General features: G+C 52.5%; 6 protein-coding genes across 16 annotated transcripts; 4 read left to right on the forward strand and 2 right to left on the reverse strand.

Annotated features, from left to right (window-relative positions):
- Positions 1 to 6,009: 6,009 nt before the first annotated feature.
- LOC148662575 (uncharacterized) lies at positions 6,010 to 16,994 on the reverse strand. Of its 8 annotated transcripts, XM_088631299.1 has the most exons (6): positions 11,317 to 16,994; positions 8,746 to 10,802; positions 8,547 to 8,631; positions 8,372 to 8,454; positions 8,114 to 8,144; positions 6,010 to 8,049 (listed from the first exon to the last, which is right to left on the reverse strand). In XM_088631299.1, exon 1 carries the CDS (start codon positions 16,358 to 16,360, stop codon positions 15,467 to 15,469), a length of 894 nt encoding a protein of 297 aa, XP_088487425.1. In that variant the 5' UTR covers positions 16,361 to 16,994; the 3' UTR covers positions 6,010 to 8,049; positions 8,114 to 8,144; positions 8,372 to 8,454; positions 8,547 to 8,631; positions 8,746 to 10,802; positions 11,317 to 15,466. The 8 variants fall into 8 exon arrangements, with proteins under 8 accessions (XP_088487425.1, XP_088487426.1, XP_088487427.1 ...); XM_088631300.1 differs by lacking the exon at positions 8,114 to 8,144 and having other exon boundaries at positions 6,010 to 6,796; positions 7,995 to 8,049; positions 8,197 to 8,631; XM_088631301.1 differs by having other exon boundaries at positions 6,010 to 8,631; positions 8,746 to 9,313; positions 9,437 to 10,802.
- A 6,888-nt stretch (positions 16,995 to 23,882) lies between these two features.
- LOC148662576 (uncharacterized) lies at positions 23,883 to 29,533 on the forward strand. 3 transcript variants are annotated; one of them, XM_088632244.1, is made up of 7 exons: positions 23,883 to 24,007; positions 25,001 to 25,067; positions 26,376 to 26,575; positions 27,334 to 27,488; positions 27,722 to 28,185; positions 28,511 to 28,719; positions 29,224 to 29,533. In XM_088632244.1, the coding sequence occupies exons 2-7, from the start codon at positions 25,052 to 25,054 to the stop codon at positions 29,425 to 29,427; spliced, it is 1,248 nt and encodes a 415-aa protein (XP_088488370.1). In that variant the 5' UTR covers positions 23,883 to 24,007; positions 25,001 to 25,051; the 3' UTR covers positions 29,428 to 29,533. The 3 variants fall into 3 exon arrangements, with proteins under 3 accessions (XP_088488370.1, XP_088488368.1, XP_088488369.1); XM_088632242.1 differs by lacking the exon at positions 23,883 to 24,007 and adding an exon at positions 24,409 to 24,427; XM_088632243.1 differs by lacking the exon at positions 23,883 to 24,007 and adding an exon at positions 24,561 to 24,589.
- Positions 29,534 to 29,678: 145 nt separating this feature from the next.
- On the forward strand, positions 29,679 to 33,183 carry LOC148662577 (uncharacterized). Its single transcript, XM_088633011.1, has 4 exons — positions 29,679 to 29,747; positions 31,346 to 31,835; positions 32,161 to 32,369; positions 32,874 to 33,183. Exons 1-4 carry the CDS (start codon positions 29,679 to 29,681, stop codon positions 33,075 to 33,077), a joined length of 972 nt encoding a protein of 323 aa, XP_088489137.1. The 3' UTR covers positions 33,078 to 33,183.
- Positions 33,184 to 33,328: 145 nt separating this feature from the next.
- Positions 33,329 to 36,833, forward strand: LOC148662578 (uncharacterized). Its single transcript, XM_088633012.1, has 4 exons — positions 33,329 to 33,397; positions 34,996 to 35,485; positions 35,811 to 36,019; positions 36,524 to 36,833. Exons 1-4 carry the CDS (start codon positions 33,329 to 33,331, stop codon positions 36,725 to 36,727), a joined length of 972 nt encoding a protein of 323 aa, XP_088489138.1. The 3' UTR covers positions 36,728 to 36,833.
- A 6,312-nt stretch (positions 36,834 to 43,145) lies between these two features.
- LOC148662579 (uncharacterized) lies at positions 43,146 to 48,304 on the reverse strand. Its single transcript, XM_088632264.1, has 7 exons — positions 48,112 to 48,304; positions 47,644 to 47,712; positions 46,104 to 46,303; positions 45,193 to 45,347; positions 44,500 to 44,963; positions 43,966 to 44,174; positions 43,146 to 43,460 (listed from the first exon to the last, which is right to left on the reverse strand). Exons 2-7 carry the CDS (start codon positions 47,657 to 47,659, stop codon positions 43,257 to 43,259), a joined length of 1,248 nt encoding a protein of 415 aa, XP_088488390.1. The 5' UTR covers positions 47,660 to 47,712; positions 48,112 to 48,304; the 3' UTR covers positions 43,146 to 43,256.
- Positions 48,305 to 53,482: 5,178 nt separating this feature from the next.
- Positions 53,483 to 59,101, forward strand: LOC148662580 (uncharacterized). 2 transcript variants are annotated; one of them, XM_088632261.1, is made up of 7 exons: positions 53,483 to 54,164; positions 54,564 to 54,630; positions 55,975 to 56,174; positions 56,934 to 57,088; positions 57,322 to 57,785; positions 58,111 to 58,319; positions 58,793 to 59,101. In XM_088632261.1, exons 2-7 carry the CDS (start codon positions 54,615 to 54,617, stop codon positions 58,994 to 58,996), a joined length of 1,248 nt encoding a protein of 415 aa, XP_088488387.1. In that variant the 5' UTR covers positions 53,483 to 54,164; positions 54,564 to 54,614; the 3' UTR covers positions 58,997 to 59,101. The 2 variants fall into 2 exon arrangements, with proteins under 2 accessions (XP_088488387.1, XP_088488388.1); XM_088632262.1 differs by lacking the exons at positions 53,483 to 54,164; positions 54,564 to 54,630; positions 55,975 to 56,174 and adding an exon at positions 56,205 to 56,226.
- Positions 59,102 to 60,948: the final 1,847 nt, after the last annotated feature.

The following is a 60,948-nucleotide window of genomic DNA, read 5'->3' on the forward strand; positions in this document are numbered from 1 at the left end:
GCGAGAGCTTGGAGGGGCTTGTGTTGTAAACTGGTCTGTCTTCTCTGGCTGCAGCAACACTGGGAGCCTCCACTTCCTGCTTTTCAAACCTCCCCTGACCAATCATGTTTCTCCAGCTGGTCAGGTGACTGACAGCTACACTGCATTCTGGGTCATGCAGTTGTGACCAAGTACCATCACAGCAAAAATTGGTCAAGCTATGAGCTGGAGTGTCAAAAGGAAGCAAAATACAGATAAAAGTTCTGGAGAGTGAATTAAGAAAAAGTTATAACCCAAGAGAAAATAAACAGGATCTTAGATGGCAGAACTTTTATTCAGCAGCTGTTAATATTATTTAAATGAACCCAGCTTGTTGACAAATACATATTCCTTCAGCACAGCTTCCCGGCTCTTAAACCTTTTCTTTCCCCCCTGACAAACCCACACAGCATGTATGAACTCACACCTCCAGGCTCCAGCCCTCTGCAGGATATCAAACCAGCCCTGGGCTCTCTCTTTTTGAGCTCATTTATATACACAGGCTGTGGGCTCAAACAGACAACACCTGCACCAACCCAGGGGAGGCAGCTTATTGGCCACCATCGTCCTCGTGGCCTGCTGGGAGATGTAGTTCATGAAGGCCTGCAGCAGGACAGTGTCAGTGAGAAAGTGACAGCAGGTTGAGACTGCACTCCTCCCTCTTCACACTAACACTGACCCCCCCCACCTTTATCTCACCCTGTAGTATGAGTCCAGCCTGGATTGGGCGACTGTTCTGTGGGACTACCAGCAGCGTAGCACATTAGCTTTAAAAGAAAGCAGGAAACATGCGCTCATACACACCCTGCCCTCTGGCGGAGAAAGACTGTTTCTGGACCTCGGCGCCCTCCCACGTCTTCATGAGAAACGCGAGGCAGCCCTCTCACATTGGAAAAAGTGACTCCCATTCTTGCAAGAAGGGGGTAAAAGCCTCAGCTTAATAAAAATCAGACAGGAGGGAGGGTGTTCAAGTGAGGACAAAGCCAACAGCCCCCGGCCTTGGGCAATCTCAAGCCTCACAGTCCTTTCCAGTCGATTTGTGCGGACCGTGGGAGATACAGGTCGGCTCTTTCCCCTTTCACCATTAAGGGACACAACTAGACCTGAGGCCCTCCCACCCCCAGGCAAATTAGTAGTCGCACTACGGCCAATAGGCACAGAGGCACCAGCTCTTCCACAGCAGCCCCATGGGTAGGGAATGTAGGACAGAGGGCATGAGGCACAGAGGGTACTGTTCTCAGGAGATACCTATGCCGTTCAGAGCCAAACAGGACACATACCCCTCTCGCCTAGAGCAGAAATAGAGGGAGATTCACACAGGCAGGCAGTCGGTGAATTCAGGAAAGGAAGGGAGTTGTGATCAGGGACAGAGTGACTCAGGGAGCTGAAGTAAAACACAGCGAACAGTCCAGCAGGGAAAGGGGTCAACCTCTGCCTCCTGAAGCTCACGGGAGGTGAAATTTCACCACAGTAGTGGTGAAAGGGGAGGTTTGAATATTACAACAGGCGCAAGAAGAGTTTATGACGCAGGTCTGAGCACTGCAGCATAGAAAGGGGCAGAGGCAGAAGCCCAGCCTGGACAGTCGCAATAGGGGAGAGGTGACGTCTCAGGACACAGGTCCACCTGCACCAATACAGTCCAGGGGCCAATTTACAACACAGCCTACAGCTCTGGGTATCACAATACAGTCGAGCAAACTTCAGGCCACATATTCACAATACAAAACAGTACAGATGACAGTTCACAGTACTGGACAGGACACAGCTCAGCATATTACAATAGAGTAGAGGTGATAGGTCAGGACTCAATTACACATCTTAAAAAACAGTACAGATGACAGTTCACAGTTGCAGGATATTACAATCAAGTAGAAATGACAGTTCAGGACACAGTTCAGCATATTAGAATACAGTACAGGGGACAGTTCACATCACAGGATACAGCTCAAGATATTACAATACAATAGAGGTGACAGTTCAGGACACAGTAACACATGTTACAATACAGTCCCAGTATCAGTTCCACATATTACAAAACAGTACAGACGACAGTTCACAGCACAGCACCAAACACAGCGCAGGATGTTACAATAAAGTAAAAATGACAGTTCAACATATTAGAATACAGTACAGGTGACAGTTCACATCACAGTACACAGCTCCGGCTATTACCATATAGTCCCAGTGACAGTTCACAACACTGTACAGGACACAGCTCAGGGTATTACAAGGGACTACAGGTAACAACACCACCTCTTCGAAAACAGTACAAGTGACAGTTCACATCACTGTACACAGCTCGGCATATTACAATACAAAAGAGGTGACAGTTCAGGACACAGTTACAATACAGTCCCGGTATCTGTTCCACATATTACAAAACATTACAGATAACAGTTCACAGCACAGAACAGAGCTTAGGATGTTAAAATACAGTATAAGTGACAGTTCAGGACACAGTTCAACATATAAGAATACAGTACAGGTGACAGTTCACATCACAGTACACAGCTCAGCATATTAGAATACAGTACAGGTGACAGTTCACATCACAGTACACAGCTCAGGATATTACCATACAGTCCCAGTGACAGTTCACAACACTGTACAGGACACAGCTCAGGGTATTCCAAGGGACTACAGGTAACAACACCACCTCTTCGAAAACAGTACAAGTGACAGTTCACATCACTGTACACAGCTCAGCATATTACAATACAAAAGAGGTGACAGTTCAGGACACAGTTACAATACAGTCCCGGTATCTGTTCCACATATTACAAAACATTACAGATGACAGTTCAGGACTCTGTTACACATCTTACAAAACAGTATAGATGACCGTTCACAGCACAGAACAGAGCTTAGGATGTTACAATACAGTATAAGTGACAGTTCAACATATTAGAATACCATACAGGTGACAGTTCACATCACAGTACACAGCTCAGCATATTACAATACAATAGAGGTGACAGTTCAGGACACACACATTACAATACAGTACCGGTATCTGTTCCACATATTACAAAACATTACAGATGACAGTTCACAGTACAGTACAGAACACAGCTCAGCATATTACAAAACAGTACAGACGACAGTTCACAGCACAGCACCAAACACAGCGCAGGATGTTACAATATAGTACAGGTGACAGTTCAGGACTCTGTTCCACATCTTACAAAACAGTACAGATGACAGTTCACAGCACAAAACATAGCTTAAGATGTTACAATACAGTAGAAGTGACAGTTCAGGACAGAGTTCAACATATTAGAATACAGTACAGGTGACAGTTCACATCACAGTACACAGCTCCGGATATTACCATACAGTCCCAGTGACAGTTCACAACACTGTACAGGACACAGCTCAGAGTATTACAAGGGACTACAGGTAACAACACCACCTCACCTCACTGTACACAGCTCAGCATATTACAATACAAAAGAGGTGACAGTTCAGGACACAGTTACACACGTTACAATACAGTACCGGTATCTGTTCCACATATTACAAAACATTACAGATGACAGTTCACAGTACAGTACAGAACACAGCTCAGCATATTACAAAACAGTACAGACGACAGTTCACAGCACAGCACCAAACACAGCGCAGGATGTTACAATATAGTACAGGTGACAGTTCAGGACTCTGTTACACATCTTACAAAACAGTACAGATGACAGTTCACAGCACAAAACATAGCTTAAGATGTTACAATACAGTAGAACTGACAGTTCAGGACAGAGTTCAACATATTAGACTGCAGTACAGGTGACAGTTCACATCACAGTACACAGCTCAGCATATTACAATACAATAGAGGTGACAGTTCAGGACAGAGTTCAACATATTAGAATACAGTACAGGTGACAGTTCACATCACAGTACACAGCTCAGGATATTACCATACAGTCCCAGTGACAGTTCACAACACTGTACAGGACACAGCACAGAGTATTACAAGAGACTACAGGTGACAACAACACCTCTTCGAATACAGTACAGCTCAGCTCAGCATATTACAATACAGTACAGGTGACAGTTCAGGACACAATTACACATGTTACAACAGAGTCCAGATATCAGTCCCACATATTACAAAACATTACAGATGATAGTTCACAATACAGTACAGGTGACAGTTTAACATATTAGAATACAGTACAGGTAACAGTTCAGGACACAGTTCAACATATTAGAATACAGTACAGGTGACAGTTCACAACACAGTACCGTACACAGCTCAGGGTATTATAAAACAGTACAGGTGACAGTTCACAACACAGTACCGTACACAGCTCAGGGTATTATAAAACAGTACAGGTGACACCACCACATCTAAGAACACAGGACAGGTAACAGTTCACGGCGCAGTACACAGCTGGGGCACTTACAACAGTACAGGTACAGGCCACAGGTCCACCTATTACAATAAAGTCCAAGTGACGGTTCACACCACTACCCTACACAGCTCAGGGTATTACAACAGAGTAAAGGTGACAGCACCCCTTCTTAAAATACAGTACATGTGACAGTTCAGGACACAGGTGCACATCCAATACAGTCTAGGGGGTAGTTCACAGCACAGGACATTACAATAGAGGTGAGGTGATAGTTCACAATACAGTACACAGAGGTGGGTATTACGTCACAGTACAGCGCACAGCTCTTGAGTTTTACAATTGAGTACAGGTGACAATTTGGCACAGGGGTCTGATTACTACTCTGCAGCAGAGTACAAACAGCTGGGTATTGCAACATATAAGTGACAGTTCACAGCACCGTAGGTAAGGCTGAGTTTTACAACACAGTCCCATGGGAGTTAAGCACACAGATCCACCTCTGGCAACACAATGGCAGAGATAGTTCAGCACACTGATGAACAGTATTACATCACATAACTGTACACAGGTCTGAATTTTACAAATTGAGGACAGGTGACAGTCTGGGACATAAGTCTAAATATTACAAAGAAATACAGTACCCAGGGCTGAGTGTTACTACACAGTGCAAGTGACAGTTCAGTATACCAGTCCCTGGATTACAATACAACACAATACACAGGGCTGTCTTACAAAACCGTAACCAGAGCCGAGTATTATAAGTGTACACCTGACCGTTCAGCCCAGTGATCTGAGAATTAAAATACACCACAGGTGAAGGTTCAACAAACGATTGGGTCACTGTTTTACAGTTCAGTACTGGTGAGAAATCAGCACACTGGTTTAAGTAGTCTGGTACAGTCAGGGTGAGAGCTGACCCTACAGATAAGTATTAAAGCAGGATACAGGTAGAGGTTTAGTTGACAGGTTTGAATATCACCACACATTACAGACAGAGAGATACGCACACAGGTTTTTGAAATAAAGCTCAGCGGAGAAGAAAGTTCAGAACACAGGTTTCAGTCTTAAAAGCACAGAAAGAAGCCCTAGTTGAAGTTTTTTTTTAGCACAGTCCAGGTGAGAGATGACCACACCGGTTTCAGTATTGAAGCACAGAAAGCTGAAAGCTCAGCACACAAATTTAAGTATTAAACTTATGTCACTATGTATTAAAATTTAGTACAAGTGAGGGTTCAGCACGTTGATTGAAGTCTTTTAGTACAGCCCAGGTGAAAGCTGACCACAGATTTGAGTATAAAAACACTAAAATGATAAAAAAATACTATTAAAGCACAGAGCTGTCAATGAGTATTAAAACTCAGTATAGATAGGAGTGTAGCACACACATTTGAGTATTAAATTACACTACAGACGAAGGTTCGACAGACTGCGTCACTGAGTGGCGAAGCTCAAAACAAACAGTTCAGCACACAAATTTGAGCCGGAAACACACTGCAGGTGAAGATTCAACAAACAGTGGTCATTGAGTATTAATGTTCAGCACACTGGCTGCAGTTGTTTAGCGCAGTCCAGGTGACAGCTGACCACACAGTTTAGAGTATAAAAAATGTAATTAAAAAAAGGCGAGAGTCAAGCACACAGGTGTATCATTTGTTTATTAAAACTCAGTAAGCGTAGCGCACAGACTTGAGTAGTGAAGGAGACTGCAGATGAAGGTTCAGCATACATGCACGTCACTGAGTACTGAAGCTCGGTACAAGTGAGTTCAGCACCCTGGTTTGAGTATTAAAGCTTAGTAAAAGTGAGAGTTTACCACGCCAACTCGAGTATTAAAGTTTACTACAGCAGAAGGGTCAGCATACTGGTGTGTCACTGAGTACTGAAGTTTAGTACACGGGTTCAAGTTTTATAGTACAGTACAGGTGAGAACTCAACACAAAGGTGTGTGATTGAGTATGAAAGCTCAGCACTGGTGAGTCTCCAGAACACAGGTTCGAGCGTTTCAAAATGGTACCAGTGAGTCCACTTAGCTGAGGATTACAACAGTACAGTACACAGGGCTGGGTATTGCAATAGAACAACAGAGCTCAGCACAGAGGTTTGAGATTAAAGCACAGGAAAGGTGAGAGTTTAGCACACAGGTGTATCACTGAATATTGAAGCTCAGTACTGGTGATCGTTCAGAACACAAGTCTGAGCATCGCAAAATAGTACCAGTCGGACCTGTGAGCTCACATTACAACAGTACAGGTGACAGTTCATCACACAGGGCTGAGTTTCTAACAGTACAACACAGATCTGAGTATTGAAATACACTGCAGGTGAAAGTTCAGCAAACTGTTGGGTCACTGTGTATTTAAGTTCAGTAGTAGCAAGAGTTCAGCACACTGGTTGAAGTCCGTTAAGCACAGTCCAGGGGAGAGCTGACCACAAAGGTTTGAGCATTAAAAAAAAATTAAAAGGTGAGAGAGTAAAGCACACAGGTGTGTCATTGAGTCAGTAAAGGTAAGAGTGTAGGACACAGATCTGAGTATTAAAGTACCTGACAGATGAACATTGAGCACACATGCACGTCACTGAATATTATAAAGCTCAGTACAAGCTCACCTCCCTGGTTTAAGTAGTTGAGTACAGTCAGGGTGAGAGCTGACCACACAGCTTTGAGTATTAAAGCACGATAAAGGCGAGAGTTTAGTTTTCAGTTTTGAGTATTACCACACACACAGGTTTTTGTATTAAAGCTCAGTGGAGAGGAGAGTTCAGAACACAGGTTTCAGTTTTAATGCACAGAAAGAAGCCCTGGTTTCAGTCCAGCCCAGGTGAGAGCTGAGCACAGAGGTTTGAGTATTAAAACACAGTAAAGGAGAGAGTTTAGCACACAGGTGTCTCACTATTCAACTCTACTTACAAGTTAAGAGTTCAGCAAACTGGTAACACTGGTTTAAGTATGATAGTCCAGTCCACATGAGGGGTCGGTACACACTTTTGAGTATGAAAGCCCAGTAAAGATGAGAGTTCAGCACTCGTGTGTCACTGTGAGAATTAATGCTCAGTACAAGTGAGAGTTCAGCACACTGGTTTAGATATTATAGTACAGTCCACGTGAGGGTTCAGCACACAGGTAGGTCATTGAGTATTAAAGCTCAGTACAGGAGAGTTTCGTATGCAAGTGTGAAGATTACCAGTATTAAGGCTCAGTGGAGATGGGAACACAGTACAGCACACAGGTGTGGGTATTAAAGTATGATATAGGAAAGAATTCAGCATGCTGGCGTATCATTGAATACTAAAGTTCAGTACGCAGATGTGTCAGTGTATTAAGGTACAATACCCTTGAGAATTGAGTACACCATTGTCAATACTCCACTCCATACAGTACAGCCACTGATAACCATGATCAGAACAGTCTATCTGAGCAAAGTATCTCACTCTGGGGTACAAGACTGTGTCCCCCTCTGGAATCGAACCTGCAATCCACAGTCAAAAAGCCCTGTTTAATACTGCAGAAGTGTAGTGTTTTACAGAGCACAAGCAGCTGGACTGAGAGAAAGACACACAGCTCAAGAGACGTCACAGAGACCGACACAAGGAGGAAGAAAGAGACAGGAAAGAGCTCCTCACCTCCATCCCAACTCCCAGCCATACCCGTCTTCCCACTGTCAAGTTTGTCAACAGCCTGGAAAATTAGGAGAAAGATTGCATGAGAGAGCTTCCGACTTCTATCCCAACTATTATTATACCTGTCTCTCCACTGTCCTGTCTCTCGCCAACCTGGAAAATTAAGAGAAAAGAATACAGGAGAGGGTTCAATCTTCATACATACCTAACTTCCTACCGTCAGCCTCTGGATATCCTGGAAAATTAGGGAAGAGAGGGACAGGAGAGAAGAGAGAATGGAATTTTACCATTACATTCCAACTCTACCTTTCTTCCCACTGTCGGCCTTTGGACATCCTGGACAATTAATAATAATAATAATAATAATTGCTTACACTTACATAGCGCTTTTCTAGACACTCCACTCATAGCGCTTTACAGGTAATGGGGAATCCCACTACCACCACCAATGTGCAGCTCCCACCTGCCAATTAAGGAAAATAATTCAGCAGAAAGAGTCCAACCTATGTCCGATCTCTCCATCCATACTTGTTGTGAACCGACGTGCCCACTGACCTCAGACCTGGACAGCTCCCGGGCTCGGTAACCCGCTCTGTAGAGTGTAGAGGAGAAGGGCAGCTCTCTGCAGATCGCAGTGGCCCTGAAAGCAAGGAAACAGCTCCTGTGTGCTCTGGATGTGGACAGAAGGGACACTGAAAGTCCCCCAGTTTGTGTCCCATCCCCACAGTGAAAGGGACTCCGATACGTCCCACACCTGACACACCCAGGTGACAAGTGATCCTCTAACTCCAGGGAGGGTCTCCTCCCAGTGACGACCGCGGGAAGACCTGACAGCACACAGCCGCTGGGAAGACCTGCGCTGCGGTCATGGAGATCAGGAGGAAGACCCTGAAGCAGACAGGACCGTCAGAACCGAGGGACACAGCTCGAGGCTAGCCATGGGTAGTACTGAGGAGTCACCGGACCCGGCGACTCCCGGACAAGACGTACCCACCCCGGTGGACTCATTACAAGATTCCGATACAAGCTCCTGTCTCTCCATCGTCTGCCTCTGGACATCCTGGAAAATTAGGAGAAAGACGGACAGGAGAGAGAATCCCACCTCCATTCCGGCTCCCAAACATACCCGTTTACCCACTGTCTGCCTCTGGACATCCTGGACAATTAAGGAAAATAATACAGTAGAAAGAGTCCAACCCATGTCCGATCTCTCCACCCATACTTGTTGTGAACTGACGTGCTGGTGGACTCGTTACAAGATTCCAAGTGTCGGGATGCAAGGAGTCCCAGCACAGTCCCCGGAAGGATTGAGATGAGTTCAACTGTAACGAAAATGCCGGAGAACACAGGAGACACACACACACGAGGTGTTATTTCCCAAAAGAGCCCAGAACCGGAACAGCTTTCCAGAAGTTTTTCTAGGCCGAGCCCAGCCATGTTCTTACCCTGAAGGGGGACTGAAGAGTCTGCTTACGGCCCAGTGGCTGTTCTTGATGATGCTGTCCCAGGCTCTCGGCTGTTTCTCTGGTGTCAAGTTCAGAATCCTCCCAGGCCAGGTCAGGAGACCGGGTCAATGACCCCCCCCCAGACCGGAGCCCGATATCCACACCGAGCGTGCGTGACCCCCAGGTCTCGCGCCAAGCACAGCCAGACAGCGGTACGAGGCGAACTCCCTCCCTCCGCTGCGGAAGACCGTAGACAGGACAAGGCGCAGAGAGAGGGGAACGGGTACGACCGGGCCGGAGGAGGCCGGTGTTGTACCTGTGCCCAGGGGTGGGGAGCAGCTCGTCTGCAGAGAGAGACAGGCCCCTCCCCGGCCTCGTGCTGGGAGGAGCTCACCTGCGGAGACGGACCCGGCCTCTTGCTGGGAGCAGCTGGGAGGAGCTCACCTGCGGAGATAGACCCCTCCCCAGCCTCTCGCTGGGAGCAGCTGGGAGGAGCTCACCTGCGGAGATAGACCCCTCCTCGGCCTCTTGCTGGGAGCAGCTGGGAGGAGCTCACCTGCGGAGATGGACCCGGCCTCTTGCTGGGAGGAGCTCACCTGCGGAGATGGACCCCTCCCCGGCCTCTTGCTGGGAGCAGCTGGGAGGAGCTCACCTGCGGAGATAGACCCCTCCCCAGCCTCTCGCTGGGAGCAGCTGGGAGGAGCTCACCTGCGGAGATAGACCCCTCCTCGGCCTCTTGCTGGGAGCAGCTGGGAGGAGCTCACCTGCGGAGATGGACCCGGCCTCTTGCTGGGAGGAGCTCACCTGCGGAGATGGACCCCTCCCCGGCCTCTTGCTGGGAGCAGCTGGGAGGAGCTCACCTGCGGAGATAGACCCCTCCCCAGCCTCTCGCTGGGAGCAGCTGGGAGGAGCTCACCTGCGGAGATAGACCCCTCCCCAGCCTCTTGCTGGGAGGAGCTCACCTGCGGAGATAGACCCCTCCCCAGCCTCTTGCTGGGAGGAGCTCACCTGCGGAGATGGACCCCTCCCCAGCCTCTTGCTGGGAGCAGCTGGGAGGAGCTCACCTGCAGAGATAGACCCCTCCCCAGCCTCTTGCTGGGAGCAGCTGGGAGGAGCTCACCTGCGGAGACGGACCCCTCCCCGGCCTCTTGCTGGGAGCAGCTGGGAGGAGCTCACCTGCGGAGATGGACCTGGCCTCTTGCTGGGAGCAGCTGGGAGGAGCTCACCTGCGGAGATGGACCCCTCCCCGGCCTCTTGCTGGGAGCAGCTGGGAGGAGCTCTCCTGTGGAGATGGACCCCCCCCCCAGCTTTGTACCCAGAGCAGGCCGTGGAGGCCGAGGAAGACTCCGTGGCGAAGGGTGACTGGCTTTAACACACGGAAGACGAAGAACACATCAGCTAGTTTAGGGGGACTGCAGACCGGTTCTTAAATCTCGGTCACAGGTCACAGGCTGTGCATTACTGCAGAAATGTTTCAGCGTGATCTGCGGGCAGTCAGGCAGCATAGGCGGGCAAAACCGTCTTGAAGTCGAGAGCGATATTCCTACTGGATTACAAGAGGCATTTCCCCGCAAGCCTGCTCGTTTCCAAAAGTAATAAGGACACTTCGCCTCGCCGGAGACATTTCGTGCCTCGTCCTCAATTGGAGGATATGGAGACCTGCAGCAGACCTGGAAACGTCCTCGATCCTGTGGTGTCAACTGGAGGTTTTCCAAAGTCACTGTGGACATTTGACCGTGATCGTGGTTTGAAATGCACTCAGCGACGCCGAATCTTTCTCACCCCGAAAGAGAAACAGAGCTGCAGTTCCCCCTTTAACCCAGGGCACTGAGTGGCCAGACGTTTTTACTGGCCCTGCCCGGTCCAGATTGCCAGCTCACCTGCAGCTCTGAGCAGCAGCAGCAGGGGGGGGACAGGGTTGCCGGTCAGCACCGAGCTGGTCTCTCACGCGGCGAGATGGAGACCGTCGGGCCTCCGGAGAGGAGCAGGACAGGGAACCAGGTCTATTCTGCTACCCCGCTATCGACGCCGCCCGGTATCCCAGAGTCCGCCCCTGGGAGGAAAAAACAAACAAACAAAAACCAAGCAAATGATTCTGCACTGGTCCAGCTATTTTCACCAGTAGGAATCCCACGCGCGACTAGAACAGGCCAGGGAACTCATTTTACTCTGAAATCGCTTGAGGGCCCCAGTACAGACCTCGCTGGGAATCCGAGGGTGGAAGTCGTCTCCTTACCCAGTCTTAACAGTTCCTGAAAAACCGGCTTCGGAGATCAGGGCCGCGCCGATCCGGACTTCCCAGGCCGATTAACCACCGGCGATAATTAACAGCTCGTCGTGGCCGATACAGACAGCCGATCGTTTCACTTTCCGGGCATTTTTTTTAGTTTACGCTAGAATCCACGGTTGATGCGCAACGAGGGTAAGAAGGCTAAAACCATCAAGCTCGGTGCTGCTCGTCGGACCGACGTCGGAAAGTCCGCACGTCCGTCGTGAAGCGGTCTCCGACGCGCACCCCATCAGAAATCTGTTTCCTGTGTCGGGACTCCTGGCTGCCGCAGTTGACGTTTGCCTCTGGAAGAGGGGACTTCGCAGGCTTCCCTGCCCCCAACACCACCACCCCGTTCGGGCTGCTCTGTGGCCGTACAGCATGAGGACACCGCCCCCCCCCCCCCCCACTGTCAGTAATAAAAGAGGCAGGAGAGAATGACCAGCCCCCCCCCCTCAGCAGCTGCACGTCCTAAAGTCCCGTTGGAAAAATGAGGGACGGGCGCCGGGATTAAGACATGTTCAAGGGGAACACCTTTCACTCCCGGACCGAAAGTCCCACCGCTGCTGCTGGTGACGATTTCCCATTAACAGCGTGAGACCACCCCCCCCCCAGTCTGGAGGGAGAGGGGGCAGGAAGGAACGAACAGCTGCACGTCCCAAGTGACGCTTTAAAAGCGAGGGATGAGCCGGAGGAAGGAGTCGGGTCCGAGCAGCGCACCTCCACGGTCCCGGACAGAGGGTCCCGCCGGCCGCCTCCTCTCTGAGGGGGCAGGTTTCCCTACGAAGTCATCTCCACGACTCGCGAAAGGTCCGTGCCAGACAGGGGGGGGGGGGGGGGGGGGAGACGCACCAAGCTTTCCGCGGCGATTTGCGAGAAGTGTGGCCGAGGGTGGGGGGGGCAGCTTCCTGCGAGACTCTTCTCCCCCTCCCGGACGCATCGGGGGCGGAGCCGGTGTCTCTGTGGCTCAGGATCTGCGCCTGGGGCTGGAAGGGGTTTGCCGGTTCGAATCCCGCGGCCCGCAGAGGAATCCTACTCCGTTGGGGGCCCCCTGAGCGAGGCCCCGAACCCCAGCTGCCGTAGAAATGGCCGACCCTGCGCTCTGACCCCCAGGTTCTCTCTCTCCCTGTCTGTGTGTCTCCTGGAGAGCCAGCTGGGGTCTGCGACAAGACCGATTCCTCACGCCAGACACCGTAAAGGGTTAATAAAGTGAGCTGGTCTTACCTTCCGAGCCGTATTTCCCAGGATTGAGGTCCGAGGGGGACCCCTGCTCACCTCGCCCCATTCCCCATCCCCGGCTTTTATCAATCCCGGCCTCTTAAATAATCTCCAGTTCTGAACTGGTTTCATCCGTCCTCACCGAGAGCTGAGGATGGGTGGGGAGAGTACTTCCGCACACTGGTGGCCATCGCGCCATGACGCCGCTGTCCGCACGAGAGTCCCCGTTACCGGTGAAGTGCCAAGTGAATCCAAGCGCCGACGGACCACCTTCCGGAAGGACATATAAGCGACGATGGACCAGCGACAGGAGTCCCGCGCCTCTCCCGCTCTGTCCAGGGGCTCGGGCAGGAGGGACGGCGGCGGCGGCGGTCCCACAGCGTTGAGCCGACGGGGAGAAGGGGCCGGTCCCGAAACGGGATTCGAGGAGGGGCGCCGGCTCACCCAGACCAGAACTGGACCGAACGTCCGGTCCCGACGCAAGAAAGACGGAAGTTTCAGATTCTGCGGGGACTTGACCTTTGACATCTCCCATGTGTGACACTGGAAGAAATGCTGCCGGTGGGGGGGGGGGGGGAGGGGTTAGGAACAGATATCGGCACACAAGACCTCCATCAAGGACACAGACGGGTGCCACTAACTGACCCTTAACGAGAGAGGGCCCGATCAACGTTTTGTGAGGCTGATTCCGCCAGCAGGACCGGCGACTGGCCGATACGGATACGATCCCTGGTGTGTATGTGGGTGGCGCGTGTTACTATCCAGCCCAAGTCGCTACGAGCTCAAACAGTTTCTTTAACAAGACGGACAGCGATTGTTACAAGCGTCTGACGAGACGGTTCTTTTATCCAAAGCAGACGACCGGACGCCATGATCCGAAGAGTACTTCCGACAGGAAAGGGCAGAGCGCACGCGCACCGCTCCAGGCGGGATATCAAGCGACAGGATCCTACATCTTCGGCAACCGGGAAACGACTGGTTATCTCGCGCGATAAATCCCGTTATTTCGGTCGCGATTCCTTTGGCATCTCTCGAACGCCGCGCTGTACCGTCGGTCGCCTTGGCGGCGGTGGAGCTTCGTCCGTCTCCAGCTCTGCTGGTTTCGGATACCTGCCGGCTTCTCGAGTGTCGTATCAGGCGAGCCGTGGTCAATTCTTTGCGTTGCTCCCCACCCCGCCCACCAGAGATGCGTTCGTGTCGCAAACGCTGCAAACGGCGGCGGCCGGGCCTGGAGCAGATGCGTTCAAGAAACTGCCCGAGGGACGAAGGCACGCGGCGAAAATTCTGGCGCCGCGGATCGGCCCAACGCAAGGAGCACGGGCCGGTTCTGATCTACTGCCCAGCGATCCCACCACCCCGACCTTTAACTGCTTTCCAAACACCCAGAGGTCCGTTTCCAGTAAGGTGAGGCCTTCTGGATTACAGGAGGCCACAGTGACTCAAGCATGAAGCGCTGGGGGGGGTGGGGGGGGGGGTGGAACACACAGGGACAGACGGCGGTGATGTAGATGATCTACGGCCCCTCCCGGACTGAGCATCCGCAAACGACAAAGACGTCTTTCAAGGGAACCGCAGAGTGGGCAACGAGGGGTACGTCGCCTGGTTCCTTCCTACCAGCCCGGCTCAGGCCTGAGGAGTCCGGGAGATCTGGGAGAAGCCAACAGGAAGCAACTCCTCCCCGTCCTCGACTCTGGGAGGAGCCCCAGCGCCTGGACCCCCCCCTCCCCGGACACATCCGTAGCTCCCTTCCTGGGCCTAGAGGGGTGGTACCGCAGAATTGTTCCTGGGCTCGCCCACAGAGACCCGACTGAAGACAGTGCTTGGCGAGACAGCACAGCAGACCGAAGGAGGCGAGCCAGCATTTTCCGACTCGAGACGGACCCCTGGGAGCAGGACCTCAGTTGCAGCGTCCAGGCCCGACTTCTCTTCCGCAGACTGGACAGGACTACAGGAAGAGAAGCTCCTGTATCAGGAAGCTGCTGTATCAGGAAGACGGCCGGTCGAGGTGCCGTCTTCCTGCATCAGCAGGAAACTCTTACCCCGTGGACCCAGGTCTTCCGTCTGGGAACCCGAGTGGGTCTCCGGACACCTGGAAGCATCACCTGCAAGGAAACGACTCTCTCGTTGCGACTGACCACCGTAAGGGTGCAGGGTCCCCGGACAGCCTTTTCCACGGGATAGAGAGCCGATAAACTCGGGAGGCGGTAAGAGAGCCGGCGTGCGGTCCCTCAGGGATTAGGATCCCTCGCTAGGGCGAGACGGGGCGCGCTGGGAGGCCCGGGAGGAATTCTCCCGAGAGGTGAAAGAGTGCGCCGTGGCTCTGCGGGCCGCTGGCGGGGGTCTAGGGCGGACGAAGGCTGAAGACCGGCGTCGCCTGCGAGGGAAATCCGGAGAAGGAGAGACTCACCTGGTCTGTGCTTATCTGCCTGGCTGATGGGGGGGTACCCTGCTCCCCTTGTCCTCCACCTGCAGGTCCGGGGGTGCCCCCTCCTGCGTGGTACAGTGTTACCCCAATCCTGCCCCTGGCTGCCTGGTCCTGTTTCCTAACATGGGGAGGGGAGCTCCTGCAGGAGCTGCGTCTGGTGGGAATAAACACGCCTGAGGGCAGCCTGTGCTCCACCGAGTCCCGACTGCTCCGGTCCAGAGCTGCTGTTCGCCAGCCTGAGTCTTCGGGGGGTCCAGACGTCGGGGCTCCTCCACCTGGTCAGCCTGAGTCTTCGGGGGGTCCAGACATTGGGGCTCCTCCCAGTCAGCCTGAGTCTTTGGGGTGTCCAGGCGCTGGGCTCCTCCTCCTGGCCAGCCTGAATCTTTGGGGTGTCCAGGCGCTGGGCTCCTCCTCCTGGCCAGCCTGAATCTTTGGGGTGTCCAGGCGCTGGGCTCCTCCTCCTGGCCAGCCTGAATCTTTGGGGTGTCCAGGCGCTGGGCTCCTCCTCCTGGTCAGCCTGAGTCTTCGGGGGGTCCAGGCGCTGGGGCTCCTTCTCCTGGCCAGCCTGAGTCTTCGGGGGGTCCAGACATTGGGGCTCCTCCTGGCCAGCCTGAATCTTTGGGGTGTCCAGGCGCTGGGCTCCTTCTCCTGGCCAGCCTGAATCTTTGGGGTGTCCATGCGTTGGGCTCCTTCTCCTGGCCAGCCTGAATCTTTGGGGTGTCCAAGCGCTGGGCTCCTTCTCCTGGCCAGCCTGAATCTTTGGGGTGTCCAAGCGCTGGGCTCCTTCTCCTGGCCAGCCTGAACCTTCGGGGGGTCCAGGCGCTGGGCTCCTTCTCCTGGCCAGCCTGAACCTTCGGGGGGTCCAGGCGCTGGGCTCCTCCTCCTGGTCAGCCTGAGTCTTTGGGGGGTCCAGGCGCTGGGGCTCCCCCTCCTGGCCAGCCTGAATCTTTGGGCTGTCCAGGCGCTGGGCTCCTTCTCCTGGCCAGCCTGAATCTTTGGGGTGTCCAGACATTGGGGCTCCTCCACCTGGTCAGCCTGAGTCTTCGGGGGGGTCCAGACGCTGGGGCTCCTCCTCCTGGCCAGCCTGAGTCTTCGGGGGGGTCCAGACGCTGGGCTCCTCCTCCTGGTCAGCCTGAGTCTTTGGGGGGTCCAGACGTTGGGGCTCCTCCTCCTGGCCAGCCTGAGTCTTCTGGGGGGTCCAGACGCTGGGCTCCTCCTCCTGGCCAGCCTGAGTCTTTGGGGGGTCCAGGCGCTGGGGCTCCCCCTCCTGGCCAGCCTGAGTCTTCAGGGGGGTCCAGGCGCTGGGGCTCCCCCTCCTGGCCAGCCTGAGTCTTCAGGGGGGTCCAGGCGCTGGGGCTCCCCCTCCTGGCCAGCCTGAATCTTTGGGGTGTCCAGGCGCTGGGCTCCTTCTCCTGGCCAGCCTGAATCTTTGGGGTGTCCAGGCGCTGGGCTCCTTCTCCTGGCCAGCCTGAATCTTTGGGGTGTCCAGGCGCTGGGCTCCTTCTCCTGGCCAGCCTGAATCTTTGGGGTGTCCAGGCGCTGGGCTCCTCTTCCTGGCCAGCCTGAATCTTTGGGGTGTCCAGGCGCTGGGCTCCTTCTCCTGGCCAGCCTGAATCTTTGGGGTGTCCAGGCGCTGGGCTCCTTCTCCTGGCCAGCCTGAATCTTTGGGGTGTCCAGGCGCTGGGCTCCTTCTCCTGGCCAGCCTGAATCTTTGGGGTGTCCAGGTGCTGGGCTCCTTCTCCTGGCCAGCCTGAATCTTTGGGGTGTCCAGGCGCTGGGCTCCTCCTCTTGGCCAGCCTGAATCTTTGGGGTGTCCAGGCGCTGGGCTCCTCCTCCTGGCCAGCCTGAATCTTTGGGGTGTCCAGATGTCGGGGCTCGTCCGCCTGGTCAGGTTGAGTCTTCGGGGGGTCCAGGCGCTGAGGCTCCTTCTCCTGGCCAGCCTGAATCTTCGGGGGGTCCAGGTGCTGGGGCTCCTTCTCTTGGCCAGCCTGAGTCTTTGGGGGTATCCAGGCGCTGGGGCTCCTACTCCTGGCCAGCCTGAGTCTTCTGGGGGGTCCAGATGTCGGGGCTCCTCCTCCCGGTCAGCCTGAGTCTTCGGGGGGTCCAGACGTCGGGGCTCCTTCTCCTGGTCAGCCTGAATCTTCGGGGGGTCCAGACGTTGGGGCTCCTCCCAGTCAGCCTGAGTCTTCGGGGGGTCCAGGCTCTGGAGCTCCTCCCAGTCAGCCTGAGTCTTTGGGGGGTCCAGGCGCTGGGGCTCCTTCTCCTGGTCAGCCTGAATCTTTGGGGTGTCCAGGCACCGGGCTCCTCCTCCTGGCCAGCCTGAATCTTCGGGGGGGGTATCCAGGGGCTGGGGCTCCTTCTCCTGGTCAGCCTGAATCTTTGGGGTGTCCAGATGTTGGGGCTCCTCCTCCTGGTCAGCCTGAATCTTTGGGGTGTCCAGACGCTGAGGCTCCTTCTGGCCAGCCTGAGTCTTTGGGGGGTCCAGGTGCTGGGGCTCCCCCTCCTGGCCAGCCTGAGTCTTCTGGGGGGTCCAGATGTTGGGGCTCCTTCTCCTGGCCAGCCTGAGTCTTCTGGGGGGTCCAGATGTCGGGGCTCCTCCTCCCGGTCAGCCCGAGTCTTCGGGGGGTCCAGATGTCGGGGCTCCTTCTCCTGGCCAGCCTGAGTCTTCTGGGGGGTCCAGATGTCGGGGCTCCTCCCGGTCAGCCTGAGTCTTCAGGGGGTCCAGATGTCGGGGCTCCTCCACCTGGTCAGCCTGAATCTTCGGGGGGTCCAGACGTTGGGGCTCCTCCCAGTCAGCCTGAATCTTCGGGGGGTCCAGATGTCAGGGCTCCTTCTCCTGGCCAGCCTGAGTCTTCGGGGGGTCCAGATGTCGGGGCTCCTTCTCCCGGTCAGCCTGAGTCTTCAGGGGGTCCAGATGTCGGGGCTCCTCCACCTGGTCAGCCTGAATCTTCGGGGGGTCCAGACGTTGGGGCTCCTCCCAGTCAGCCTGAGTCTTCGGGGGGTCCAGATGTCGGGGCTCCTTCTCCTGGCCAGCCTGAGTCTTCGGGGGGTCCAGATGTCGGGGCTCCTTCTCCTGGCCAGCCTGAGTCTTCGGGGGGTCCAGATGTCGGGGCTCCTCCTCCTGGCCAGCCTGAGTCTTCGGGGGGTCCAGATGTCGGGGCTCCCCCTCCTGGCCAGCCTGAGTCTTTGGGGTATCCAGACGCTGGGATCCTCCTCCTGGTCAGCCTGAGTCTTTGGGGGGTCCAGGCGCTGGGGCTCCTCCACCTGGTCAGCCTGAGTCTTCTGGGGGGTCCAGATGTCGGGGCTCCTTCTCCTGGCCAGCCTGAGTCTTCTGGGGGGTCCAGATGTCGGGGCTCCTCCACCTGGTCAGCCTGAGTCTTCTGGGGGGTCCAGATGTGGGGGCTCCTTCTCCTAGCCAGCCTGAGTCTTTGGGGGGGTCCAGGCGCTGGGGCTCCTCCACCTGGTCAGCCTGAGTCTTCTGGGGGGTCCAGATGTGGGGGCTCCTTCTCCTAGCCAGCCTGAGTCTTTGGGGGGGTCCAGGCGCTGGGGCTCCTTCTCCTAGTCAGCCTGAATCTTCGGGGGGTCCAGATGTCGGGGCTCCTCCCAGTCAGCCTGAGTCTTCTGGGGGTCCAGGCGCTGCGGCTCCTTCTCCTGGTCAGCCAGAGTCTTCGGGGGGGGGTCCAGGCGCTGGGGCTCCTCCCAGAGTCGAGGTCCAGGAGGAGTTTCTCCCTGTTGGCTTCTCCCAGATCTCCCAGACTCCTCAGGCCTGAGCCGGGCTGGGAGGAGGGAACCTTCCCCGAGATCCTGGAGTCCGACGTCCAGACGACACGACCGGAGAGATGGAGCCGATGGGGGAGGATGTGGGCGTCGGGGCTCCTGGTGTCCGACTGGGGGAGAGCTCCGATGTCGGGGCGTCTGTCCTTCCTCTTGACCTGAATGTTCCTCTTCAGGGTTCCACAAATAATTCGGTAGCCCGATACCCCCACTCTCATCCAGCTGATACCCCATTCCTACTGCTCTCACCCGGCAGATACCCCAACACCTGCTCTCATCAAGACCATCATTATCTTAGTAACAATTACAATAAACATCTAGTACATTGAATATCCAGAACAAAAAATGATTCAGGACAGAGACTGACTAGCAATTACAGCAAACATATACAACAACTATTCAAGAAAACCACTGGTTTAGTGCTAAACAATTACGGTAAAATCCCAGTAGAGTCAAGTCAGTAATTATCCAGAATAGGAACTGACTGGTTCCGTGATTAAACGTTACTGGGGATACGCAGTCCACCGATTCTTTATTGACGGACATTCACTGTACGTCGGCGAACCCCTACGGTGAATTCCCACGAAAAGTTCAGGACAGAGACTGCGTAAGTGACAAACCACCGACGTGGACACCCAGCGTGGCGAAAACGTAGGACAGGCGTTCTCGAAAAAAACACCGCCTGGTTCGGCGGCTCCAATTTCACTGTGCAAACAGTCCAGCAGATGCATCCTAAAATAAGTAAGAAAACTAGAACTAGTACTGTACAAAAACTGGTACACTACAAGGGCTCCATGTTATTTCTTTGCCCGGTTTTGTACACGCCGTTGTGTCTAGCGCACATCCGGTCGATGACGGGACAGGAGTTCCGGTCTTCGGCGAACCGCCGACTGGCCTCCCGCGCGTCGCCCGCAGAGCTGCATCAGGGAGGAGTGAAAAGTACCTTTGCGCGGGGACCACGCCGAACTCTCACTCCCCAGTCTCCCACCCCGCGCGATTAAAACAGGACTCGCGTATACCGCGGAAAAACCAGGTGAACATCCAACACACTCATGGCTCAGGACAGAAACCAACGCGTTTAATAAGAAGCCATGAGTGTGAACGTACTGGAGAGTAATTATTCAGGAGAGACGCCCCGCCATCATCTGCAAGTGGTGTTCAATATCCCCTCCATAGGTCGATTGAGTTTGCTTGCACAGCAGTGGGACTATTCTGTAATAAACAAGTTAACAGCGTAACTCTTGACAAAACGCTGACAGAAACGGCACATCAGGCGAAGAATAGGTCTTTTTACCCTCAAAATCGAAAACGCAACACTCGGGACTATACATCACAAAGCACAAGGCAGCCTAAGCTTGTCAGAACGGTTTTCTAACTAGATACACCAGCAAAAAAAAAAAAGCAAATGAATCTCTTTTTTCACAGAGATACTCACCTCCCGTTTCAGTTGAGAGAAGCGTCAAGATGGACATTTGCTGGAGAACTGGTCAATTATCCATCACAAGCCATACCACCCTGCAACTCACAACTGGCAGCCCCCCCACTGGAGCTCAGCAGGTGTGAGCCTGGTCAGTACCTGGAGGGGAGACCTCCTGGGAAAAACTAAGGCTGCTGCTGGGAGAGGTGTGAGTGGGGCCAGCAGGGGGCGCTCTCGCCCTGCGGTCTGTGTGGGTCCTGATGCCCCAGTATAGTGACGGGGGACACTGGACTGCAAACAGGCGCCGTCCTTCGGATGAGACGTCAAACCGAGGTCCTGACTCTCTGTGCTCATTAAAAATCCCAGGGCGTTTCTCGAAAAGAGTAGGGGTGTTACCCCAGTGTCCTGGCCAAATTTCCCATTGGCCCTCACCAATCATGGCCTCCTAATAACCCCCCTCTCTGAACTGGCTTCATCACTCTGCTCTCCTCCCCACTGAGAGCTGGTATGTGGGGGGCGTTCTGGCGCACTATCCAGGTGGGGCTGCACACTGGTGGCGGTAGTGGGATTCCCCATGACCTGTACAGCGCTTTGAGTGGAGTGTCCAGAAAAGCGCTATAGAAGTGCAAGCAATTATTATTATTAAAAGCTTGCTAAAAATAATGTTGCTTCTCATCTCGGAAAAGGAACATTTCTAGAGTAAAATTAAACCACCAACGCTCACAAACGCATCACAGACACAACAGCTGAAGCGCCCGAAATATTTAAAATCCACCAGCTGAATTCTGACCAGAGACTGAAACCTTCCTTTTCATATCGTGTGCAGGGGCAGCTTTTTAAACCCGTTTCTCATAATTATGTATGGGGGGGGCCCTCTCCCAACAGCAGGAAAATAACAGCAATACTGCTCCAAAGAGTCCTGCTCCTGCTGAAAATAACTGTTTCTGACACACGTACTGCTAATGGAACAGTCCTGCTAATAGTGTTACTGTGAATTAAACTAGAACACTTCTTGATTAGAGTACTAAATCAAGGCACTTAAAATGATACCAGTACTCCTCTCTCACCAGCAGGGTTGTGTGTTCTTGCCCTGAGTGTGACACAGGAGTGACAGGACTAACCTGACCTTGTCCTCAGGCTGGAGGTTGGTGTTGGACTCGGGTACGAGAGTGTAGTGTCAACAACACACTGACCAGGTTCTTGGGGGCGAGAGACAGCAGGAGGTCAGGACACAGCCCTGAGGGTCACCCCCTGGAGCCCCAATAGGAGGAGTCCACTGGCTCTCCGCCTGGAGCTCGTCTCTAAGAAGCAGCCTGAATCAGGGTCTCCCCGAGACGACTCCTACTCTGTCCCCTCGGAGTCTGTGGATCCCAGATTGGTCCGATCAGCCCCGATCATGCAAGACCAGCGTCGCCTGCGAGGGACAGCCAGTGAAGGAGAGACTCACCTGGTCTGCACTCACCTGCCTGGCGCCTCGTGTCCTTCAGTGCTGATGGGGTACCCTGTCCCCCTCCTGTGCTGACCAGGTCAAGCACACGCCCTGTCCTCTGAACTGCAGGTCAGCCCTGGCTGCCTGGTCCCATTTCCCCCCACAACATGGGGGGACAGCTCCCACATTCCCTGCCTGCTGGGGCCGAGATCCTCCTCAGCAATAAACACGCCTGTGCCCCACCGAGCCCCGACTGCCCCGGTCACCTTGGATAAACCGCAGTGTCGGTGAACAGCAGCTCCACCTCATCATCGGCGAACACAGGGACTGAGGTCTTCTCCAGGCTCCACGCTGCAGGTCCGAGCTGAGAGAGTCACCGTAGGCAATATATCACTGGACAGGCCAGACAGCCCTCGCACAACACACACACACACCTGTAGCCGCAGGCACAGACAGACAGACAGACAGACAGACAGACAGACAGACAGACAGACAGACAGACAGACAGACAGACAGACAGACAGACAGACAGACAGACAGACAGACAGACAGACAGACAGACAGACAGACAGACAGACAGACAGACAGACAGACAGACAGACAGACCTGTAGCAGCAGGTGCAGACATACAAACGTACAACCGAGACACACACACACACCTGTAGCAGCAGGTGCAGACATATAAACGTACAACCGAGACACACACACCTGTAGCAGCAGGTGCAGACATACAAACGCACAACCGAGACACACACACACACACCTGTAGCAGCAGGTGCAGACATACAAACGCACAACCGAGACACACACACACACACCTGTAGCAGCAGGTGCAGACATACAAACGTACAACCGAGACACACACACCTGTAGCAGCAGGTGCAGACATACAAACGCACAACCGAGACACACACACACCTGTAGCAGCAGGTGCAGACATACAAACGCACAACCGAGACACACACACACACCTGTAGCAGCAGGTGCAGACATACAAACGTACAACCGAGACACACACACACCTGTAGCAGGAGGTGCAGACATACAAACGCACAACCGAGACACACACACACCTGTAGCAGGAGGTGCAGACATACAAACGCACAACCGAGACACACACGTATAGCAGGAGGTGCAGACATACAAACGCACAACCGAGACACACACGTATAGCAGGAGGTGCAGACATACAAACGCACAACCGAGACACACACGTATAGCAGGAGGTGCAGACATACAAACGCACAACCGAGACACACACGTATAGCAGGAGGTGCAGACATACAAACGCACAACCGAGACACACACGTATAGCAGGAGGTGCAGACATACAAACGCACAACCGAGACACAAACGTATAGCAGGAGGTGCAGACATACAAACGCACAACCGAGACACAAACGTATAGCAGCAGGTGCAGACATACAAACGCACAACTGAGACACACACACACCTGTAGCAGCAGGTGCAGACATACAAACGCACAACCGAGACACACACACCTGTAGCAGCAGGTGCAGACATACAAACGCACAACCGAGACACACACACCTGTAGCAGCAAGTGCAGACATACAGACGCACAACCGAGACACACACACCTGTAGCAGCAAGTGCAGACATACAAACGCCCAACTGAGACACACACACATACACCTGTAGCCGCAGGTGCAGACACACAAACACAACTGAGAAACCGAAAACGCTATTTGTTACAGAAGTCAAAATCCCGAATAAGAAGCGGTGACGACAACCAGCGGACCCGTCCGGCTCCTCTCGCCAGAGCGCAGCCATGAAGCCGTCTCCCCCGCTTCTGTGCGGGGCCGGAAGTGACGAAGTGAAGAGGCGCCCCCCCGACGTTGCTCGGCGACGCACTTCCGGCGCAGGTCGCCGAGAGGGAGAGACCAGCTGAGGCGACCGTTTCCCTCAACGCGAGTTAACTGTCCTGCAAACTGACCGGCTCCCCTCTTTTGTTTTTTCCGCGACGCTGTTGGGGGGAGAAAATAAAGAGACATTCCCCTTATTCCGTCCTCCTATGAGGTAGAATGGCCGTGACTAAAGTAGAAAATATGGGGACAAAAAACCAGCTCCTTTTTTTTTGGCTGACTAGGATAAATTTTCGGGGGGAGGGCACTCTCTCTCTCTCCAAACCGGGTGGAAACTCTCCCTCCTTCAACCAAGAGAAAAGAAACGCGTCGTTAACAATAAAACACAGTTACAAACAGCGCCAACTTCCGCTTCTGTCTTCGCGTTGTTGTTTTTTTTTTTAAAAAAAACAAAACCATCCCCCACTCTCAGTTACTAAAGCCACAGAAAGGAGATTCACCCTCCTCCCTTTATATGAACCTGTTAGCTGTTCCCTGTCCAGTCTGGGGCGGCTCAGTGGGAGAAAGAGAGGATGAAGAATGGCGTCGTCTCCCGGCCCCGGGAACGAGGCATGATGGGAACCCGCTGCTACAGGTGTTTCAGGCGAGAGGGGGGAGGGGCATACCACATGTGGGCGGGGTTTCGCGGCCCCGCGAACCTTATATGGAGTTCCTGTGGGCGGTTCTCAGCCCTATAAGAGAGGCCTGGAGGGTGATCCCAGTTCTTCCAGTGGAGTTGAGGTTTACCTTTGATCAGGTGAAGACTTGTCGGTGGTCTCCGATGGCGGTCTGTTGCGTTTCCCCGAGTGTGTCGCTTCTGGTTCCGAACTGGGGGTGGTCTCTCAGTGCTCTGACTGGCTTTAAACGCTCAGTTTGAGCTTTCAGGTTTATCTTCTGCTGTAGCTTTTTTTTCTAGTTGAATAGAATTGCAGCCTGTGTTTTTACAGTATGGATGGCTGTATTGAAGGCTGCTCAGTGTGGAAATGTGGGAGACTACAGAGGTATTTTTTTTTCCTTCTTGGTTGGGCGGGGGAGTGAGTCCTTCAGGTTCTTGGTGAAGACTTAGAATGTGCCTTTCCTGCAACTGTCTCATTGCTAGGTCAGTCGTTGGAAGTGTCTTCACACCTGTTTGTCTAAATAACTTTTTTTTTTTCCCCTGTCGTGACAGGATAAATTGGCTCTTTCTCTCTCCGACGGTCGCCTCCGACGTACCATAACCATGTCTCAGTGTCAAGGTAAGGAGGAGTGGAGTGTTCTGCTGAAAAGGTCTGAACAAGGTCTTGTTTATCTGACTTCAAGAATATTCTTTTTGGGACATGCTGTAATAGTGTAAGGCAGTATTGGGTGTGTGTGTGTGTGGGGAGAAGTGGTTCCCCAGTCCAGTTGACCTTATCCCCACTCTTGTTATCTAATTACGTCTGGGGAAGGATACAGACCTTGCCCTCCCTGATAAAATAACCTCCCTGTGAATGGATCTGGAGCTTGTGTGCTGGTTTCCAAACCAGTAACCAGCCCCTAGTCCTCTCTAGGCTCTCGGTACTTGATTTGCTATAATGAGTCGCATGGTGTTTGTAGATCAGGAGCTCCTATAGTGGTTTCTTTTTTTATTGCACCTCATTGACAACATTAAGCTGATAATGGACCAGTGTAAAGAATTAAGTGGGTTTCTGGGCACTCCGCATGTACCATCCTAAATGCTTGTTTTTGACTAGTTCTGGAGAGGGTGGGCTTTGGCGGGGGGGGGATCCACCTGGAAGATGTGACACCAGTCAGTGTGCCAGAACACTCAACCCACAGCAGCTCACAGTGGGGAGGAGAGCAGAGTGATGAAGCCAGTTCAGAGAGGGGGGGTGATTAGGAGGCCATGATTGGTAAGGGCCAATGGGAAGTTTGACCAGGACACCGGGGTTACACCCCTACTCTTTTCGAGAACCGCCCTGGGATTGTTAATGACCACAGAGAGTCAGGACCTCGGTTTGACGTCTCATCCGAAGGACGGCGCCTGTTTACAGTCCAGTGTCCCCCGTCACTATACTGGGGCATCAGGACCCACACAGACCGCAGGGTGAGAGCGCCCCCTGCTGGCCCCACTCACACCTCTCTCAGCAGCAGCCTTAGTTTTTCCCAGGAGTCTCCCCTCCAGGTACTGGCCAGGCTCACACCTGCTGAGCTTCAGTGGAGGGGCTGCCAGTTGTGAGTTGCAGGGTGATGTGGCTGCTGGATATTTCCACTCCCAATAAATGGGAATTCCTAATGATCTCTTTAGTGTTTCTGGGCTCTCCACTCAGAGGTATTACTAGGTCATGGGGATCCCCTCCAGCCCCACCAGTGTGCAGCCCCACCTGGATGATGCTTTCCTAAGAATACAACTGCTCAGCACCCTGGTCTATGGCAATCGAGAGGGCTGATGTCTTAACTTGGATATCCACATTCTCAGTTTGCTCAAAGTGGATGTGTGGACGTCTTCACCAAGCTTGAGTGCTCGAGGTTGTGGAAGCTAAAACTTTAAAGCCAACTTCAAATTTTTTTTTTGTCCCACTCAGACCTAGTGCCTGCTGACCAGCAGCTGATGAACGACATGGGGATGTTCCGAGATCTGCTCCCGGCCGCAGAGAAGACGGCTCTGCTCTTCCACCTGTCCTACCTGTGTCTGGCCACCCACCCCGAGCTGGAGAGGAAGCTGAGGCTCAAGGCCACCGAGAGCCAGCAGCTGTTCGCCTCCTCTGAGGTCCTGCTGCTCCAGGTGGGTCTGTGTGCCTGCTGCTCCAGGTGGGTCTGTGTGCCTGCTGCTCCAGGTGAGTTTGTCTCTTGGGTCAGAGCTTAAGAATACAAGTTGAGCGATTTTAGGACCTGTCAGGCCCGTTTGGTATCTGCTTCAGTAACCGGGCTGGCCAGCTTGTTCCACACCCCCACCACCCTTTGTGTGAAGTGTATGTGTATCGCAATCAACCCAAGATGCACTGCACCCCCAAGATTTAATACGTGTAACCCTTCAGCTTGGTGGTGTGGGCATCTAATAAGTGAGACTTTCTCCTTTCATCTGGATCTAATGGAAGACTTGTTTTGGCTCATGACTATTGATGTCTTAGTTCTATGAAACCTTTTCAACCCCTTATCCCAGGTCTTCATGGTGGGGGGGAGGGTGGAAGAACTATACCTTTGGCATAAATGTCAGTGTGATGTTTGAGGAGATGGGTGCTAAAATTGCCATAGAGAGTTGCATTCCTAGTTGAATGAAGGGCCCTTGAACTGGTCAGTTAATACTGAGGACACCCCAGTGGCTTTGTCCTGTGGAAGCCATTTTGGCTCAGGTATAGCTCCATAGAAGAGCCGAAATGGCTGCTGACGGCAAGGTCATTAGCATGAGGGTCCTACCAGCCGTTTTGTGGTTCTGCAGGGCCACAGGATTTAAGTAGGCCGGATAAGGGGCATCCTTAACTCGAGCTTGAAGGGGGGGGGCGATGGGAGCAATGGTGCTGATGCTTGATCTCTCGCTCGCAGTGCGCCAGTACAGCGACCAACATCCTCGGCACCATGATGCCGATGATCCGGACGGCGGTGAAGAAGAGGAACGTGGAGCTGGCCAAGAAGTTCCTGGACAAGTCAAAGGGCTGGATCGAGGACATCTGCCACCAGGTGGACCGCTCGGTGGAGAAGTAAGCTCTGGCTTCGTTTTGTGGGAACCAGCCATTGGAAAGAGCCAAAGACTCTGGCTGCTTGTAAGAACATGAAAGGAGATATCCTGTTCTAACTGAGCGGCTTGTTCCCCCTCTCACCCCTCTTGGTGTACAGCACACAACCCTGCCTGGCTCGCTTGCTGGGATTCTCCTGTCCCATAACCTGCGACCTCTCCTCTTCACAAGAGGCTTACCACTCCCGTCTCTTCCAGGTACGAGGCTCTGGGCAGGGGCGTGGGCGACACCTGCAGCGACGTGGTCAAGACCAAGGCGGACAAGGAGCAGCAGGAGAAGGAGAAGAGCGCGGAGGCCCAGGCCCTGGAGGGACAGTGCAGCAAGCTGGACGCCACGGTCAAACAGCTGCAGGGGGAGAGGGACCAGATGGAGAAGGACATCCAGGACAAGAACAAGGAGCTGCAGGGCCTCATCATCAGCATCGGGGAGCGGGACCGCAAGTTCGCCATCGTGGCGGCCGTGGTGCCCATCCTGGGCAACATGATCAACGCCATCCAGAAGGCCGCCAATGACCCCAAGGACAAGGCGGCCGTGGAGACTCTCAAGGTCCAGCTGGAGGAGCTGCACAAGAGCAAGGACGCCAAGGTGTCGGAGCTGTGGCAGAAGGAGAAGGAGCTGATCCGGCTGCAGCTGGACTACGCCAAGGTCCAGATCGACATCGGTAGGCGAGCGGGTTGCCAGATCATGGGGCCGCTGGGACGTGTTTTGTGTGGGGTATTGGCTTGTTCCACACCCCTACTACTCGGTGTGAAGAAGCCGCTCCTGTCCTGACCGAAGTCCCGCTCTCGGCTTCAAGTCCATAGTGAAGTCAGGATTTAGGGAAATGCGTTTTTATTTTTTACGTGATTGTTTGCTTTTAACAGACCTGAGCTGTCACCAGAGTTGGAAACCACTTCCGTCTCTAATCCGTTTCTACCATCCAAGAGTTAAGTCTGCCAGCTGAGCTCGGGAGATGATTCCTGCTTTCCTCTTCCTCTGCCTCCCAGGATCCATTGGCGATCCCAGCACGCTGGCGGAGGTCCAGAAGTGCCTGACCAGGATCCAGGAGATCCTGCTGCAGATGAAGAAGTTCTGGGAGATGACTGGCGTGGCACTGGACAACCTCAAGCAGAGGACCTTCGCCGGAGAGGACATGCTGGACTTCCTGGAGGAGTGCGAGGCTGACTTCCTGTCCAGCTTGGATAAGGCCGAGCCGGTCAGTTTGTTTTTCTGCTCGATTCTGGTAGATCGATCTCAGAGGGTGGGGTGGACAGAGCTGTCCTGCTTGGGGTCTCTCTGTCGGGTTGAACTTCTCTGATCTGGTACCTGCTGGCCCAGATCTCTGTCCTGGACACCCCCCAGACACTCTGACTTGTCCAGAAATTGTGCCACAGCACTAACAATCCTACGGGCAGCCCCTGAGCTGCTGATGTACTGGTTAGCATAGGTAGGGGGAGACCTTTCTCCACAAAAGGCAACGCTGTTCTCGGGAAGGAAGAGCCTTCCCCTGGGAAGCTGGGACCCGAATGCCGTGATCTACGTCGTTGAGCGGATGAGTTTCCTGGAAGTTTGGCCTCTGCCCTCAACTGTCATCCTAGATATTGTGGGTGGTGGTGGTGGTGGTGGGGGGGCACTTCCCAGTGGCTTCTGGGATATTACCCCGGTCGCTGAGTCTCATGTCGGTGCTTCTCCTCCTCCCCCTTCCCCGCCCCCCCCGCAGATCTGGAAGAGCTTCTGCAACGTCTGCATGCACGTCCGCGGGATGTTCATCCTGCAGTCCAAGGAGGCCTACAGGTTCCTGGAGGTCAGCCCCTCGGCCCTGAGCAAGGAGCAGTGGCAGCAGGAGTACGACAGCGTGGTGGCGCAGCTCGACAAGCTGAACCCCCCCGCCCCCGAGGCGCTGCAGGTCAAGGGGCCGGAGTAGCGCGATGGGGCCGAGAGAAGTGGGCTCAACCGCCTGACTCTATCTTGGGGTTGTGGGCTTCTGGCACTGTGCAGTATGAACCGCAATAAAAAACATTTGAGCAGTACCCTTGTGTTTTGGCACTTTGTTTTTGCAGCAACAAATGAGTTTTTTTTGGGGGGGGGGGTGGACGATGCAACTTCCCCTCCCCAGCAGTGGGTCCTCGACTTTCTGGATTGTATTGGAAGTGGGGTGAAATAAGATCTGACGAGATGGCGGTGGCGGCCCTTCTCCGGAACTACATTCCCCAGAAGGCTTTGCAGAGTGACCCGCCATCTGCAGTCAGCTGACTCGTTTGAGAGGAGACCATTGGTTCCCTCCCTCACGCTTAATTGACAGTGCGGTTCTTGGTCTTGCCTCTGCTCTTGGTTTCTGGATTCCCTTTCAGTCACAAGGGAGGGGTGGGGTGTCAAAGTTCAGTCATGCAGTTCATGAAATTGTTCATGCTGTTCTGATGGGGGGGGTCCCTTTGTTTTGCTAAATGTTTCAGCTTCCTCAAATGGGCATGGTAACCCAAAAAGTGCCCCTGGAATAAGCTCCTGGCTGAACTGGGCTTTGCAAGCCGATAGTAGCCTTTAAGAAATAATATTTAGGAAGAGTGGACCTGGGATGGTTTTCCTTTCCTTTAAAAACAAATGTTAAATAAAGGAAAATGAACTGTTTTCACCCTCTCATGTTGAGTTCTGACAGTGTTCAAGAGCCTTCTTGTGATTTTTCTGGAGGGGCGGAACAGTGGTTTTAGCGCCTGATTGCGTACCTCTGGTGTGTATTTATAAGTGCCGGACAAGAGGCTGTCGACGTTCACTTCACTGACGGGGAAATAAACTGCAACCGGAAGGACCGCCCCAGGAAGAGGTTTCCTAGATCTCTGATTGGTCAAGAGGCGCTGAATGACAGCTGCTTCTACCTATCGGAGCAGCCCCCTTTGCTAAACCGGTCGATCTGAAAAACTATGAACATTTTCGGCCGCGGTTTGATTTTGTTTCCTTATCGCCCCGGGATAAATTTCTCTGGACAACCGTTTTTATGCGTTTTTGGCGCATTTGAGCTTTTGCGATTGTGTTTAGCTGGAGAATTGATGCGCTTTCGGGACGTCTGAAAACTGCGACGCGAGATAAATATTCCAATGGAAAAGCAGTATTTTGGTTTAAAAAAAAAACAACAAATAACAGGTTTATTCCCTGCTGAAAAGAGAAGAACGAAAACGCAACGTTTCGGCCGTGGATCCTTCTACAGGTGTGAGTATTTTGGTTTCTGCTGTTGTATCTGGTTGAGAAAAATATTGTTGCCAAATTAAATGTAAGTTGTTTTATGACATATAGTCCGCGGTGTTGTTTTGATTTCGCCGGTGAAAATATTTGTATTTATTTTCGCCTTGTTTTTACACCTGTTATGCGGTTTCTGCCCGAGATGTTGTCCTCGGTATTATGCTATTGGTTTGTTTGTTTATTGCCAAATAGATTCGCCGCTGTAAAAATAAACTTTATAGTTGTGTTCAGAGGCTACTGGGAATCTTTTGCGTTTGCGACGTTTTTTTAGGAGCGCGTATTGTGTTTGTGGTAATGTACGCTTTGTAGTGTTAAACCGGGGACTGCTGGCCCAGTGTCTCCGACCGGTTATTAAATCTCCGTCTCAGAAGAAATTATTAAGGGTACTGTACTGCGGTGGAGAAGTAAGCTCTGGCTTCGTTTTGTGGGAACCAGCCATTGGAAAGAGCCAAAGACTCTGGCTGCTTGTAAGAACATGAAAGGAGATATCCTGTTCTAACTGAGCGGCTTGTTCCCCCTCTCACCCCTCTTGGTGTACAGCACACAACCCTGCCTGGCTCGCTTGCTGGGATTCTCCTGTCCCATAACCTGCGACCTCTCCTCTTCACAAGAGGCTTACCACTCCCGTCTCTTCCAGGTACGAGGCTCTGGGCAGGGGCGTGGGCGACACCTGCAGCGACGTGGTCAAGACCAAGGCGGACAAGGAGCAGCAGGAGAAGGAGAAGAGCGCGGAGGCCCAGGCCCTGGAGGGACAGTGCAGCAAGCTGGACGCCACGGTCAAACAGCTGCAGGGGGAGAGGGACCAGATGGAGAAGGACATCCAGGACAAGAACAAGGAGCTGCAGGGCCTCATCATCAGCATCGGGGAGCGGGACCGCAAGTTCGCCATCGTGGCGGCCGTGGTGCCCATCCTGGGCAACATGATCAACGCCATCCAGAAGGCCGCCAATGACCCCAAGGACAAGGCGGCCGTGGAGACTCTCAAGGTCCAGCTGGAGGAGCTGCACAAGAGCAAGGACGCCAAGGTGTCGGAGCTGTGGCAGAAGGAGAAGGAGCTGATCCGGCTGCAGCTGGACTACGCCAAGGTCCAGATCGACATCGGTAGGCGAGCGGGTTGCCAGATCATGGGGCCGCTGGGACGTGTTTTGTGTGGGGTATTGGCTTGTTCCACACCCCTACTACTCGGTGTGAAGAAGCCGCTCCTGTCCTGACCGAAGTCCCGCTCTCGGCTTCAAGTCCATAGTGAAGTCAGGATTTAGGGAAATGCGTTTTTATTTTTTACGTGATTGTTTGCTTTTAACAGACCTGAGCTGTCACCAGAGTTGGAAACCACTTCCGTCTCTAATCCGTTTCTACCATCCAAGAGTTAAGTCTGCCAGCTGAGCTCGGGAGATGATTCCTGCTTTCCTCTTCCTCTGCCTCCCAGGATCCATTGGCGATCCCAGCACGCTGGCGGAGGTCCAGAAGTGCCTGACCAGGATCCAGGAGATCCTGCTGCAGATGAAGAAGTTCTGGGAGATGACTGGCGTGGCACTGGACAACCTCAAGCAGAGGACCTTCGCCGGAGAGGACATGCTGGACTTCCTGGAGGAGTGCGAGGCTGACTTCCTGTCCAGCTTGGATAAGGCCGAGCCGGTCAGTTTGTTTTTCTGCTCGATTCTGGTAGATCGATCTCAGAGGGTGGGGTGGACAGAGCTGTCCTGCTTGGGGTCTCTCTGTCGGGTTGAACTTCTCTGATCTGGTACCTGCTGGCCCAGATCTCTGTCCTGGACACCCCCCAGACACTCTGACTTGTCCAGAAATTGTGCCACAGCACTAACAATCCTACGGGCAGCCCCTGAGCTGCTGATGTACTGGTTAGCATAGGTAGGGGGAGACCTTTCTCCACAAAAGGCAACGCTGTTCTCGGGAAGGAAGAGCCTTCCCCTGGGAAGCTGGGACCCGAATGCCGTGATCTACGTCGTTGAGCGGATGAGTTTCCTGGAAGTTTGGCCTCTGCCCTCAACTGTCATCCTAGATATTGTGGGTGGTGGTGGTGGTGGTGGGGGGGCACTTCCCAGTGGCTTCTGGGATATTACCCCGGTCGCTGAGTCTCATGTCGGTGCTTCTCCTCCTCCCCCTTCCCCGCCCCCCCCGCAGATCTGGAAGAGCTTCTGCAACGTCTGCATGCACGTCCGCGGGATGTTCATCCTGCAGTCCAAGGAGGCCTACAGGTTCCTGGAGGTCAGCCCCTCGGCCCTGAGCAAGGAGCAGTGGCAGCAGGAGTACGACAGCGTGGTGGCGCAGCTCGACAAGCTGAACCCCCCCGCCCCCGAGGCGCTGCAGGTCAAGGGGCCGGAGTAGCGCGATGGGGCCGAGAGAAGTGGGCTCAACCGCCTGACTCTATCTTGGGGTTGTGGGCTTCTGGCACTGTGCAGTATGAACCGCAATAAAAAACATTTGAGCAGTACCCTTGTGTTTTGGCACTTTGTTTTTGCAGCAACAAATGAGTTTTTTTTTGGGGGGGGGGTGGACGATGCAACTTCCCCTCCCCAGCAGTGGGTCCTCGACTTTCTGGATTGTATTGGAAGTGGGGTGAAATAAGATCTGACGAGATGGCGGTGGCGGCCCTTCTCCGGAACTACATTCCCCAGAAGGCTTTGCAGAGTGACCCGCCATCTGCAGTCAGCTGACTCGTTTGGAAGGAGACCATTGGTTCCCTCCCTCACGCTTAATTGACAGTGCGGTTCTTGGTCTTGCCTCTGCTCTTGGTTTCTGGATTCCCTTTCAGTCACAAGGGAGGGGTGGGGTGTCAAAGTTCAGTCATGCAGTTCATGAAATTGTTCATGCTGTTCTGATGGGGGGGGTCCCTTTGTTTTGCTAAATGTTTCAGCTTCCTCAAATGGGCATGGTAACCCAAAAAGTGCCCCTGGAATAAGCTCCTGGCTGAACTGGGCTTTGCAAGCCGATAGTAGCCTTTAAGAAATAATATTTAGGAAGAGTGGACCTGGGATGGTTTTCCTTTCCTTTAAAAACAAATGTTAAATAAAGGAAAATGAACTGTTTTCACCCTCTCATGTTGAGTTCTGACAGTGTTCAAGAGCCTTCTTGTGATTTTTCTGGAGGGGCGGAACAGTGGTTTTAGCGCCTGATTGCGTACCTCTGGTGTGTATTTATAAGTGCCGGACAAGAGGCTGTCGACGTTCACTTCACTGACGGGGAAATAAACTGCAACCGGAAGGACCGCCCCAGGAAGAGGTTTCCTAGATCTCTGATTGGTCAAGAGGCGCTGAATGACAGCTGCTTCTACCTATCGGAGCAGCCCCCTTTGCTAAACCGGTCGATCTGAAAAACTATGAACATTTTCGGCCGCGGTTTGATTTTGTTTCCTTATCGCCCCGGGATAAATTTCTCTGGACAACCGTTTTTATGCGTTTTTGGCGCATTTGAGCTTTTGCGATTGTGTTTAGCTGGAGAATTGATGCGCTTTCGGGACGTCTGAAAACTGCGACGCGAGATAAATATTCCAATGGAAAAGCAGTATTTTGGTTTAAAAAAAAAACAACAAATAACAGGTTTATTCCCTGCTGAAAAGAGAAGAACGAAAACGCAACGTTTCGGCCGTGGATCCTTCTACAGGTGTGAGTATTTTGGTTTCTGCTGTTGTATCTGGTTGAGAAAAATATTGTTGCCAAATTAAATGTAAGTTGTTTTATGACATATAGTCCGCGGTGTTGTTTTGATTTCGCCGGTGAAAATATTTGTATTTATTTTCGCCTTGTTTTTACACCTGTTATGCGGTTTCTGCCCGAGATGTTGTCCTCGGTATTATGCTATTGGTTTGTTTGTTTATTGCCAAATAGATTCGCCGCTGTAAAAATAAACTTTATAGTTGTGTTCAGAGGCTACTGGGAATCTTTTGCGTTTGCGACGTTTTTTTAGGAGCGCGTATTGTGTTTGTGGTAATGTACGCTTTGTAGTGTTAAACCGGGGACTGCTGGCCCAGTGTCTCCGACCGGTTATTAAATCTCCGTCTCAGAAGAAATTATTAAGGGTACTGTACTGCGGTGGAGAAGTAAGCTCTGGCTTCGTTTTGTGGGAACCAGCCATTGGAAAGAGCCAAAGACTCTGGCTGCTTGTAAGAACATGAAAGGAGATATCCTGTTCTAACTGAGCGGCTTGTTCCCCCTCTCACCCCTCTTGGTGTACAGCACACAACCCTGCCTGGCTCGCTTGCTGGGATTCTCCTGTCCCATAACCTGCGACCTCTCCTCTTCACAAGAGGCTTACCACTCCCGTCTCTTCCAGGTACGAGGCTCTGGGCAGGGGCGTGGGCGACACCTGCAGCGACGTGGTCAAGACCAAGGCGGACAAGGAGCAGCAGGAGAAGGAGAAGAGCGCGGAGGCCCAGGCCCTGGAGGGACAGTGCAGCAAGCTGGACGCCACGGTCAAACAGCTGCAGGGGGAGAGGGACCAGATGGAGAAGGACATCCAGGACAAGAACAAGGAGCTGCAGGGCCTCATCATCAGCATCGGGGAGCGGGACCGCAAGTTCGCCATCGTGGCGGCCGTGGTGCCCATCCTGGGCAACATGATCAACGCCATCCAGAAGGCCGCCAATGACCCCAAGGACAAGGCGGCCGTGGAGACTCTCAAGGTCCAGCTGGAGGAGCTGCACAAGAGCAAGGACGCCAAGGTGTCGGAGCTGTGGCAGAAGGAGAAGGAGCTGATCCGGCTGCAGCTGGACTACGCCAAGGTCCAGATCGACATCGGTAGGCGAGCGGGTTGCCAGATCATGGGGCCGCTGGGACGTGTTTTGTGTGGGGTATTGGCTTGTTCCACACCCCTACTACTCGGTGTGAAGAAGCCGCTCCTGTCCTGACCGAAGTCCCGCTCTCGGCTTCAAGTCCATAGTGAAGTCAGGATTTAGGGAAATGCGTTTTTATTTTTTACGTGATTGTTTGCTTTTAACAGACCTGAGCTGTCACCAGAGTTGGAAACCACTTCCGTCTCTAATCCGTTTCTACCATCCAAGAGTTAAGTCTGCCAGCTGAGCTCGGGAGATGATTCCTGCTTTCCTCTTCCTCTGCCTCCCAGGATCCATTGGCGATCCCAGCACGCTGGCGGAGGTCCAGAAGTGCCTGACCAGGATCCAGGAGATCCTGCTGCAGATGAAGAAGTTCTGGGAGATGACTGGCGTGGCACTGGACAACCTCAAGCAGAGGACCTTCGCCGGAGAGGACATGCTGGACTTCCTGGAGGAGTGCGAGGCTGACTTCCTGTCCAGCTTGGATAAGGCCGAGCCGGTCAGTTTGTTTTTCTGCTCGATTCTGGTAGATCGATCTCAGAGGGTGGGGTGGACAGAGCTGTCCTGCTTGGGGTCTCTCTGTCGGGTTGAACTTCTCTGATCTGGTACCTGCTGGCCCAGATCTCTGTCCTGGACACCCCCCAGACACTCTGACTTGTCCAGAAATTGTGCCACAGCACTAACAATCCTACGGGCAGCCCCTGAGCTGCTGATGTACTGGTTAGCATAGGTAGGGGGAGACCTTTCTCCACAAAAGGCAACGCTGTTCTCGGGAAGGAAGAGCCTTCCCCTGGGAAGCTGGGACCCGAATGCCGTGATCTACGTCGTTGAGCGGATGAGTTTCCTGGAAGTTTGGCCTCTGCCCTCAACTGTCATCCTAGATATTGTGGGTGGTGGTGGTGGTGGTGGGGGGGCACTTCCCAGTGGCTTCTGGGATATTACCCCGGTCGCTGAGTCTCATGTCGGTGCTTCTCCTCCTCCCCCTTCCCCGCCCCCCCCGCAGATCTGGAAGAGCTTCTGCAACGTCTGCATGCACGTCCGCGGGATGTTCATCCTGCAGTCCAAGGAGGCCTACAGGTTCCTGGAGGTCAGCCCCTCGGCCCTGAGCAAGGAGCAGTGGCAGCAGGAGTACGACAGCGTGGTGGCGCAGCTCGACAAGCTGAACCCCCCCGCCCCCGAGGCGCTGCAGGTCAAGGGGCCGGAGTAGCGCGATGGGGCCGAGAGAAGTGGGCTCAACCGCCTGACTCTATCTTGGGGTTGTGGGCTTCTGGCACTGTGCAGTATGAACCGCAATAAAAAACATTTGAGCAGTACCCTTGTGTTTTGGCACTTTGTTTTTGCAGCAACAAATGAGTTTTTTTTGGGGGGGGGGGTGGACGATGCAACTTCCCCTCCCCAGCAGTGGGTCCTCGACTTTCTGGATTGTATTGGAAGTGGGGTGAAATAAGATCTGACGAGATGGCGGTGGCGGCCCTTCTCCGGAACTACATTCCCCAGAAGGCTTTGCAGAGTGACCCGCCATCTGCAGTCAGCTGACTCGTTTGGAAGGAGACCATTGGTTCCCTCCCTCACGCTTAATTGACAGTGCGGTTCTTGGTCTTGCCTCTGCTCTTGGTTTCTGGATTCCCTTTCAGTCACAAGGGAGGGGTGGGGTGTCAAAGTTCAGTCATGCAGTTCATGAAATTGTTCATGCTGTTCTGATGGGGGGGGTCCCTTTGTTTTGCTAAATGTTTCAGCTTCCTCAAATGGGCATGGTAACCCAAAAAGTGCCCCTGGAATAAGCTCCTGGCTGAACTGGGCTTTGCAAGCCGATAGTAGCCTTTAAGAAATAATATTTAGGAAGAGTGGACCTGGGATGGTTTTCCTTTCCTTTAAAAACAAATGTTAAATAAAGGAAAATGAACTGTTTTCACCCTCTCATGTTGAGTTCTGACAGTGTTCAAGAGCCTTCTTGTGATTTTTCTGGAGGGGCGGAACAGTGGTTTTAGCGCCTGATTGCGTACCTCTGGTGTGTATTTATAAGTGCCGGACAAGAGGCTGTCGACGTTCACTTCACTGACGGGGAAATAAACTGCAACCGGAAGGACCGCCCCAGGAAGAGGTTTCCTAGATCTCTGATTGGTCAAGAGGCGCTGAATGACAGCTGCTTCTACCTATCGGAGCAGCCCCCTTTGCTAAACCGGTCGATCTGAAAAACTATGAACATTTTCGGCCGCGGTTTGATTTTGTTTCCTTATCGCCCCGGGATAAATTTCTCTGGACAACCGTTTTTATGCGTTTTTGGCGCATTTGAGCTTTTGCGATTGTGTTTAGCTGGAGAATTGATGCGCTTTCGGGACGTCTGAAAACTGCGACGCGAGATAAATATTCCAATGGAAAAGCAGTATTTTGGTTTAAAAAAAAAACAACAAATAACAGGTTTATTCCCTGCTGAAAAGAGAAGAACGAAAACGCAACGTTTCGGCCGTGGATCCTTCTACAGGTGTGAGTATTTTGGTTTCTGCTGTTGTATCTGGTTGAGAAAAATATTGTTGCCAAATTAAATGTAAGTTGTTTTATGACATATAGTCCGCGGTGTTGTTTTGATTTCGCCGGTGAAAATATTTGTATTTATTTTCGCCTTGTTTTTACACCTGTTATGCGGTTTCTGCCCGAGATGTTGTCCTCGGTATTATGCTATTGGTTTGTTTGTTTATTGCCAAATAGATTCGCCGCTGTAAAAATAAACTTTATAGTTGTGTTCAGAGGCTACTGGGAATCTTTTGCGTTTGCGACGTTTTTTAGGAGCGCGTATTGTGTTTGTGGTAATGTACGCTTTGTAGTGTTAAAACGGGGACTGCTGGCCCAGTGTCTCCGACCGGTTATTAAATCTCCGTCTCAGAAGAAATTATTAAGGGTACTGCACAATGTGAGACATTCCGAGATCTTCACAAATTCCAGCAGCCAGATCACCCTGCAGTTCACAACTGGCAGTCCACTGGAGCCCAGCAGGTGTGAGCCTGGTCAGTACCTGGAGGGGAGACCTCCTGGGAAAAACTAAGGTTGCTGCTGGAAGAGGTGTGAGTGGGGCCAGCAGGGGGCGCTCTCACCCCGCGGTCTGTGTGGGTCCTGATGCCCCAGTATAGTGACGGGGGACACTGGACTGTAAACAGGCGCTGTCCTTCGGATGAGACGTAAAACCGAGGTCCTGACACTCTGTGGTCATTAAAAATCCCAGGGCGTTTCTCGAAAAGAGTAGGGGTGTAACCCCGGCGTCCTGGCCAAATTTCCCATTGTCCCTTACCAATCATGGCCTCCTAATAACCCCCGTGTGTGAACTGGCTCCATCACTCTGCTCTCCTCCCCACTGAGAGCTGATGTGTGCTGAGCGGACTGGAGCATCATCCAGGTGGGGGCTGCACATTGGTGGCGGTAGTGGGATTCCCCCTGACCTGTAAAGCGCTTTGAGTGGAGTGTCCAGAAAAGCGCTATATAAGTGTAAGCAATTGTCATTATAATTATTACTATCAAATTTGGGAACGTTGTGCAAGTCCCGCATGGGCGCCATGTTTGTGGAGATCAGCGCAGGGCTGCTCTCGTCACGGGCGAGAGCTCAGGAGAATTGTGACGTGGGGGCGGCTCTTCCTGCTGACCGGTCACTGTGGGGTCAGAAACAATAAAGCCAGGAAAACGTATGGTATATGTAAAAAAAAATACAGTTTGATCACATAATTTACTTCATTACCTCCTGGCGGTTAAATGTTTTTTTTTTCTCTTGTACCTAGGGCTGGGCGATATGGCCCAAAACATTATCACGATAAAAATGTTCATATCAGTCGATATCGATAATTATCGCGCTAAATGTCAAATCGTTGTTTCTTTCAAGTTTGAAGGCAGATTTTTTTCCTCCTGAGTGAAAGTTGAAGAAACCAGACAGTTAACTGGTCAATTGAGCAACTCTTTTATTTTAAGAACACGACAAACGCTTGCCAACCAGCAGAGACGTTCAGCAAATCTGTGAGCTGCCCGGTTGGCAAAACACGCACGCGCACTCGCGCAAAGCATAAACGTATGTAGCGGGATGGACATCTGGACTGCCTTCCTAGGTGTCAGGTGTAAGGGAGTCGTATCTCACCTTGATCAACCAATCATGGACTGGTAACCCACGTGGGTCTCTGATGCCCACGAAACTTTCAGCCAATCAACGAGCTGAAGTTCCTCCAGGTAAAAACAGGCAACACAGCGAGCCTGGAGGAGGAGAATCTCTAGGGAGAATTCCAGCGGTGGGAGACAATTCCGGGGCAGGACAGCCCAGGAGCAGAAAGGCTCCCAAGGGCAGGACATTCTCGCAGAGCGCGGCCCCTGACCGTCCCGAGACTCAGCCCGGACCACCGTGGAACGGCCCGTGGGTCCGAGTGCCAGAACGTTCCTCTGTTCTAAGAGTCAGGAACGAACCGGTCCTCTTCCTGACCTGCTGGGACACCGCGGTCATCTTTTCTCCCGTGCTCGCAGGCCGGACAGCAGAGCCTGGCCCGGAGCCAGAGAGCGCGGATTGGACAGCAACAAGCCTGCAGCTGCCTCTTTGTGCCCGCAGGAGGTCTGAATCCCCACAGATCGGATGAGTCTTCACCTTCACTGCACTACAGCTCGAGAATTCAATTGCTATCCCAACCAGTTGATATCACTTTAATTCCTTAGAGTTAGGTACTCGTTTTGAGTATCTAGTGGAGACGTTGTGACCAAGTTCATTTCCGAAACGGTCTAAATGAATGATATACCGAACGTATGCCCTCTTGATATGTATAACTCTTTGTGACTGAATGAATATATACCTTTTGTATTCTGATAACCCTCAGGATAAGATCTGTTAGGTTTACATGCATATTGTATGTATTAATAAATGTATCCTTGTGTATTAGTACCTGTGTGTGTGTATGCGTTGTTTGAGTTATAAGGCTATTAAAATAATCAATTTTGTGACTTACTGCTACAGTTAATAATTGTCCCAGTAAATGTCCAAACCCTACAGAACTGGTGCCTCGTGAGAGCACACTACAGTTGTAAGGTCAGCAGGGATTGAAAAAGGACAGCAATTTCAAGTCTGGCTACATATAATAATAATTGCTTACACTTCTATAGCGCTTTTCTGGACACTCCACTCAAAACGCTTTACAGGTCAGGGGGAATCCCACTACCACCAGTGTGCAGCCCCACCTGGATGATGCGACGGCAGCCATAGTGCGCCAGAACGCTCCCCACACAGCAGCTCTCAGTGGGGAGGAGAGCAGAGAGATGGAGCCAGTTCAGAGAGGGGGGGTTATTAGGAGGCCATGATTGGTAAGGGCCAATGGGAAATTTGACCAGGACGCCGGGGTTACACCCCTACTCTTTTCGAGAGACGCCCTGGGATTGTTAATGACCACAGAGAGTCAGGACCTGGGTTTGACGTCTCATCCGAAGGACGGTGCCTGTTTACAGTCCAGTGTCCCCCGTCACTATACTGGGGCATTAGGACCCACATGGACCACAGCACCCCCTGCTGGCCCCACTAACACCTTCCAGCAGCAACCTTATTTTTTTCCCAGGAGGTCTCCCCTCCAGGTACTGACCAGGCTCACACCTGCTGAGCTCCAGTGGGTTACCAGTTGTGAGTTGCAGGGTGATATGACTGCTGGCTATGTAGGTCCCATTAGATTGAAATCGGGACGTTGAGTGGGCAACTCAAGGACATTGTGCTTCGGGTTTTGAATTGTTGTCCCAAAGAAAGGTACATTTTCCAGGTTTTTGGACACTCCACTCAAAGCGCTTTACAGGTCACGGGGAATCCCACTACCACCACCAGGTTTTTGTTTTTTAGCAGACTGAATCAGATTATCCTGTATATGTGATTTTAATTTAATTTCTCCAGTAAATGTAACCCTCAGTTTTGGGTTCAACTAGATATTTCGCTGTGCATTTGGACCAAAACTAGCTCCCTTCCTTTAACTTTGCCATGCAGACCAGCTTTGTGGAGAGACTGAGATATTGATTCATGGGTAGCTTTCTCCCATCTCTGCCACTGAAGTCTGTTGCTCTTTTAAAGCCCAAAACTGGCTTTCCGAGGACATCCTGAACCGTTTTCTTCCTTGCCCACCTGCTTACTTTAACAGTGTAGCCCGATCTCGGCAGTGTCTCAGTGATAGTTTATTCCTGGGTTAATAATAATAATAATTGCTTACACTTATAAAGAGCTTTTCTGGTGTGCCGCACTCCCTCCTGCTAAATACACAAGCAGACGTTCTGAAAAACTTGAAATGTGCGAAATCAGCACAAATGTCCCCTGCAGCTATTCAGGTTGTTTTGTTTTTGTTTTTTTGTACCGCAGAAAAGTCCAAAGAGCGACAGCTCGGCAGCAGTTTCCCTAATTTCACACGCTAGGGTAAAAAACGAGATTGGCACGCGCATTGTGAAACAGAGCAGAAAGAACCCTTGCTCGCCCTGGATTCGCCCACCGGGCAAATCGCCGGCGCCAGCAAGGAAAACGCTTACAAACGGAAAAATGACAACAGCCCTAAAAGCCAAACGGGAACCGAGAACAAAAGCCACCGTGCTCCCAGTTCTGCCGAGGTCAAAACAAACCGAGGGCCGCGTCTCAGCTCTTAACAGATCATCCCATCACTAAGAGTCCAGGTGGGGGCTGCACATTGGTGGCGGTAGTGGGATTCCCCGTGACCTGTAAAGCGCTTTGAGTGGAGTGTCCAGAAAAGCGCTATATAAGTGTAAGCAATTGTCATTATAATTATTACTATCAAATTTGGGAACGTTGTGCAAGTCCCGCATGGGCGCCATGTTTGTGGAGATCAGCGCAGGGCTGCTCTCGTCACAGGCGAGAGCTCAGGAGAATTGTGATGTGGGGGCGGCCCTTCCTGCTGACCGGTCACTGTGGGGTCAGAAATAATAAAGCCAGGAAAACGTATGATATATGTAAAAAAAAATACAGTTTGATCACATAATTTACTTCATTACCTCCTGGCGGTTAAATGTTTTGACATCAGAAAAATAGTTCATTTTCCTTTATTTGACATTTGTTTCTAAAAGGAAAGGAAAACCATCCCAGGTCCACTCTTCCTAAATATTATTTCTTCTTAAAGGCTACTATCGGCTTGCAAAGCCCAGTTCAGACAGGAGTTTATTCCAGGGGAACTTTTTGGGTTACCATGCCCATTTGAGGAAGCTGAAACATTTAGCAAAACAAAGGGACCCCCCCCATCAGAACAGCATGAACAATTTCATGAACCGCATGACTGAACTTTGACACCCCACCCCTCCCTTGTGACTGAAAGGGAATCCAGAAACCAAGAGCAGAGGCAAGACCAAGAACCGCACTGTCAATTAAGCGTGAGGGAGGGAACCAATGGTCTCCTTCCAAACGAGTCAGCTGACTGCAGATGGCGGGTCACTCTGCAAAGCTTTCTGGGGAATGTAGTTCCGGAGAAGGGCCGCCACCGCCATCTCGTCAGATCTTATTTCCCCCACTTCCAATACAATCCAGGAAGTCGAGGACCCACTGCTGGGGAGGGGAATTCAAGGCCCTTGAGCCAGCCTGTCTATAAGTGAAGTTGCCTCATTTCCCCTCCCAAAAAACTCACTTGTCGCTGCAAACAAAGTGCCAAAACACAACAAATGTTTTTATTGCGGTTCATACTGGACAGCGCCAGAAGCCCACAACCCCAAGATTGAGTCAGGCGGTTGCCCCCACTTCTCTCGGCCCCATCGCGCTACTCCGGCCCCTCGACCTGCAGCGCCTCGGGGGCGGGGGGGTTCAGCTTGTCGAGCTGCGCCACCACGCCGTCGTACTCCTGCTGCCACTGCTCCTTGCTCAGCGCCGAGGGGCTGACCTCCAGGAACCTGTAGGCCTCCTTGGACTGCAGGATGAACATCCCGCGGACGTGCATGCAGACGTTGCAGAAGCTCTCCCAGATCTGCGGGGGGGGCGGGGAAGGGGGAGGAGAAGAAGCACCAACATGAGACTCAGCGACCGGGGTAATATCCCAGAAGCCACTGGGAAGTGCCCCCCCCTCCCACCACCACCACCACCCACAATATCTAGGATGACAGTTGAGGGCAGAGGCCAAACTTCCAGGAAACTCATCCGCTCAACGACGTAGATCACGGCATTCGGGTCCCGGCTTCCCAGGGGAAGGCTCTTCCTTCCCGAGAACAGCGTTGCCTTTTGTGGAGAAAGGTCTCCCCCTACCTATGCTAACCAGTACATCAGCAGCTCAGGGGCTGCCCGTAGGATTGTTAGTGCTGTGGCACAATTTCTGGACAAGTCAGAGTGTCTGGGGGTGTCCAGGACAGAGATCTGGGCCAGCAGGTACCAGATCAGAGAAGTTCAACCCGACAGAGAGACCCCAAGCAGGACAGCTCTGTCCACCCCACCCTCTGAGATCGATCTACCAGAATCGAGCAGAAAAACAAACTGACCGGCTCGGCCTTATCCAAGCTGGACAGGAAGTCAGCCTCGCACTCCTCCAGGAAGTCCAGCATGTGCTCTCCGGCGAAGGTCGTCTTCGTGAGGATGTCCAGCGCCACGCCAGTCGTCTCCCAGAACTTCTTCATCTGCAGCAGGATGTCCTGGATCCTGGTCAGGCACTTCTGGACCTCCGCCAGCATCTTGGGGTCGCCAATGGATCCTGAGAGGCAGGGGAAGAGGAAAGTAGGAATCATCTCCCGAGCTCAGCTGGCAGATTTAACTCTTGGATGGTAGAAAGGGATTAGAGAAAGAAGTGATTTCCAACTCTGGTGACAGCTCAGGTCTGTTTAAAGCAAACAATCACGTAAAAAATAAAAACACATTTCCCTAAATCCTGACTTCACTATGGACTTGAAGCCGAGAGCGGGACTTCGGTCAGGACAGGAGCGGCTTCTTCACACCGAGTAGTAGGGGTGTGGAACAAGCCAATACCCCACACAAAACACGTCCCAGCGGCCCCATGATCTGGCAACCCGCCCGCCTACCGATGTCGATCTGGACCTTGGCGTAGTCCAGCTGCAGCCGGATCAGCTCCTTCTCCTTCTGCCACAGCTCCGACACCTTGGCATCCTTGCTCTTGTGCAGCTCCTCCAGCTGGACCTTGAGGGACTCCACGGCCGCCTTGTCCTTGGGGTCGTTGGCGGCCTTCTGGATGGCGTTGATCATGTTGCCCAGGATGGGCACCACGGCCGCCACGATGGCGAACTTGCGGTCCCGCTCCCCGATGCTGATGATGAGGCCCTGCAGCTCCTTGTTCTTGTCCTGGATGTCCTTCTCCATCTGGTCCCTCTCCCCCTGCAGCTGTTTGACCGAGGTGTCCAGCTTGCTGGACTGTCCCTCCAGGGCCTGGGCCTCCGCGCTCTTCTCCTTCTTCTGCTGCTCCTTGTCCGCCTTGGTCTTGACCACGTCGCTGCAGGTGTCGCCCACGCCCCTGCCCAGAGCCTCGTACCTGGAAGAGACGGGAGTGGTCAGCCTCTTGTGAAGAGGAGAGGTCGCAGGTTATGGGACAGGAGAATCCCAGCAAGCCAGGCAGGGGTGTGTGCTGTACACCAAGAGTGGTGGGAGGGGGAACAAGCCGCTCAGTTAGAACAGGATATCTCCTTTCATGTGCTTACAAGCAGCCAGAGTCTTTGGCTCTTTCCAATGGCTGGTTCCCCCAAAACGAAGCCAGAGCTTACTTCTCCACCGAGCGGTCCACCTGGTGGCAGATGTCCTTGATCCAGCCCTTCGACTTGTCCAGGAACATCTTGGCCAGCTGCACGTTCCTCTTCTTCACCGCCGTCCGGATCATCGGCAGCATGGTGCCGACGATGTTGGTCCCCGTACTGGCGCACTGCGAGCGAGAGATCAAGCATCAGCACCATTGCTCCCATCTCCCCCCCCTTCAAGCTCGAGTTTAGGATGCCCCTTATCCGGCCTATTTAATCCTGTGGCCCTGCAAAACCCCAACACAGCTGGCAGGACCTTCACGCTAATGACCTTGCCGTCAGCAGCCATTTTGGCTCTTCTATGGAGCTATACCTGAGCCAAAATGGCTTCTATAGGACACAGCCACTGGGGTGTCCTCAGTATTAACTGACCAGTTCAAGGGCACTTCATTCAACTAGGAATGCAACTCTCTATGGCAATTTTAGCACCCATCTCCTCAAACATCACACTGACATTTATGCCAAAGGTATAGTTCTTCCACCCTCCCCCCCACCATGAAGACCTGGGATAAGGGGTTGAAAAGGTTTCATAGAACTAAGACATCAATAGTCATGAGCCAAAACAAGTCTTCCATTAGATCCAGATGAAAGGAGAAAGTCTCACTTATTAGATGCCCACACCACCAAGCTGAAGGGTTACACGCATTAAAACTTGGGGGTGCAGTGCATCTTGGGTTGATTGTGATACACATACACTTCACACAAAGGGTGGTGGGGGTGTGGAACAAGCTGGCCAGCCCGGTTACAGAAGCAGATACCAAACGGGCCTGACAGGTCCTAAAATCGCTCAACTTGTATTCTTAAGCTCTGACCCAAGAGACAAACTCACCTGGAGCAGCAGGCACACAGACCCACCTGGAGCAGCAGGCACACAGACCCACCTGGAGCAGCAGGACCTCGGAGGAGGCGAACAGCTGCTGGCTCTCAGTGGCCTTGAGCCTCAGCTTCCTCTCCAGCTCGGGGTGGGTGGCCAGACACAGGTAGGACAGGTGGAAGAGCAGAGCCGTCTTCTCTGCGGCCGGGAGCAGATCTCGGAACATATCCATGTCGTTCATCAGCTGCCGGTCAGCGGGCACTAGGTCTGAGTGGGACAAAAAAAATTGAAATTGGCTTTAAAGTTTTAGCTTCAACAACCTCGAGCACTCAAGCTTGGTGAAGACGTCCACACATCCACTTTGAGCAAACTGAGAATTTGGATATCCAAGTGAAGACATCAGCCCTCTCGATTGCCATAGACCAGGGTGCTGAGCAGTTGTATTCTTAGGAAAGCATCATCCAGGTGGGGCCGCACACTGGGGGGGCTGGAGGGGATCCCCATGACCTAGTAATACCTCTGAGTGGAGAGCATTAGGAACTCTTGGCTTAACGAGAATTATCTGAACCATTTGTTCCCAGCTCTTGAACACGATGGGGCTTTGACTACTGTAGTTTGCTCACAAAAAGAGTCACCACCATGTAGACTTTAAAACCCTCCTGCTCACCTATAAGGGTCCGCGTGGCTTGGCACCTCAGTACCTGTCTGAGCTATCATCGCCCTACTCCCCTGCTCTCCTTACTCTCCCCCCCAAGCCCGTCTGCATTGTAGGGGTGACAGGGCCTTCTCCTGTTGTGCCCCCAAGCTCTGGAACTCTCTGCCCAAGGATATCAGAGAGTCACCTTCTCTAAACTCCTGCCAATCCAGAGTCCAAACCCTCTTCTTCAGAAGAGCCTTTATTGAACTGGTTCTGTTCTTCACCCCTCTGCTTCTCTTCGTACCACCATCCACAGTCTCCTCTGTACATTGTGATTGTGTACTCTTACTTATTGTTGTCATCCTGTAAAGCGCTTTGAGAAGCCACCTTTGAGCAGGAGGATTTTAAAGTCCACACAGAATTTGACCGGAAGCCAGTGCAGGGACTCCAGGATAGGAGTTATGTGAACACTTGCACCAGACCTGGTCAGGATTCTGGCTGCTGAATTTCGGACATTCTGCAGTTTGTTCAGAGTAGATTTAGATACCCCCAGCGAGTAGAGCATTCCAGTAGTCAATTCGAGAGAACACAAATGTGTTGATCAGCTCTTCAGCCACAGTTAACGATAGCACAGGGTGTAGTCTTGCGATATTTCTGAGGTGAAAACAAGATTTTTTGGACAGTATACTGTCCGAGTTGGACCGAGTTTAAGAGTCAGGCGTGCAGCCTGGAGAGAACTGGGGCTGGTTACTGGTCTCGAAACACACAAGCTCCTGTGTGAACCAGATCGATTCACAGCAAGTTTATTTTACTGGGGAGGGCAAAGCCTGTATCCCTCCCCAAATATAGTTAGATAAGAGTGGGGTGCCCTGAGCTGTAAGGCCAACTGGGTTGGGGAACCACTACTCCCCAATACTGCCTCACAATTAAACAGCATGTCCCAAAAAGAAAATTCTTGAAGCCTCCTTACCGTGACACTGAGACATGGTTATGGTATGCTGGAGGCGACCGTCAGAGAGAGAGAGAGAGCCAATTTATCCTGTCACGACAGAAAAAAAAGATGTAATTTAGACAAACGGGTGTGAAGACACTTCCAATTACTAACCCAGCAATGAGACAGTAAGCAGCCCAATTGGGATTGAGTGGAGAAGCAGGAAAGGCACAGGCTAGTTCTTAAACAAGAACTTGAAGGACCCACTCCCCCACCCACCCAAGAAGAAATAAAACCTCTGGAGTCTCCCACATTTCCACACCGAGCAGCCTTCCAACACAACAGTCCGGCTGTGACACAGGCTGCAATTCGCTTCAATTAAAAATGCTCAAGTTGAGCTTTTAAAGCCAGTCAGAGCGCTGAGAGACCACCCCCAGTTCGGAACCAGAAGCGACACACTCAGGAAACACAATAGACCCCTAGCGGAGAACACCAGCAAGTCTTCACCTGAACCCAGCCCTGAAAGACCACTGTCTGAACCTCGACTCTACTGGAAGAACTGAGAGCACCCTCCCCCCTTCCGGGCCCCTCTTATAGGGCTGCGCACTGCCCACAGGAAGTCCATATAAGGTTCGCTGTTTGTAACTGTGTGTTATTGTTAACGACGCGTTTCTTTTCTCTTGGTTGAAGGGGGGAGAGTTTCCACCCGGTTTGCAGAGAGAGGAGGGAACTCAGTTGATCTGGCAGCCCAGTATGTGATCTCCTACAGAATATGTCAATATTTTATAATATGTCTTTGTTGTAAATGTCTGTAACATGTCTGTAGATTTTATTTTACTTCTATTTTTTGTTTTGTTTAATGTAAATATCATTACTTTCATCTGCTTTGGCAACACTGATTGTACCCATCGGTCATGCTAATAAAGCACCTTGAATTGAATTGAATTGAGAGGCCGCCCTCCCCCCCCGAAAATTAATCCTAGTGCGCCAAAAAAAAAGGAGCTTGTTTTTTTTCCCCATATTTTCTACTTTAGTCACGGCCATTCGACCTCATAGGAGGACGGAATAAGGGGAATGTCTCTTTATTTTCTCCCCCCAGCAGCGTCGCGGAAAAAACAAAAGAGGGGAGCCGGTCAGTTTGCAGGACAGTTAACTCGCGTTGAGGGAGACGGGGCAAACCGCCGCCTCAGCTGGTCTCTCCCTCTCGGCGACCTGCGCCGGCTGTGCGTCGCCGAGCAACGTCGGGGGGGCGCTTAGTCTCTTCGTCACTTCCGGCCCCGCACAGAAGCGGGGGAGACGGCTTCATGGCTGCGCTCTGGCGAGAGGAGCCGGACGGGTCCGCTGGTTGTCGTCACCGCTTCTTATTCGGGATCTTGACTTCTGTAACAAATAGCGTTTTCGGTTTCTCAGTTGTGTTTGTGTGTCGGCACCTGCGGCTACAGGTGTGTGTGTGTCTGCACCTGCTGCTATACGTGTGTGTCTCAGTTGTGCGTTTGTATGTCTGCACCTGCGGCGACAGGTGTGTGTGTGTGTGTGTGTGTCTCAGTTGTGCGTTTGTATGTCTGCACCTGCGGCGACAGGTGTGTGTGTGTCTCTCAGTTGTGCGTTTGTATGTCTGCACCTGCGGCTACAGGTGTGTGTGTGTCTCTCAGTTGTGCTTTTGTATGTCTGCACCTGCAGCGACAGGTGTGTGTGTGTGTGTGTCTCTCAGTTGTGCGTTTGTATGTCTGCACCTGCGTGTGTGTCTCAGTTGTGTGTTTGTATGTCTGCAACTGCTGCTACAGGTGTGTGTGTGTCTCAGTTGTGTGTTTGTATGTCTGCACCTGCAGCTACAAGTGTGCGTCTCAGTTGTGCGTTTGTATGTCTGCACCTGCTGCTACAGGTGTGTGTGTGTGTGTCTCAGTTGTGTGTCTGTCTGTCTGCACCTGCAGCTACAGGTGTGTGTGTGTGTGTGTGTGTGTCTCAGTTGTGTGTCTGTCTGTCTGCTCCTGCGGCTACGTGTGTGTGTGTGTCTGTCTGTCTGCGCCTGCTGCTACAGGTGTGTGTGTGTTGTGCGAGGGCTGTCTGGCCTGTCCAGTGATATATTGCCTACGGTGACTCTCTCAGCTCGGACCTGCAGCGTGGAGCCTGGAGAAGACCTCAGTCCCTGTGTTCGCCGATGATGAGGTGGAGCTGCTGTTCACCGACACTGCGGTTTATCCGAGGTGACCGGGGCAGTCGGGGCTCGGTGGGGCACAGGCGTGTTTATTGCTGAGGAGGATCTCGCCCCCAGCAGGCAGGGAATGTGGGAGCTGTCCCCCCATGTTGGGGGGGAAACGGGACCAGGCAGCCAGGGCTGTACCACGCAGGAGAGGGCGCCCCCCCAGACCTGCTGTTCAGAGGACAGGGGGTGTGCTTGACCTGGTCAGCACAGGAGGGGGACAGGGTACCCCATCACCCGGAGCCCCCCCGAAGACTCAGGCTGACCAGGAGGAGGAGCCCCAGCGCCTGGACCCCCCCCCCGAAGACTCTATGGAGGAAGGGGGAGCCAAGTGGTGCCACAACAATGAAGGGGAGCCCAGGGGTGTCAGAACCCCTGAACGTGGTGAGGAATGGGGAAAGAGAGAGCCTGTGGACCACACGCTTGTGTCTTTCCAGGACGGGTCACCAGAACAGCAGCTCTGGACCGGAAGATGGAGTCTGGACCGGTGTAGTCGGACTTGATGGAGCACAGGCTGCCCTCAGGCATGTCTATTCCCACCAGACGCAGCTCCGGGAGGAGTTCCCGGCCCCCGTTAGGAAACATGACCAGGCATATCGGTTACAACTGCGAACGGGCCAACTTGAGAAAAGGCAGTTATGGTTCAGGTTTTCTTCAGCTCTCTGCTCTTAAACTGTGAAAACCATAAATTCTTGCGATACTAATCAGTATTAAATAGTAGGTTGCTGCTGGGAGAGGGGTGAGTGTGGCCAGCAGGGGGCGCTCTCACCCTGCGGTCCTTGTGGGTCCTGATGCCCCAGTATAGTGACGGGGGACACTGGACTGTAAACAGGCGCCGTCCTTCGGATGAGACGTCAAACCGAGGTCCTGACTCTCTGTGCTCATTAACAATCCCGGGGTGTTTCTCGAAAAGAGTAGGGGTGTTACCCCAGTGTCCTGGCCAAATTTCCCATTGGCCTTTACCAATCATGGCCCCCTATATAAATCACCATCTATAAACTGGCTTCATCCCTCTGCTCTCCTCCCCACTGAGAGCTGCTGTGTGGGGGAGCGTTCTGGCGCACTATGGCTGCCGTCGCATCATCCAGGTGGGGGCTGCACACTGGTGGCGGTAGTGGGATTCCCCATGACCTGTAAAGCGCTTGGAGTGGAGTGTCCAGAAAAGCGCTATATAAGTGTAAGCTATTATTATTATTATTATTATTAACTTACCGTTACACAGCGTTTTGGACCGTGCAAATGGAGGAGAGGCTCGTCAGACCTTTGGAGCCAGCACAGATGTCCGTCCGCTGTCCCGTGTTGGTTGTTTGTTGACTTTCGGACGGCGCTCCTCGTCGAATGGCTGCCAAATGAGGCGGCCTTGCGGTATTTGTGATCCTGAAACCCTGGAGCTGTGAGGCAGCCGTGCCATTCAGAGAAACCCCCCCCAGTTTCCAGGCAAACTGCTAAAGTGCTTTGGCAGGTGTCTTTCGGGTTAAATAAAACAGCTTTGAAGAGTGAGTGATGTTCATGATGGTTATCTCGTGTGCGTGTGGGGGGTGGGGGGGCAGAACTGTACCGTTTTCCAATGCATTCGACAGGATCTGTCGAGTTCTTGGCACATACATGGTCATTAAGAAAAACTGCATAGCGCCCCAACATCATATGACACTGTAGTGACTTTGATTCGAAAAACACGAAGTGTAATACCGTTCATTCTTTAGATGATAATAATAATAATAATAATAATAATAATTGTTTACACTTATATAGCGCTTTTCTGGACACTCCACTCAAAGCGCTTTACAGGTAATGGGGAATCCCACTACCGCCGCCAATGTGCAGCCCCCACCTGGACTCTTCGTGATGGGATGATCTGTTAAGAGCTGAGACGCGGCCCTCGGTTTGTTTTGACCTCGGCAGAACTGGGAGCACGGTGGCTTTTGTTCTCGGTTCCCGTTCGGCTTCAGGGCTGTTGTCATTTTTCCGTTTGTAAGCATTTTCCTTGCCGGCGCCGGCGATTTGCCCGGCGGGCGAATCCGGGGCGAGCAAGGCTGCTTTCTGCTCCGTTTCACAATGCGCGTGCCAATCTCGTTTTTCGCCCTAGCGTGTGAAATTAGGGAATCTGCCGAGCTGTCGCTCTTTGGACTTTTCTGCGGTACAAAAAAAAAACAAAACAACCCGAATAGCCGCGGGGGACGTTTGTGCTGATTTTGCACATTTCAAGGTTTTTCAGAACGTCTGCTCGTGTATTTAGCGGGAGGGAGTGCGCTTTTGTGAGCTGTGGTTGACCCCAGAATAAATTCCCGCTTGTGGATGTCCTCTTAATCCCCTTAATACCCTGTGCATGTGGCACAAAAAAAGCTCTTGCTACGGCGCTAAAAAATATGTGTATATTTTCAACAGGTTTACACTCTGAATCTATAGATTCCTTTCTAAAGTCTCCTCTATGGTTGATGAATTAGGAAAGAGCTGCTGGTACGGGTGCCTCTATTACACACACAACCATGAGACCCAGTGATGCCGTTTTCTTAGCAAATGGTAGATTTCTGTCCAAGCCATTTGAAAAAGTGTTGCTTGTGAGATCTGCGTTCTTGGTTTCAGGCATATCTAGAGCAAGCACTTCAAGTTAAGGGCCAATGGGAAATTTGGCCAGGGTAACACCCCTACTCTTCTCCAGAGACACCTCGGGATTGTTAATGAGCACAGAGAGTCAGGACCTGGGTTTGACGTCTCATCCGAAGGACGGCGCCTGTTTACAGTCCGGTGTCCCCCGTCACTATACTGGGGCATCAGGACCCACACAGACCGCAGGCTCCACGCTGCAGGTCCGAGCTGAGAGAGTCACTGTAGGCAATATATCACTGGACAGGCCAGACAGCCCTCGCACAACACACACACACACCTGTAGCAGCAGGTGCAGACATACAAACGCACAACTGAGACGCACACTTGTAGCCGCAGGTGCAGACATACAAACGCACAACTGAGACGCACACTTGTAGCCGCAGGTGCAGACATACAAACGCACAACTGAGACGCACACTTGTAGCCGCAGGTGCAGACATACAAACGCACAACTGAGACGCACACTTGTAGCCGCAGTTGCAGACATACAAAAGCACAACTGAGAGACACACACACACCTGTCGCTGCAGGTGCAGACATACAAAAGCACAACTGAGAGACACACACACACCTGTAGCCGCAGGTGCAGACATACAAACGCACAACTGAGAGACACACACACACCTGTCGCCGCAGGTGCAGACATACAAACGCACAACTGAGACACACACACACACACACACACCTGTCGCCGCAGGTGCAGACATACAAACGCACAACTGAGACACACACGTATAGCAGCAGGTGCAGACACACACACACCTGTAGCCGCAGGTGCCGACACACAAACACAACTGAGAAACCGAAAACGCTATTTGTTACAGAAGTCAAGATCCCGAATAAGAAGCGGTGACGACAACCAGCGGACCCGTCCGGCTCCTCTCGCCAGAGCGCAACCATGAAGCCGTCTCCCCCGCTTCTGTGCGGGGCCGGAAGTGACGAAAAGACTAGGCGCCCCCCCGACGTTGCTCGGCGACGCACAGCCGGCGCAGGTCGCCGAGAGGGAGAGACCAGCTGAGGCGGCGGTTTGCCCCGTCTCCCTCAACGCGAGTTAACTGTCCTGCAAACTGACCGGCTCCCCTCTTTTGTTTTTTCCGCGACGCTGCTGGGGGGAGAAAATAAAGAGACATTCCCCTTATTCCGTCCTCCTATGAGGTCGAATGGCCGTGACTAAAGTAGAAAATATGGGCAAAAAAACGAGCTCCTTTTATTTTTTGGCGCACTAGGATTAATTTTCGGGGGGGAGGGCGGCCTCTCAATTCAATTCAATTCAAGGTGCTTTATTAGCATGACCGATGGGTACAATCAGTGTCGCCAAAGCAAATAAAAATAATAAAATTAACATGGAACAAAACAAAAAATAGAAGTAAAATAAAATCTACAGACATGTTACCGACATTTACAACAAAGCCATATTATAAAATATTGCCATATTCTGTAGGCGGCTGGAGCATTATTGGGAGACAGACTCACTGTTCCTCAGGCTGGGACACGAGATCACATACTGGGCTGCCAGATCAACTGAGTTCCCTCCTCTCTCTCTCTGCAAACCGGGTGGAAACTCTCCCCCCTTCAACCAAGAGAAAAGAAACGCGTCGTTAACAATAACACACAGTTACAAACAGCGAACCTTATATGGACTTCCTGTGGGCAGTGCGCAGCCCTATAAGAGGGGCCCGGAAGGGGGGAGGGTGCTCTCAGTTCTTCCAGTAGAGTCGAGGTTCAGACAGTGGTCTTTCAGGGCTGGGTTCAGGTGAAGACTTGCTGGTGTTCTCCGCTAGGGGTCTATTGTGTTTCCTGAGTGTGTCGCTTCTGGTTCTGAACTGGGGGTGGTCTCTCAGCGCTCTGACTGGCTTTAAAAGCTCAACTTGAGCATTTTTAATTGAAGCGAATTGCAGCCTGTGTCACAGCCAGACTGTTGTGTTGGAAGGCTGCTCGGTGTGGAAATGTGGGAGACTCCAGAGGTTTTATTTCTTCTTGGGTGGGTGGGGGAGTGGATCCTTCAAGTTCTTGTTTAAGAACTAGCCTGTGCCTTTCCTGCTTCTCCAGTGAATCCCAATTTGGCTGCTTACTGTCTCATTGCTGGGTTAGTAGTTGGAAGTGTCTTCACACCCGTTTGTCTAAATAACTTTTTTTTTTTCTGTCGTGACAGGATAAATTGGCTCTCTCTTTCTCTGACGGTCGCCTCCAGCGTACCATAACCATGTCTCAGTGTCACGGTAAGGAGGCTTCAAGAATATTCTTTTTGGGACATGCTGTTTAATTGTGAGGCAGTATTGGGGAGTAGTGGTTCCCCAATCCAGTTGGCCTTACAGCTCAGGGCACCCCACTCTTATCTAACTATATTTGGGGAGGGATACAGGCTTTGCCCTCCCCAGTAAAACAAACTTGCTGTGAATCGATCTGGTTCACACAGGAGCTTGTGTGTTTCGAGACCAGTAACCAGCCCCAGTTCTCTCCAGGCTGCACGCCTGACTCTTCAACTCGGTCCAACTTGGACAGTATACTGTCCAAAAAATCTTGTTTTCACCTCAGAAATATCGCAAGACTACACCCTGTGCTATCATTAACTGTGGCTGAAGAGCTGATCAACACATTTGTGTTCTCTCGAATTGACTACTGCAATGCTCTGCTCCCTGGGGTATCTCAATCTACTCTGAACAAACTGCAGAATGTCCGAAATTCAGCAGCCAGAATCCTGACCAGGTCTGGTGCAAGTGTTCACATAACTCCTATCCTGGAGTCCCTGCACTGGCTTCCGGTCAAATTCTGTGTGGACTTTAAAATCCTCCTGCTCAAAGGTGGCTTCTCAAAGCGCTTTACAGGATGACAACAATAAGTAAGAGTACACAATCACAATGTACAGAGGAGACTGTGGATGGTGGTACGAAGAGAAGCAGAGGGTTGAAGAACAGAACCAGTTCAGTAAAGGCTCTTCTGAAGAAGAGGGTTTGGAGTCTGGATTGGCAGGAGTTTAGAGAAGGTGACTCTCTGATATCCTTTGGCAGAGAGTTCCAGAGCTTGGGGGCACAACAGGAGAAGGCCCTGTCACCCCTACAATGCAGACGGGCTTGGTGGGGACAGTAAGGAGAGCAGGGGAGTAGGGCGATGATAGCTCAGACAGGTACTGAGGTGCCAAGCCACGCGGACCATTATAGGTGAGCAGGAGGGTTTTAAAGTCTACATGGTGGTGACTCTTTTTGTGAGCAAACTACAGTAGTCAAAGCCCCATCGTGTTCAAGAGCTGGGAACAAATGGTTCAGATAATTCTTGTCAAGCCAAGAGTTCCTAATGCTCTCCACTCGGAGGTATTCCTAGGTCATGGGGATCCCCTCCAGACCCCCAGTGTGCGGCCCCACCTGGATGATGCTTTCCTAAGAATACAACTGCTCAGCACCCTGGTCTATGGCAATCGAGAGGGCTGATCGAGAGTCTTAACTTGGATATCCAAATTCTCAGTTTGCTCAAAGTGGATGTGCGGACGTCTTCACCAAGCTTGAGTGCTCGAGGTTGTGGAAGCTAAAACTTTAAAGCCAATTTCAATTTTTTTTTGTCCCACTCAGACCTAGTGCCCGCTGACCGGCAGCTGATGAACGACATGGATATGTTCCGAGATCTGCTCCCGGCCACGGAGAAGACGGCTCTGCTCTTCCACCTGTCCTACCTGTGTCTGGCCGCCCACCCCGAGCTGGAGAGGAAGCTGAGGCTCAAGGCCACCGAGAGCCAGCAGCTGTTCGCCTCCTCCGAGGTCCTGCTGCTCCAGGTGGGTCTGTGTGCCTGCTGCTCCAGGTGGGTCTGTGTGCCTGCTGCTCCAGGTGAGTTTGTCTCTTGGGTCAGAGCTTAAGAATACAAGTTGAGCGATTTTAGGACCTGTCAGGCCCGTTTGGTATCTGCTTCAGTAACCGGGCTGGCCAGCTTGTTCCACACCCCCACCACCCTTTGTGTGAAGTGTATGTGTATTGCAATCAACCCAAGATGCACTGCACCCCCAAGATTTAATGCGTGTAACCCTTCAGCTTGGTGGTGTGGGCATCTAATAAGTGAGACTTTCTCCTTTCATCTGGATCTAATGGAAGACTTGTTTTGGCTCATGACTATTGATGTCTTAGTTCTATGAAACCTTTTCAACCCCTTATCCCAGGTCTTCATGGTGGGGGGGAGGGTGGAAGAACTATACCTTTGGCATAAATGTCAGTGTGATGTTTGTCAGGAGATGGGTGCTAAAATTGTCATAGAGAGTTGCATTCCTAGTTGAATGAAGTGCCCTTGAACTGTTTAGTTAATACTGAGGACACCCCAGTGGCTGTGTCCTGTGGAAGCCATTTTGGCTCAGGTATAGCTCCATAGAAGAGCCAAAATGGCTGCTGACGGCAAGGTCATTAGCGTGAAGGTCCTGCCAGCTGTGTTGGGGTTTTGCAGGGCCACAGGATTAAATAGGCCGGATAAGGGGCATCCTAAACTCGAGCTTGAAGGGGGGGGGGGGTGGGAGCAATGGTGCTGATGCTTGATCTCTCGCTCGCAGTGCGCCAGTACGGGGACCAACATCCTCGGCACCATGCTGCCGATGATCCGGACGGCGGTGAAGAAGAGGAACGTGCAGCTGGCCAAGATGTTCCTGGACAAGTCGATGGGCTGGATCAAGGACATCTGCCACCAGGTGGACCGCTCGGTGGACAAGTAAGCTCTGGCTTCGTTTTGTGGGAACCAGCCATTGGAAAGAGCCAAAGACTCTGGCTGCTTGTAAGAACATGAAAGGAGATATCCTGTTCTAACTGAGCGGCTTGTTCCCCCTCTCACCCCTCTTGGTGTACAGCACACAACCCTGCCTGGCTCGCTTGCTGGGATTCTCCTGTCCCATAACCTGCGACCTCTCCTCTTCACAAGAGGCTTACCACTCCCGTCTCTTCCAGGTACGAGGCTCTGGGCAGGGGCGTGGGCGACACCTGCAGGGACGTGGTCGAGATCAAGGAGGACCAGGAGCAGCAGGAGAAGAGAAAGAGCGCGGAGGCCCAGGCCCTGGAGGGACAGTCCAGCAAGCTGGACACCTCGGTCAAACAGCTGCAGGGGGAGAGGGACCAGCTGGAGAAGGACATCCAGGACAAGATCAAGGAGCTGCAGGGCCTCATCATCAGCATCGGGGAGCGGGACCGCAAGTTCGCCATCGTGGCGGCCGTGGTGCCCATCCTGGGCTCCATGATCTACGCCATCCAGAAGGCCGTCAACGACCCCAAGGACAAGGCGGCCTTGGAGTCCCTCAGGGTCCAGCTGGAGGAGCTGTACAAGAGCAAGGACACCAAGGTGTCGGAGCTGTGGCAGAAGGAGAAGGAGCTGTTCCGGCTGCAGCTGGACTACGCCAAGGTCCAGATCAACATCGGTAGGCGGGATCATGGGGCCTCTGGGACGTGTTTTGTGTGGGGTGTTGGCCTCAACAACGTGGCTGGACGGCTTGCCCCACACCCCTACCACCCTTTGAGTGAAGAAGCCGCTCCTGTCCTGACCGAAGTCCCGCTCTCGGCTTCAAGTCCATAGTGAAGTCAGGATTTAGGGAAATGCGTTTTTATTTTTTACGTGATTGTTTGCTTTTAACAGACCTGAGCTGTCACCAGAGTTGGAAACCACTTCTTTCTCTAATCCCAGAGTTAAATCTACCAGCTTAGCTCGGGAGATGATTCCTGCTTTCCTCTTCCTCTGCCTCCCAGGATCCATTGGTGATCCCAGCACGCTGGCGGAGGTCCAGGAGTGCCTGACCAGGGTCAAGGATATCCTGCTGCAGATGAAGAAGTTCTGGGAGATGACTGGCGTGGCTCTGGACACCTTCAAGCAGAGGACCTTCACCAGAGAGGACACGCTGGACGTCCTGGAGGACTGCGAGAAGGACTTCCTGTCCAGCCTGGATGAGGCCGAGCCGGTCAGTTTGTTTTTCTGCGCGGTAGATCGATTTTGGGGGGGGTGGACAGAGCTCTTTCGGGTTGAACTTCTCTGATCTGGTACCTGCTGGCCCAGATCTCTGTCCTGGACACCCCCAGACACTCTGACCTGTCCAGAAATTGTGCCACAGCACTAACAATCCTACGGGCAGCCCCTGAGCTGCTGATGTACTGGTTAGCATAGGTAGGGGGAGACCTTTCTCCACAAAAGGCAACGCTGTTCTCGGGAAGGAAGAGCCTTCCCCTGGGAAGCCGGGACCCGAATGCCGTGATCTACGTCGTTGAGCGGATGAGTTTCCTGGAAGTTTGGCCTCTGCCCTCAACTGTCATCCTAGATATTGTGGGTGGTGGTGGTGGGGGGGGGGCGCTTCCCAGTGGCTTCTGGGATATTACCCCGGTCGCTGAGTCTCATGACGGTGCTTCTCCTCCTCCCCCTTCCCCGCCCCCCCCGCAGATCTGGAAGAGCTTCTGCAACGTCTGCATGCACGTCCGCGGGATGTTCATCCTGCAGTCCAAGGAGGCCTACAGGTTCCTGGAGGTCAGCCCCTCGGCCCTGAGCAAGGCGCAGTGGCAGCAGGAGTACAAGAGAGTGGTGGCGCAGCTCGACAAGCTGAACCCCCCCGCCCCCCGGGGGGTGCGCGTCTTTTGGCCGGAGTAGCGCGATGGGGCCGAGAGAAGTGGGCTCAACCGCCTGACTCTATCTTGGGGTTGTGGGCTTCTGGCGCTGTGCAGTATGAACCGCAATAAAAACATTTGAGCAGTACCCTTGTGTTTTGGCACTTTGTTTTTGCAGCAACAAATGAGTTTTTTTTGGTGGGGGGGGGGATGATGCAACTTCCCCTCCCCAGCAGTGGGTCCTCGACTTTCTGGATTGTATTGGAAGTGGGGTGAAATAAGATCTGACGAGATGGCGGTGGCGGCCCTTCTCTGGAACTACATTCCCCAGAAGGCTTTGCAGAGTGACCCGCCATCTGCAGTCAGCTGACTCGTTTGGAAGGAGACCATTGGTTCCCTCCCTCACGCTTAATTGACAGTGCGGTTCTTGGTCTTGCCTCTGCTCTTGGTTTCTGGATTCCCTTTCAGTCACAAGGGAGGGGTGGGGTGTCAAAGTTCAGTCATGCGGTTCATGAAATTGTTCATGCTGTTCTGATGGGGGGGGTCCCTTTGTTTTGCTAAATGTTTCAGCTTCCTCAAATGGGCATGGTAACCCAAAAAGTGCCCCTGGAATACACTCCTGTCTGAACTGGGCTTCGGAAGCAGATAGTAGCCTTTAAGAAGAAATAATATTTAGGAAGAGTGGACCTGGGATGGTTTTCCTTTCCTTTTAGAAACAAATGTCAAATAAAGGAAAATGAACTATTTTTCCCCTCTCGTATTGAGTTCTGACAGTGTTCAAGAGCCTTCTTTTGATTTTTCTGGAGGGGCGGAACAGTGGTTTTAGCGCCTGATTGCGTACCTCTGGTGTGTATTTATAAGCGCCGGACAAGAGGCTGTCGACGTTCACTTCACTGACGGGGAAATAAACTGCAACCGGAAGAACCGCCCCAGGAAGAGGTTTCCTAGATCTCTGATTGGTCAAGAGGCGCTGAATGACAGCTGGTTCTACCTATCGGAGCAGCCCCCTTTCCTAAACCGGTCGATCTGAAAAACTATGAACATTTTCGGCCGCGATTTGATTTTGTTTCCTTAGTGCCCCGGGATAAATTTCTCTGGACAACGGTTTTGATGCGTTTTTGGCGCATTTGAGCTTTTGCGATTGTGTTTTGCTGGAGAATTGATGCGCTTTCGGGACGTCTGAAAACTGCGACGCTAGATAAATATTCCTATGGAAAAGCAGTATTTTGATTAAAAAAAAAACAACAAGAAACAGGTTTATTCCCTGCTGAAAAGAGAAGAACGCAAACGCAACATTTCGGCCGTGGATCCTTCTACAGGTGTGAGTATTTTGGTTTCTGCTGTTGTATCTGGTTGAGAAAAATAGTGTTGGCAAATTAAATGTAAGTTGTTTTATGACATATAGTCCGCGGTGTTGTTTTGATTTCGCCGGTGAAAATATTTGTATTTATTTTCGCCTTGTTTTTACACCTGTTATGCGGTTTCTGCCCGAGATGTTGTCCTCGGTATTATGCTATTGGTTTGTTTGTTTATTGCCAAATAGACGCACCGCTGTAAAAATAAACTTTATAGTTGTGTTCAGAGGCTACTGGGAATCTTTTGCGTTTGCGACGTTTTTTAGGAGCGCGTATTGTGTTTGTGGTAATGTACGCTTTGTAGTGTTAAAACGGGGACTGCTGGCCCAGTGTCTCCGACCGATTAAATCTCCGTCTCAGAAGAAATTATTAATGGTACTGCACAATGTGAGACATTCCGAGATCTTCACAAATTCCAGCAGCCAGATCACCCTGCAGTTCACAACTGGCAGTCCACTGGAGCCCAGCAGGTGTGAGCCTGGTCAGTACCTGGATGGGAGACTCCTGGGAAAAACTAAGGCTGCTGCTGGAAGAGGTGTTAGTGGGGCCAGCAGGGGGCGCTCTCACCCTGCGGTCCATGTGGGTCCTGATGCCCCAGTATAGTGACGGGGGACACTGGACTGTAAACAGGTGCTGTCCT

This window comes from Lepisosteus platostomus, chromosome 5 (genome assembly GCF_059453375.1).
Source record: "Lepisosteus platostomus isolate fLepPlt1 chromosome 5, fLepPlt1.hap1, whole genome shotgun sequence".
NCBI lineage: Eukaryota > Metazoa > Chordata > Actinopteri > Semionotiformes > Lepisosteidae > Lepisosteus > Lepisosteus platostomus.

Excerpts from the sequence above, each read along its gene's own strand:
- LOC148662575 (XM_088631301.1), bottom strand. The coding sequence starts at position 16,360 with ATGTCTGGACACCCCAAAGATTCAGGCTGGCCAGGAGAAGGAGCCCAG.
- LOC148662579 (XM_088632264.1), bottom strand. Across the intron at positions 44,964-45,192 it reads GTGGACCGCTCGGTGGAGAA|GTACGAGGCTCTGGGCAGGG; the intron begins GTAAGCTCTGGC and ends CGTCTCTTCCAG. Across the intron at positions 43,461-43,965 it reads GCTTGGATAAGGCCGAGCCG|ATCTGGGAGAGCTTCTGCAA; the intron begins GTCAGTTTGTTT and ends CCCCCCCCGCAG.
- LOC148662576 (XM_088632244.1), top strand. Across the intron at positions 28,186-28,510 it reads CAAGGTCCAGATCGACATCG|GATCCATTGGCGATCCCAGC; the intron begins GTAGGCGAGCGG and ends TCTGCCTCCCAG. Across the intron at positions 28,720-29,223 it reads GCTTGGATAAGGCCGAGCCG|ATCTGGAAGAGCTTCTGCAA; the intron begins GTCAGTTTGTTT and ends CCCCCCCCGCAG.
- LOC148662578 (XM_088633012.1), top strand. The coding sequence starts at position 33,329 with ATGGCGGTGGCGGCCCTTCTCCGGAACTACATTCCCCAGAAGGCTTTG. Across the intron at positions 33,398-34,995 it reads AGAGTGACCCGCCATCTGCA|AGGCTTACCACTCCCGTCTC; the intron begins GTCAGCTGACTC and ends CCTCTTCACAAG. Across the intron at positions 35,486-35,810 it reads CAAGGTCCAGATCGACATCG|GATCCATTGGCGATCCCAGC; the intron begins GTAGGCGAGCGG and ends TCTGCCTCCCAG.
- LOC148662580 (XM_088632261.1), top strand. Across the intron at positions 57,089-57,321 it reads GTGGACCGCTCGGTGGACAA|GTACGAGGCTCTGGGCAGGG; the intron begins GTAAGCTCTGGC and ends CGTCTCTTCCAG. Across the intron at positions 57,786-58,110 it reads CAAGGTCCAGATCAACATCG|GATCCATTGGTGATCCCAGC; the intron begins GTAGGCGGGATC and ends TCTGCCTCCCAG.
- LOC148662577 (XM_088633011.1), top strand. The coding sequence starts at position 29,679 with ATGGCGGTGGCGGCCCTTCTCCGGAACTACATTCCCCAGAAGGCTTTG. Across the intron at positions 29,748-31,345 it reads AGAGTGACCCGCCATCTGCA|AGGCTTACCACTCCCGTCTC; the intron begins GTCAGCTGACTC and ends CCTCTTCACAAG. Across the intron at positions 32,370-32,873 it reads GCTTGGATAAGGCCGAGCCG|ATCTGGAAGAGCTTCTGCAA; the intron begins GTCAGTTTGTTT and ends CCCCCCCCGCAG.